The 69,325-nt window shown below is 53.6% G+C and overlaps 3 protein-coding genes and 2 non-coding genes across 5 annotated transcripts; 1 reads left to right on the top strand and 4 right to left on the bottom strand.

Annotated features, from left to right (window-relative positions):
- Window positions 1–9,793: 9,793 nt before the first annotated feature.
- B3GNT7 (UDP-GlcNAc:betaGal beta-1,3-N-acetylglucosaminyltransferase 7) lies at window positions 9,794–15,211 on the top strand. The gene is made up of 2 exons (XM_062628981.1): window positions 9,794–9,930; window positions 13,777–15,211. The coding sequence occupies exons 1-2, from the start codon at window positions 9,920–9,922 to the stop codon at window positions 14,972–14,974; spliced, it is 1,209 nt and encodes a 402-aa protein (XP_062484965.1). The 5' UTR covers window positions 9,794–9,919; the 3' UTR covers window positions 14,975–15,211.
- Window positions 15,212–19,578: 4,367 nt separating this feature from the next.
- NCL (nucleolin) lies at window positions 19,579–26,882 on the bottom strand. The gene is made up of 15 exons (XM_062628994.1): window positions 26,634–26,882; window positions 25,870–25,977; window positions 24,966–25,251; window positions 24,483–24,632; window positions 24,107–24,286; window positions 23,804–23,887; window positions 23,436–23,571; window positions 23,049–23,185; window positions 22,524–22,650; window positions 22,246–22,379; window positions 21,766–21,901; window positions 21,525–21,676; window positions 20,895–21,021; window positions 20,251–20,480; window positions 19,579–20,072 (listed from the first exon to the last, which is right to left on the bottom strand). Exons 1-15 carry the CDS (start codon window positions 26,649–26,651, stop codon window positions 19,990–19,992), a joined length of 2,088 nt encoding a protein of 695 aa, XP_062484978.1. The 5' UTR covers window positions 26,652–26,882; the 3' UTR covers window positions 19,579–19,989.
- Window positions 21,337–21,413, bottom strand: LOC134168916 (small nucleolar RNA SNORD20). Its single transcript, XR_009966708.1, has one exon. It is a non-coding gene; the product is annotated as a small nucleolar RNA SNORD20 (small nucleolar RNA).
- Window positions 23,639–23,708, bottom strand: LOC134168915 (small nucleolar RNA SNORD82). The gene has a single exon (XR_009966707.1). It is a non-coding gene; the product is annotated as a small nucleolar RNA SNORD82 (small nucleolar RNA).
- A 16,476-nt stretch (window positions 26,883–43,358) lies between the features above and the next one.
- NMUR1 (neuromedin U receptor 1) lies at window positions 43,359–48,463 on the bottom strand. The gene is made up of 3 exons (XM_062628980.1): window positions 47,980–48,463; window positions 46,626–47,522; window positions 43,359–45,399 (listed from the first exon to the last, which is right to left on the bottom strand). The coding sequence occupies exons 2-3, from the start codon at window positions 47,518–47,520 to the stop codon at window positions 44,996–44,998; spliced, it is 1,299 nt and encodes a 432-aa protein (XP_062484964.1). The 5' UTR covers window positions 47,521–47,522; window positions 47,980–48,463; the 3' UTR covers window positions 43,359–44,995.
- Between the last annotated feature and the right edge of the window lie 20,862 nt (window positions 48,464–69,325).

The raw sequence follows: 69,325 nt of genomic DNA, 5'->3' as shown, positions 1-69,325 counted from the left end.
GAAAAGGCTGCGAGAGGCAGGAAGGAAAGAGAAGCAGGAGGTACTTGTGCAATCTCATGCAAGGGGTTTCCCCTGGGTTTGTGCCCATCCCTGCTGTGTCACCCACGGTCACAAGAGTTCATCTTTAGTTTGTGTCCCTCGGAGTGTTACATACCTTGCTGGAGAGGCTGTGCCAGTGAAAAGCCCTGGTGTTAGGCTGTGGAAGGTGGGTAAAGCTCTTTCTGGGGTGTACCTGAGCCCCACCTGAGTCTGCAACAACATGCGTGGACTTCCGCAGGCTCCAGTGCTTCACCCCAGGCCACGACACACGTCCCCTTGCACAGGCAGGAAGGGTGCAGTGCAAGGGGATGGTGCTGTCCCATCAGCAGCATGCTTCCAGACAGCTTTCTGTGCAGCCCTGGCCCCAGGGAACTCGTGAACACTGTTTTTACAGTGGCTCCTCCGAGGGAGGATTTTGCAGCGCTTCCAGGTGAAGGGGTGGTTGGTACAGTGATGCCCACACCCCTGCCAGCCAGGGAACAGAACAGAGGAGCCCCTTCTCTGCCCCTGTCCCTGCGCAGCAGACAGAGCACCACTGTTGGTCAGAGGAAGTTTGGTGAGGGCAGAAGGGAGGAAAACGCTCCTGGCAGGTTTTGTCTCTCAGAGCCAAGAACGGTCCTGTTAGGAACTTGTGATCCTGGTTTTTCTTTTCAAATACATCTATTTATTTTTTTAGACTGCTGGCCCTTGCTCAAAGAGACCCAGGCTGAGTCCGTCCCAACTGATCGACCGCTTGCTTGTGCCTCATCCTGGCCCTGATCATGCTGGTGAGAGCTTCGGCTCCTCGGCCATGAAAGCCGCTCTCTTAGCGAGGGTGTGGATGTCTCCCCTTGGCCAGGAGCCTGTGCCGGCAGCAGGCGCTGGGGGGGAGCTCGGCACGCCGGCGCTGGGAAGACTGGGGCAGTGTTCGGGGCCGAGGGCTGCTGAAAGGGCTCAGTGTGTGCTGAGCGTGAGTCACCCGGGCTGGAGGGCAGCTGGAGCTGCTGCAGGAGGGGCCAGCACCCCACAGAAAGGTGGTGAAATGTGTATCATTAGTGTGGAGTGGGGGCAGAAGGGCCTGAGGAAAGAGGGAGGCTGGGGCAGAGGGACTTGGGTGACAAAACCTGCATGCGTGCATGGGGTTGGGGAGGGGGCAGCGAAGGCTGGGTTCACCTGCGCCCCAGGTACATCACTTAACCTTCATGTGCCGAGCAAACAAAGCTTGTGGAAGGGCTGGGTGAGCCCGAGAAAGCTTTGTGAGGTCCTCAAGATGGGGAACTGCCTTGTGTCACCCTCTGGTGCCCCAAGCACTGGCTTGCAAGGCTGGTGCTCCACCCTGGCTGGTGCAAAGCAGCCCTGGAGCCGCTGGTTTTCTTTGGCTGTAGCTCGGGCTCAGTTTGGCTGTGTGCTTCCCGGTCTGGCTGATACACACCTGGGCAGCTGCCAGGCTGTGCCAGCCCCTTACAGTTCCCGATCCCAAGGGATGTCACCTGCTGTAGCAGGCCTTGGAGGCAGCCTGCCCCATCTCCTGCATCTGACATTGCTGGTGGTTCAGTGCCATTCCCTAAAGGGAAGGTGGCTTTTTGGTGACATCCCAGTTAGAACCTCCTCATCTGGCTGCATGTGAAGGAGGGATGGTTTTTGGGTTTGGATTGAACACAAGCATGCATGGGAAGGTCTGGGTCCATCTAGAAAGCAAACAAATAGCCTTGTGCATAGGGGTGCCAGCACCCAAAGAGGTTCCTCGTGACATGCCCAACCAGGGTTTAGCTGCATCCTACTGTCTTCAAGAGGCATCATGTGCTCATGCAAGACACCAGCATGTGCACAAAAGAGTAGAGACCCTGTGGGGTTCAGCTTGCCTCAGTCTTCAAGCCGCTGGGGACAGCAGGAAGCTGGGACTAGTGCAGAGAGTGTGAGTGCAGAAAGCAATCCAGCGGTGGCTGGTGAAGAGGTGCATCCAAAGCAGAGATGCTTTTTAATGGGGTTTTATCTGGCTGAACTGCAAAGGAGCTGACCTTTGCTGAAAAGTCACACTAAGAAATTTCCTGCTAACACAAGTAACTGCAGCCCAAAAGCACAGGGTCTCACCCGCAGAGCAAATGAGGAGGGTGGCTGGTGGCTCCAGGCAGCTGAGAGAGAGCTCCTGTGCCTCTAGACCTGCAGAAAATCACTCCAGGAGCTAGGAATAATCTTACTAGCTTGTTGGCTGCTGTCCCAGAGGCAGTTCCTCCACCACACCTCTGGTTCATTGATCTGTGGGGCCCCAGAGCCAAACTCCACAGCCACATGCCCCATGTTGACTCTGTGAGCTGCTGGTGCCAGGGACTGTCCCTGCCCCCTCACCCCGAGGACCTGTCCATCCTCCTCTTTCCATGTTGTCCAGCTCCCCAACCTTACCCACCTATCCCTAACGCTGGGCAGATCTTCAAGGCTTTGGCCCTACATGAGTGACCTCTTAGGGTGGTGCTTTTCTGTTCTGTTGTCACCAGTGGCAGCAGTAGGATGAAGGAAAGTAAAACACTATGGGGAGCACAGTGCGATGACACAAATGGGCTGGAAGGACCCCTGAGAGCCATCACTTTGTTCCTCCACCCTGCAGCAGGAGCCAATTTCCCATGGTGAGGTAGGGATCAACCCAGCAGCAGTGTCTGGAGCCTCCCTGGACCAAGATGCTAGAAACACCAGAGCCACGGCAGAACCATTATCCCAACGGATGGCACAGGGCTGTAGCTGCGCTTGCTGTGAATAAAGGAAGGAGCTGGATCCATGCATTAACTCACTGGCCATCTCAGCCCACAGCATGACTTCACTGTCGGGTGAACATCCCACCATGGAAACCAAACCTCAGGAATGCAGCTGGGTGTGCCGACTCTCTTCTCCTCTCCTGAGGGCTCTTGCATGGCTAAAATACTCCCAGGCTAGCAAACTGCTGTTGCCACCTCTCCCATCAGCTGCCTGAGCTGGGCTGGGAAGCAGCGTCCATGCAAGGGTCATTGCTGTACAGGGTGGGTGCCTGCCTGGGGCTGGCACTGTGGGTGCTGGGTACTTCCCTCCTTTCTTGCACATGCAGAAGCAGGGAGCTTTGCCATGGCTTCATCCAGTAGCCCCAGCCAAATAGGGGGAAATTTGTATCCGCATGCCCTCTTTCTCTTGCTGGACATGGACCCACCAGTGGCTGTAGCAGAGGCCAGGTTTGGCGCAGGCAGTGAGCAGCAGCCAAGTGATGATTAATGACGAGCAGAGGCACAGGCCAGGGATGTCTGAGTCGCCGCTGCCTCCCTCCTGAACCAATTTGGCCAAAAAAGGCTAATGTGAGTGTTTCTGCATCTGCCGGCCCAGGAGGGGGCCCGGACACAGCGCAGGGTCTCGGCAGGCACTGCGCCGGGGCCCCGCATGTTTTTCCACTTGGACTGGAGAGGGGCCGCGGGCAGGGAGCCACCGAGCTCAGGTGACTCCTGAGCCGCCCTTTTCATCTGACTCATGGCAGACATGGTGAGCACTCTCCTACCCGATGGAAAACACGTCGCTCGCAGCTCGTGGCTCCTGGGTCTGAGCCAGGCAGCAGGGCTTCCGAGGGCTGTGAGCACAGCGTGCCAGCACCCCGAGCCCAGCCCAGGCTGGAGCTGGGAGAGCAGTTTCTGTGGGCAGATGCCCAACCAGTGCTTGTGTCTGTGTCTGGCTTTGCAGGATGGTCAGGGTGGCGAGGCTGAGCAGGATAGGCCCATGGGCCCTGCAATGCGCAGGAGCATCTCTGCAGGCAGGTTCAGCATTGGCATGACATCACTGCTTTTCCAGCCCTGCAACCTGAGAATGTCTCCCTCCTGTTTCCCTCTTTTATCATTGCTCTTTGGGAGGGTTCTGGATGCAGACAGCAGGACAGGTCCTTACCTTCCCCTCCCAAGGCCAAGCACACCAATGTCCTCCCACCTTTCTGAATCTGGGCGGCACGAACATGTCTCTATTCTTAGCCCCACATTCCCATTCTTCTAGGCTTTCTCCAACCTGTGTCTTCATGGGCTTGTTTTCTTCACTGCCACAGGTTCACAGGACAAACCCAGACCTTGATGCTTTCTGTGTGAGGCTGAATTGGGTGAGCAGAGAGAGGGAAACTGAGGCACACTGGGATAAGCACTTCTCACAGGGCACACTGGGCAGGGAAAGACAAGCCAGGGCCTCTTGTGTCCAACCACAAGACTGTTCACATCACTCCGCAAGAGGCAGAACCACAAGCTGTCTTCTCCCTGCCCACTGCCAGAGCTACAGTATTGGGCTCCCCCTGCTCCTTTGGGAAGGGAAAGGTTTTCCCTTTCCCCTCCCTTCCCTGCTCGCCAGTGTGAGTCTGGTTTCCCCTGTGCACTGCCGCCAAGCGCCTCTGGAACCACTGGAAAATGCATAAAAAGCCTGGGCAAGGCTGCGGTGAGGGTTACTTGCAGTCACAGCTGGATCCAGCTGCTGATTTAAAGCAACAGCATGGCCACACTGGGCTCCCCAGGAGACCCAGGCATCCCAGGGGTACAAATCCTCCAGGGAGAGGAGGCAGCATCCATTCCAGGAAGCAGCCCTAAGCTGGAGGGTGGCTTTTTTGCAGGGGAAACTGAGGCAGGGGCAGCCCAAGGAGGCAAACCCTTGACTGGATCCAGCCCCAGGGTTTTGCTCACCCAGGTGTGTTGAGTGCATCCCCCTGCCCTGCTCCTGCAGCTCCCGGCACAAAGGCCAGAGCAGCACTTCCCTGCCAACCCCAGCTCACACCCCACCTGTGGACATGGATGCAACAGCATCAGCTCCACCAGCACCATGCCATCACCCTGTCCCCTGTCTTTCCCTGAGCCTGTGTCACTTGGATCTCACCTCATCCTCCTATACCCCAGCACTGCAGCTGTGGGGTCTGCGTCCCCTTCCCTGGGCATTGTGCTCTCATGAGGTGGCCCAGAGGCAGGTTGGGGCTGCAAAGGGCAGCAATGGCTTGGGGACCCCCTAGCAGGGGTGTGGGGGGGGTGATTCCAAGCAGGGAAGCAGATGTTGCTTTCAGCTACTGCTTGAGGTGTTTCAGCAGCCTCCACTGTTGCTGTGACAGCTGACAAGGCCAATGGAGCAGGTGGGAGACCCCAGTTTTGGAAGGCCAGAAAACCTCCTCCTGCTTCCACCCAGGAGCCAGCAGCGTCCCCATCTGGCAGAGTCACTGGAACAGAAATGGCTGCAGGGCCCTGGGTTATTGGGTAAAATAACCCACCCTGTGCTCAGGGGCTAGTTTATGGCCCTGTAAAGGGTAGGGACGCCCAGGGAGCTTTCTGTGGGGTGGCTGTCTTTCGTAGCCTCCCACGTCAGTTCTGGCCAGTAAATGTCATCTGCCCCAGCTCCCAAGCTGGTGGTGTTCACTCTGCAATAAACCGGGATAATAATTAATCCTAATTTGCCCATGAGAACCAAGGGCTGGGACAGAAGTAGTGCTGGTCCCTGGTTGTGTTCCCTAGCATTCCACGCGTCAAGAATGGGTGAGTCTCCCAGGTTTATTCTCTACCTGCTGGCACAGCCCAAGCAGCATCAAAAAAGGTGCTTAGAAAACAACAGTGCAGGGATAAAGCGACTTCCCATGTCCTATCACATCCAGGATGTTTGCCTGCAAGTGACGTGCCTTGAGTCTGGCTCAGCTAAACAAACAGCAGCCTTGTCCTCTCTCCCCACCACAGGGTACGTCACAGGTGAGCGGTTTAACGAATTAAAACCTAAATGTGTGACCACCTCTTGCTGTCAGTCTTGAGTCAGGCTGAGACCTTGGTCCTGCTCCAGGCACTCAAAGGTCTCCGAGGAGAGGGCTTGTTTGGGTGTACCCACAGGTCATGGGGCAACAGGACCTTGGCTTGTGTGGAAAACCCAGCCTGGGGACTGTGGCACTGGCACGAGGGGCCAGGATGTATGAGAGTTGCCAGGAGAAGAGATGAGCCTTTTTCTGTGTACATGTAATTTGCTGGAATGGAAACAAATCAGAAAGCAACAGAAAAAGCCCCCATAGCAAAGAAACCAGGACAGCTTTTCCCAGTGAAAAAAAAAACCAAACCATCAGTGGGAAAATACTGGCTGGGTCAACCTGCCACTAGCCAGTCCTCTGGGATTACATAAACTTCATAAAAAAAGCTCACTGTTTTCTTTGTACTTTATATATATATATATATATATATATATTCCCAAAAAAAAAAAAAAAAAGAGAAAATTTTAGTCCAGGTCTGCTTTGAAATGGGAAGAGGTTTCTTGCAACAAAAAAAGTGTTGTGGTTTGCTTTGAGAACATCTAAATGAGATGCTTTGGCATCGCCCCAGTCCTCACCCTTTCCCTTTGCCCAAATGATGCCCCATAGCCCTGTTAGGTGCCAGCTCCAAAGCCTTGCATCCCCACAGGTTGCTTGCCCCCATCTCTAGTAGCGGCACTGGGAGTGATGCTCAGGTGGGAGGCGAGTGTGTGGCACTGGTACCAACTGTCTCCAAATGGGTCCTGGGACTGGTGGCCACAGAGGTGGCTGGTGCCAGCAGAAGCTGATGTCATCATCTGATGATGGAATCTGTGCATCACTTTCCGTTCTGCATCCCCATACATTACAATGATGTTGTGCCTGAGTGTTATTTCCTGCAGGTCGCCTGCCAGCTTTTACAGGATCGTGGTGTCACCGGCGTTGCTCAAGGCAAAGGAGCTCAGCTTTTCCATGCCTGACCAGTACCTGCCACCCAAAAGCCTTTCTCCAGACATCTGCAGCTCTGCCAACTGTGCCAGAAAGGCACCTGGTGCCTCCAAATTTCAGTCTAATGGCTTAGACCTAAGAAGTAAGGGTGCTGGGTGCTGCAGCAAAGGAGGGGCAGGGTGATGGATTCAGGCAGAATGGGCAGAAACAGCAGAGGTCTGCTGGTGGCTGGGTTTGCTCCTGGTGAAGTGCTGCTTCCCCTGGCTCTGATTTTGGGCTAACAACAAAATTCAGGTTTCTCTTTTTCAGGTTTCACTCTCAGCACAGGGGTTGTGGCTGCTCAGATAAAACCTGTCCTGGCCAAGTGCTGGAAAGAGGCAAGGGAACGGTCTGTGGAGGAGGATTTCTTTTCATTTTTCAAAAAGAAAACACTTTCAGTCTGGTTTTAAACTTCCTGCTGCCTTTCTGCTTTCCCAGGGTGAATCTGGGGAGCACAAAAACACAGGTTTGTCCAAAACTTTTCTATCTAACGATGAAACAAATGTAAAAAATGCTGCTTCATCTTAAGAGTCAGCCTTGAAACAGGAGCCGGTGGTGCCAGAGGTGCCTAGGACAATGCTTATCTCTGTCATGAGCAGCTCCAGACATGGCACTATTTGAGTCTTTAATGACGATCAGAAGCAAGGTTTTGCAAAGGCAGCACACCCCAGGTCTGCAAGTGCTCTCACTCAATGGGACGTGCATCTGTCCACACAGAGGGAGGTGGGAGCAGGGCCTGCCTGCACAGAGAATTGAGCCGAAACCCTGTGCATCAGCACAGGAGTATCCAGGAAGTTCTCGCTCTCAGGCCACTTTCCTGCAGGGAAGCAGCCGTCAGAAAGTCAGGAGCCTGGGAGCATGGCTGTCAGAGCTCCCTGCCACAGGCTATCACGAGCCCTGCACCAGGCATGGAAGTGGCTCTGCTGCAGGGAGAGCAGGGCTCATCAGGTACACTGCACCATGGCTGGCGCTGGCCTTGCCAGCTGGACGTGCTGATGCTGGGAGATCAGAGAGCCCTAGGAGCCTGTTGTACACCAACGGTGTCTGGGTGTCCCCTGCAGCTGCAGCATGTGCTCCAGTCTGTGCTCCCCATGGTGGGGATGCTGCTGCCATTCCTGTCCCCATCGTGGTCCCAGAGCATGTTGCAAGGAGGAGATGGTGGCTGTACTTTTGGTGCGCTTCACATCCCTTTGTGACTGTGAAGGGGAGCTTCTCCAATACAGTCCTCCTCCATGAGAAGGCAGAGTGGGGTGAGTTCCCAGCCATGGGCCAGTGTGTACCTACAACCCCAGTGTTACAGGGATGAGACATGTCCCTCTCACATCCCACTCTTGTCAAGCGGATATCAGTGTCGGGGCTTTTCAGCGTATCCCAAACAGCCTTTCTCCTTGCCTCTCACAGCCACGATTTCCTTGTGGCCATGAGTTCAGCAGATACAGACTTCCCCGTGGGCAACACGAACAGACTACAAAGAAATCAGGGAAGGTGTGTAGGGACCTTTGGCCGTGACAAGGTTGTGGGGTGCTGCAGAGCTGGTGCAGCCTGTTTGGGCAGTGTTTTCCAGGGAGCCTTCACAGCCCCCAGGACACAGAGCTGCAGGGCATCTGGGAAAGTGATAAGCTGAGATAAGGATTGAGAAGCAGGTCTGGAGAAAGCTATGCAACTTTCCTCCACAAACTGAGCTGCACTTGGGGTTTTCTTGGAGCAGGACCAAATGCTGCTTGAGTAGCAAAGGTTTTGTGGGTCCCACTGTGTTGTTCAGCCTTGGAACAGAAGAGCCTTTCCCACGACAAGCACAGTGTTTCCCAGGGGTTGTGAGAGCTGTGGAAGAGCCTTAACTAGTGTGAAATGCAGAGGGGTTGCAGGGCGAGGGACTGGGATATCTCTGCTGGCCAGGAAAGGAAATATCCAAAGGATTTCCTGGAGTCTTCCCAGTCTGGCTTCACAGTTGACATGGGTGGCTGGTGAGGATGGGAAGATGGCAAAAAGGGAGAAATTACAGAAATGATAGAGACTTATTTTCATGGCTGAAAAAGACCCTCAACTGAGATGCTAACACTTAACAGGAAAGGAAGGTCTGAACTCAGCTTCTAAATGGGCAATCAGATGTCCCATGTTGATATGGCTGCAGTAGCTGGTGAAACACTGCTTCAAACCAGAGCTGAAAGAGTAGTATGAAGGACACATCACCTGTCTGTGGTGCTGGTGGAATTCGACCCATGAGACAGGTCCTGGCATGCCAAGCAGGCATCTTCCTGCTGCAGCAACCCTTCATCTTGACTCTCTGTCCTCCCAGGTGCAGTGTGGACCCAGCAGATGTGTGGGTCCTGGAAGGAGCATGGGTGCCCAGTGAGGTGGGAGTCCTGGGAAGAATGTTGTTCCCTGACAAGGTGTGAATCTTGAGTGAGATGTGGGTCCTGGGAGAAATGGGGTCGCAGGACAGATGGGTGTCCAAGGAGAGGTGGGGATCCTGGATAAGAAGTGGGTTGCAGGAGATGTGGGGCTCATTGCTCTAGGGATCCCCAACCATGCTTTGTACAGAGGCAAAGCTGCGATCTCAGATCTCAGTGCCCCCATGAGAAACTGCTGTTGGGCCTCAGCTCCCTTTTGGGATTCATCCCAAAGTAACCTGCCTGTGTTGGGAGAAGCAGGGGTGAACAGAAAAGACACACATTCCTTTTCCAGAGATCAAATCCCAGCTGCCAAAAGCACCTCTCCTGGTGACCACTGAGATCCCCTTCCCATAGCTGGGATCTTTTGCAATTTACGGCTATGGGGCAGGGATAAGCACCCCAGAGAGAGCACTGTGCCCGGGCTGCAGAAGACCCTGCAGGATGCCGGGATTGGACATTCCCCACCCTGAGCTCCCAGCTCCTGATGGGTGTCCCATCAGCAGCGGGGAGGGTCTTCAGGGGGAATCGTGGAGTGTCGCCCTTAAACCCCTTCCCGTGGCAGCTCTGACTGCTGATGAAGCTGGGGGTGACGGAGGGGCAGGGCAAGAGTTAACCTACCTGCTCTGCCATCCCTCTTGGCTCCACCTCGGAGACTGAGGGGAGGGAAAAGCGAAAAAGTAGGGGAGGGGGGAAGAGAAAAAAAGAGGAGGAGGAAGAGGAAGAGGACAGAGAGAAGCGCCCGGACCGCGGGCAGCCCCGGCCAGCAGCGGAGCTGCCGCCCCGTCCCACTCCCAGCATGTTCCAGTGGTGAGTGACTACGAGGAGCCCGAGCTCCGCTCCGGCACCGTCTGGAGCCCTGTGGTCCCTGCTGCTCTCCACCGCCCCGGCGCTGCGTCCTGCCAGAAGCCTGGGGACTGCGAGGTCCCGTTCCTATCGGGTCCCTTCCCAGGGGTGTCGCAGGGGCGGCTGGCGGGGAACGGGCAGCTTTGGTGAGGAGGATGCTCATGGGAATGGGCAAAGGACGCGTCTGCCCTTTGTGCCCTGCTCGTCTGTCCCCGTCCCAGGAGGGGCGCCCCCCATCCCGCTCGACTCTTCAGAGAGCTCCGAGGCGGGGGTCCCGTTCCCGTACCCTCCTGAGCGGGGTACCCCGGGGAAGGCTTTCTGGGGTGCCCGGTCCTGGAGCAAACCTCGTCCCATCCCGGCGCACCGGAGCTCCGGCGGGAGCCGGGACGGGGGCACCGGGCAGGCGCTGGCGGTCAGTCCCCGTCGTCCCCCCCCTTCTCCGGGGATGCCTTTCCCTGCCTTTCTCTGCAAAGCGCTGGTTTGCGTGGCGTGGTCAGGGAGAGTGGGGCCGTGGGGACAGCCAGACCTGCCCGTGGGTCCCTGTCCCACGGCTGCGCCAGACTGGGGGCAGATTCCCACGGCGGGGGGAGTCATCCAGCGGTTTGGCTCTTGCCTCTTCCCCAGCCCGCTCTTTTTACCGTTACTAGTTTTACTTTAACCTAAATACCTTTTATACTTTAAACCAGACATATTTTATAATCCCTGGATACCCCGGGACTGGGGAGAACCGTCGTGAGCTGGGGCCCCACTTGGCGCTTGCACCCAGCTGCTTTTGGAGACATTTGGGTGCTTTCTCCCCCTTCTAGACAAGATCCCCTCTCCCCAGCCCTTGGCACTACCAACAGAAAGGGCTCTATGCTGGCAGTGCCTCCGCCGGCTCAGTGACTGAGTCTAATTGAGGGGCCAGAAAAATCCAAATAAATAGATAGCCCTGGCTGATCAAAGAGGTTTTCATACGGATCAAAAGCCGCTGTGTGTCTCTCTGGGGACGGGGGATGGAGAGCCCCAGTCTTCTGGGGCTTCGCTGCTCTACAGCATCACCACCTGAAAGGGAAACTGCCCACCTCTAATTTGGGGATTTATGTTTAACTGCCGGGGCACAGCCATCAGTGGCCTGGCTGTCTCACAGGGAGGCTTTTGAGCTTTTTCTGGTGGAGAAAAGGAAGAGCAGGAGCGGGTTGGGACCCTTTCAAAGCTCTCTTAGTGGCACTGACACCGGCAGCTGGAGCAGTCAGTCCTGGCTGGCGCTGGCAGGAGCTCAGCCGGGATGGGTGCGGGTTGCTGCGACCTTGGGCTCCGCAGCGCCGGGTGCCCTGGGATCTTGAGGACACTGCCAGGGTTATGCCCAGAGGAGGGTGCTGGGGCTCAGCAGGGTGATTTCTCTGATGGCAGCAAACCTTAAGCACTTCCCTCACCTTGCAAAGCAGTGGTTCCTGGGGGCTCTGAAGAGCACGACATGGTTTCTCCCTCCTAAAGTACTTCTCAGCTGAGGACACCACAAAACAGAAATACTTGAGATCAGAAAAGATGTACACATCTTTTGACTCTCAAATCCACCTGCAGTTGTGGCTCAGGGTCCCCTCAGTCCCCAAACTTTCTTGCCAGTGCAGGGATGGGGTTTCTGTGGGGCAGAAGGCAGCTGCTGGGCTCCTGGTTCCTGTTGGACCCAGTGGTGCCTCCGTGGTTTCCAGAGGCAGACGTATAGGAAAAATCCCAAACAAATTTTTATAACAGAGCAAAAATTGCATGTTGAACCAGTGAAAACTGGGAAATGGTGTCTGCTGAAAAGGAATAAGTTTCTATGCTGTTGTGCAACACCTCACTGATATACCCACATGTACCCAGGCTACCCGAGCCTTCCTCCTCTTACAGAAAGACAGAGCTCGCCCCTCAGCCCCAGGGCAGTGTTTTCTGCCTGGCTAAAATCAAAAGCAGTGGCCCAGGGAAGGTGATGGGGTGAGTGGCTCCATCCAGCTCCTGGCTCTGTCAGGCAGCGCCTGCCGAGGGTGGGACCCATCCGTGCGAGTGAGCGACAGCCCTACCTATGTAAATTTTTTGAAATTATATCAGTAATTCCCTTCCCCGTGGGGAAACACTGTTTGTCCTTTGGGCTGGGTACCTCATCGTGGGTTGTCCTTGGGGCAGCGGGTTGTGTAAGGATAGGATGGGATGGAATGGGATGGGAGCAAGGCTGGGGTGTCAGGATGGGATCGGTGCCGCTGGGGTGACTGGGGTTATTTTTGCTATTATTCTGAAGTTTTAAACATTGCTTGGCTATATGCAGGGTTACAGTTCTATTGGGACAGAAGGGTTTCTAAGAATAAGCTCAGAGCTGTTTGGTCAGGGCTGGAGAGGGTTAAGGGAATGGTGAGATCTAATCAGAACTGCTCCCTCATCAGTCTCAGATGAGTGGCCACATATAAAACTGGATGTGGAATATCTATCCATTTACTCATAATTACTTATTTCCATGCTTGTTCTCTCAGTCCACACTACTGATCACAGCTTTCACACATAAATGAGGGTGAAGACAAGAAAGAAGAGCCCCCAGAAGCTCCTGGTTCCCCGGCTCCCACCTGGGGCTCCATTTCATGGTGGCCAGAGTCCCCAGGAGCAGTGCTGTCACCTGCCCTGGGGAGCCCTGGGACTACATATGGGGTGTCCCATAAAGCCAGGTGCTTTGGGGCAGCCTGTGTCCCAAAACCCCAGGAGCTTCCCAGTGTCCTAGCAGATCACAATCCAGTCCCCAGAGCCAAGAACATTTCAATGCTTCGTTTGTTTTTTTTTCCGGCTACCTGGAAATTACATTGGTTAAATGTTTCAGATTTCAGCCCCAAGCTCCTTCCCTGGACTATCCCAAAATGAAGGTGCCATCTGCCTAGTAGAGATGGTCTTGGATCTTTCTGGCTCCCAACAGGGCACCAGGGCTGGGACATGCTTCTGTCACCAAGAGGACAGGCACAGGGGAGCCAGGTGGCTGGTGCCACACGTGTCTCCTTTGACTTCCCAGCTGATGTCCCTTTCACCCATGAAAGGTGTATTAGGGACTGCCAAGCACCTTAGGAGCAGCCAGAGATGGGGCTGCCCTTGGGAAGCCATCAGGACCCCAGTGGGCATGTGGAAGTCAGCTGCGGCAGGAAGAAATCAGTGCAGATATGCCAGCTGTGGAGGGGAGCCAGGCACTGCAGGGCAGCACAGTGCAGATGGATGGAACAAGCATTTTGTCTCCTCCCACCTTTAACTGTGTAAAAAGCAGGTTGGGGGGCAGAGGGGGTAGTATCTAGTGCATCTGTAATCCCTGAGTGCAGCATTCCCACTGTCTCAAAGACCACAGGATGATCCTGCTCAAGCCCCCGGTGAGCTTCAGGGTTTGTCCCCTGAGCCAGCAGCTTCCTTGGGTGATAGATGGATCTGCAGCAGTTGAGAGCAGCAGCATGGTCCCACAAGTGTGTGATTTACCACCCCTATTCCCCCACACATCCTGCACATGCAGATACCTGGTTTGCTGCAGGCTGAGAAATCTGCCCTCAAACTGCAGTGTGTCTGCTGCTCCTTATTATCACTGCAAAGTGAAGTAACGGGTCCTGAAAGAAGGCCAGAACACCCAACAGTACCCCCATAAGCGGGATGCAGGTGGGAAAAGCGCACATGGAAGTGTCCTACAGCTCTTCCCACAAGACTGCTGCCTGTCAAAGGGTGATGGGACACAGATTATGAGCATCCCATGACCTCTCCAGGAAGTGCTTCTGCAGACAGGCCTCTTGCAGCCTGCAGTTTCCTTTCCTTAATCCCCATGTCTTGTCCCTTTAGGAAGAAGACCATCTACAAAACCATTTGCCTCTCCTTCTTGCTGGTGATCACAGTAACAGTGCTGCAGCGCGGAATGGCACCCAACCATTTCACGCAGGGCCAGCAGCAGAAAGACCTGCCCCTGCTGGAGCCCCTTAAAACACAGAAGAGAGACAGTGCCTTCTCCATCACCAGCACTTTCTGGAACAGCAAGGAGAAAGCTCCTGGGAAGGAGGAGAGCATAACTGCAGAGCAAGCAAAATCCTGGGATGTCAGCACTACCAACTGCTCAGCCAATCAGAACTTAAGCAAGGTGGACTGGTTCAAAGGGCTGGAGCCCAACTTCCAGCAGTTCCTGCTCTATCGGCATTGCCGCTACTTTCCCATGCTGATCAACCACCCTGAAAAATGCAGCGGGGATGTCTACCTGCTCATTGTGGTCAAGTCTATCATCACGCAGCACGACCGCCGCGAGGCCATCCGCAGAACCTGGGGACAGGAGAAGGACGTGGATGGCAAGAGGATCAGGACACTGTTCTTGCTGGGCACAGCTTCCAAGGAGGAGGAGAAAGCCAACTACCAGAAACTGCTGGATTACGAGAACCTCATCTATGGGGACATCTTGCAGTGGGATTTCCTGGACACCTTTTTCAACCTCACCCTCAAAGAGGTCCATTTCCTGAAGTGGCTGAACATCTACTGTGACAACGTCCGCTTCATCTTCAAAGGTGACGATGATGTGTTCGTGAATCCCAGCAACATCCTGGAGTTCCTGGACGACAAGAAAGAGGGAGAGGACCTCTTCGTGGGGGATGTCCTCTACAAGGCCAAGCCGATTCGGAAGAAGGAGAACAAGTACTACATCCCCAGCGCCCTCTACAACAAAAGCAATTACCCACCCTATGTAGGAGGTGGGGGCTTCATCATGGATGGACCCCTGGCCAAGAGGCTACACAAAACCTCAGAGACGCTGGAGCTGTACCCCATCGACGACGTCTTCCTAGGGATGTGCTTGCAGGTCCTTAATGTAGCACCTGTTGGGCATGAGGGCTTCAAAACTTTTGGCATTGTGAAGAACAAGAACAGCAAGATGAACAAGGAGCCATGTTTTTTCCGGAGTGTCCTGGTGGTTCATAAACTGCTGCCTCCAGAGTTGCTCCAAATGTGGGACTTGGTCCACAGTAACTTGACATGCTCAAGAAAACTCAATGTCCTTTAGCTCAGTCTCTCTGGAGAGCTGGGACTAGAAGGGCTGGGACAATCGATCCCTGCTCTGGGATGGGGAGAATGTCTGCTGGTGGCACACAAATCCTCCAGGGACAACTCCTTCTGGGGCGAGGAGGGCAGAGACACTGCGCTCGCAGGCAGGGCTTGCAATAGTGTTTGCTCCTGTACTGTAATGTGATTCACTTATCTCCAGCTGGGTTGGGGGTTGCTGAAAAAGAAGAGATAAAAACCAACACAACAAATCTAGCACAAAGTTAAGAGAGAGAGGGAAAGGGCAGAGGGGTTTGTGCTCTGGTTTAAGTACCACCTCCACTGGAGCATGATGCACTGTGGGGTGGGGGGACGCAGGGAGGGATGTGGCACAGGTATTTTTTGGAGATGTTCAGGGTCTGGCTATCCAGGGAAGCTGCTCCAAGGGAGTTGAGTGGTTTACAAGTGCATGAGCCCCCTATGGCCCAAAAGTCAAGGGGATTTTATTTATTTTCTCAGATTTCTCCTCCATGCAAGGTTTTAGTGACACTGACCCTGTGACCATTGGGTTCCCCCCTGCTGAAGTCCTCTCTTGTGTCGCCACTATGCAGCTGTGGAAAGGGGCTCTCCTCTGAGGCCGGACCTCACCAGCCCCGAGCACCCATTAGGGTTTCAGCCAGGTGGTCAGGGGATCAGGGTCTTCGTCACCAGTAGAGGGTCCCGCATGATGCTGGATCCCAGCACTAGCCCAGGCTGTGCTCTGCTCCCTAGCCACTCTGCCGGCCTCACTGTTTGTGCGCTCTGTAGGAATGTACCCAGCCAAAATTCCTCAGGGATTTGTTCCTCCTGGCAGGAAAGGGAAGGGACGAGGCAGGCTGCCCTTGCCCCTGGCCAAGGAAGTGGCAGAGAAACTTAGCCCCAGCTGCAGCAGCACAGAAGCTTATCTCACCTGGTACCCCAGCTTGGGTGCAGGCATCCTGGGGACTTGCTGCAGGGAGACCCTCTCCTTGCAGCAGGGCTGTCCTGGTGGGGTTGCCTCAGATAGGGATGACAGCCCTCAAAGACCCCATGTGTGTGGCTGCTTGGGCTTAGCCCTGAATTTACAGCAAGCTCTGTGCTCCAGGGCAGGTTGGAGAGCACCAGTCCTGCCCTGGAACGTGGAGTGGGGTCCCAGGGGATAAGGTGAAGGGGGGGCTGGTGTTTTGCACCACAGCTGCTACTCTCAGAGGTGTTGCCGTGTTCTGAAGGATGAGGCCCAGGAGCATGATGGAATGGTATCACAGGACATGGCCCTTTTTCTTTGGGCTGAAAGGGCCACTGGGAGCTGTCAAGAGGAGCCACAAACCAGCTGTGTGGTGGAGACCCCCCCAACACAGAGCGACATTGGGCCACACAGGGGCCATGGATACTCTCCAGCCACCGACTGCAGGTGTAAGCAAAGACACCGACATGTGCAAAGCCACACGTGTGCCTGGGTGCTAGTGCGCCAGCTCCAGGCACAGGCTCTGCACATGCGGATGTCCCCATGCTTACGACTTGCATGCCCAGATGGCCCTGAGCACGCACAGCAAAACATGGGCACATGTGCACTCGCTCTCTCTCCCTCCCTGGTGCCAGACATTGAAAGGAAAAAATTTAGACTACCTCAAATATCCCCCTGTGCAGTGCCTTTTTTTTTTTCTCTCCTTTCCTTTTCTTAATGTGCTTTGGAAATGGGCCCGTTTCATTTACTCCAAGTCTGTATGTTCCCCAGGTCTAAAAACAAACAGAAAAGGGCATAAACCAGTCAAAAAAGGCACCTTGATGCCAAACTACGCCACTTCTCGGCAAACGTCCCTCATCTGCTCAGATGAGATGCAAATTTGAGAAAGAGAAGAGAAAGAGCCCGTTGCTGCCCGGGCTCAACTGTTGGTACTGGGGCTGGCAGTGATACTGTGAAATTTGATTTATGAAGCACCAAGCGGCACCGTGTCCCTGGGGCAAGTGCTGGCAGCGCAGGGCAGAGCCCTGGGGGCACTTTCTGTGCCCGCTGGCCTTAGGCAGCACATAACACTCCTTCACTTTCCCATCCCTCCCTCCTTCCAACAGGAGTGAGTTCAGAAATACTTCCAAATTGACACCTCAGTAATTTATGTCAGGTACAGTACATTGGGTTGTGTATTTATCCTACGTGCAGGGATAGCTCTTGGTCTCTGTAGCAATGCATACAGGGAGCCAGGGCTGAGTGCAGAAATCTCTCAGTGTTGCTCTTCACCTGGTGGGACCTGTACAGAGAAACCTTGTAGACTTTGGTGAACAATGTAGTTTCTAAATAAAGGTTAAAAGAGAAGGAAAAAAAATCCCCAAGCCCTTGCCTCGTGTCATTGCTAGTGGGGTTCTGCTGACCAAAACAGCTTGGCTGGTTGGGAACAAAACTTGGTAATGGACTACAGTGGCAAAACCACTGCTTGGAGTGGGATCTGGGGGCTGTGGCTTCCCTGTTCCAGCTTGGCACAGCTTCCTCGTGGAACCTGGTATGTTGTTTAACAAGGGCTGGTAGATATTTTCCGTCCTCCATGCACTCCAGCTGCATTTCAAACCTAGGTAAACTTTAGATCATCCTGGCACCCTGCAGTGAGGAACTTCTCACATCACCCTCCACGGGAAGAGCTGCTTTGGCAGGTTTGTCTATCACCCTCTGCTCACCCTGAAGGAGATCGCCACCATGCTGTCCCTATCAGCCCCCTCCATGGCAGGACCATGCTCCCTGTTTTTTCCTGAATCAAAGCACTGCCAAAGGGTGACACATGCCCTGGCCATGGCATAACGGGATACACATGCCATGGGTCAGCATGGTGACCCCAGAGCAGACTGAGACACAACTGCAGGGTCAAGCTCTCATCTGGTTTGAGCCTGGCTGGGGTCAAAGCTGGAGGAAAGCCATAGGTGATCCTGTGGGTCTCACCTCAGTGTTGGGGAACTGAGAGCTTAGTTTCCAGGGCTCAACAAGGTGATGGGGAGTGGAGAGGCTAGCAAAGGCCACCAGGACATTCTGCACTTGGCAGGCTGGGCCATCAACCACCAAGGCCAGCTTCCCAATGGCACCAAAAATTTCCCAGGTGGGGACAAAAGGCAAAATGCTAAGTAGATGCACTTGTGGATGCTCTCACCCTTTTCCTCTCCAGCATGACCCAGGGCTGTGTCCTCCCACTCCAGGACTCCTCCGCAGGGTACCAGCAGAGATCCAGGGCCCCACAGTGACTGCAGGGTCCAGATACTGGTGTGAAAGTGGCGCTGGGCCCCACGGGGCAGGGCTGAGGTCGAATGCAGGCCAAGAGGCAAGCTAGGGCTTGGGAAGGGTACAGCAACCCCCCAAACCAATTTGCTGACCGCTTCACACACCCGGAAGCGGGGACGGCCTCCGCGCCGTGTTCGCTCACCCCACGGCGGGCGAGGAGCGCTCGGGGCCCTGCCCGGCCCCGCGGGGACCGGGCTGAGCACCCCGGGGTAGCAGCGGCTCCGGCCCCGGCCCCGGCCCCAGCGCGGGTACGTGCTGCCCCCTGGCGGCCGGCCGCGCCGCCGCCTTCCGACCATTTGCCGGCGGGTCCCGGGTGGCGGCTCTAAAATGGCTGATGCCCAAACGGCGGGAAAGGAGCAGCCCTGGCTCAGGGAGCGGGGAAAACACAGACCCCTCCTCAGGCCTCAAGAGGAGCAGAAACCCCAAGCTAAATGTAATACCCGCACTGCTGTTCAACACTGCCCTCAGAGAAACCCTTTTACCTCCATGGGCTGTGGCTTGGGAATCCATATGGAGAGGAGACCAGCACATGAGCACTGAAGGGCCTTCGAGGATTTTGCATGGCAGGAAGCTCCCAGTGTTGCTACAGTACACGAGGGGAGTGAAGCTGCCCGACAGGGCTGAGGCTCAAGGTCAGTACCAGCCTCTAAGCACAAGCCTCGGGCAGGACACAGGAAAGGCCCCGTGTCCAAGGCAAGGTTCAGCCGACTACACAAACCCTGCAGCCACAACGATAGCTGCCCCAGGCATTCTGTGCCCCTTGGGGATGCTGCACCCAAGAGCAGCAGTACTCCAAACAGCCACCATTGTGCGATACCAGCCAACTGCCTGGCTCGAAAAAAGGCCAGTAATGTGCTGGCAGGAGTGGGCCAGGACCCAGCACCTTCATCCCCACTCTCGTAATGAAAGTCACCTGCACCAAGGGTTGCAAGGGTTAATACTGCCCAAGCCCATGTTTTAATCGTTTGCTTCTTACAACAGGACAAGTCAAGATAAAAAAAATAATCTAGAATGAAGGACAAGAGGCAATGCATATCAGTATGACTGAGCTGCAGGGGCCTGGTAGAAGACTGTTTTACTCATTTAAAAAGAAAGTAAAAAAGCAATTGGCTAGCATGCAACATTACATACATCTTAAGTTAAAAAAAAAAGGGTGGTTATACAGCCACTGAGTTCTCCCAGCCATTGCCTTCCTCTCTCCTACTCCTCCCTGCATACATACACTGCTGGGAGCTGACGCAGCCTAGAGGAAAGCAGGACAGGAGGTCCCATCTCTGGTGGTAATGATCTGAACTTGAGAGAGGAGGTTATCTTGGACCTGCTTGATTCAGAGGCACAGAAGTAACAGAAACCAGTTTAGGTCCTTTAATCTGTCCACGACAGGGTGCTGAAGCACAAATGATAAAACATTTTGCATTTTTACAGCAAAAATGCTACAGGAGTTTATAGGAAAAAAAAAAATCCAAACCTTTTGTACATGGGTAAAACATTATAAATTCAAGACAACTCACAGACAAAGGGTAAATTCCCACATCTAGCGCTCATTTTTTTTTAAAAAGTTTGTTTGAATAAGCAAGCAGTCAAAATGGCTTGCTCTCTCTTCCTTGAAATGAAAACTGTATCTTCCAAGCAGCTCACAGTACTGCTTCGCATCTTGGAATGTCCTCCGAAGGCTCCGCCAAGATCAAAGGAGAATAAAAACCCCCGGAGTCCTTTCAGATAGTCTCAGAGAGCAGGAGAAGGGAAAGGAAAGGGGAAGTTTATTCAAACTTTATCTTCTTCCCTTGTGGCTTGTGTTCTCCACCACCTCCTCCTCTGCCTCCTCGGAAGCCACCTCCTCTACCTAGAAAGTAAGTTAAAACAAGAAGAGTTACAGGTTGCCCAACCCACCCTGGCACAGGACAGGAAATAAATTCACATCAAACACTCCCTGGTGGCACCACACCACAATCCCTAGAAGAAGCTTCCATTTAGCTTTTGAACAAGCCCCCCTAGAACAGCAGTTGTTTGCCTCTTCTTACCTCCAAATCCTCTGCCACCCCCTCTGCCACCAAATCCACCTCTTCCTCCTCGGCCTCCTCCTCTGCCACCACGACCACCAAATCCACCGCCAAATCCGCCGCCCCGTTGAAATTCACCCTTTGGCTTGGCAAAATCAAGGATCACTTTGTTTCCATCTATCTCTCCATCCTCCATGGCTTCTTTAGCTGCTTTGGCATCTTCTGGGGAGCTGAAGTCCACAAACCCAAACCTAGGAAGCAGGTTAAGGTCAGACTATCAAATTCTGCAAGCTGTAGCACCACCTACAGGTACATGATAGCAATCCCTTCGGAAACAAATGCCTGCACTGCTGCAGCAGCATTACTTGTGGAAGAGCAGTGGCCGATCACAACGGATGGAGTCCTGTTGCGAGTTTGCCAGTACTGAACAGTTAATATTCTTCTCGCGCGAATCCATAGGCTGCCATGGATTTGTTGGCAGGAAGGAGCTCATTGAGAAGTGAGTTTGTGAACAGACCCAAAGACATATGCTAGTTTTCTGGTTCCCTCCAATTTACTAGCTTCAAAAATCACCCACATGAGCATGAGTATTGACCTGCACTGCGCTTACCAGTTGAAGCGAGACTTCACAACAACCCAGCTAATCCAGTGGTGTTTTAACATACCCTTTAGATGATCCTGTGTCTCTGTCTGTGACTATTCTAGCACTTATAGAGCCTTCAAATGATTCTCTTAGCGTCTCCTCTGTGGTGTCCTCCGAAAGGCCTCTGACAAACAATGTTTTGCTTTGTTCTATGGAAAAAGAATACATTCAGAGATCACTAAACCCTAGCAAGGTAGCCACCACTTAACATAGCAGTCAGCTTGCATTGTAGGCTCCTACAACAGCTGGCAAGGCTGAAGGGTTGGTTTTGAAGGAACAGCTCAGGCATTTAAAGTAGTCCTAGAAAACTTTTCAGGACTAGTAGTTAGGGCCTGACATCAAAAGTAACTGGTACTGTCAATATATATATATTTTCCCCACACACACACTTTTCCCCCTCCTTTTTATTTTTTTAAATAGATGCTTGCATCTCACCAACAGGAACAGTAACTGGACAGATGCTGCTGGATCAGCACTTGACTATCTAGAGGACTTTGGCAGTAGTTTCATCAGCATTTCAGACAGTCAGTCATCATATCCAGCCCACTCACTTTTTGATGCAAGCCTTTCACTCCACAGACATGCAGCCCTAAGTTCACATGAATGGTACACTCCTGCCACAGCTGTCTCAAGACCAAACCTGAACACTTACGATTAAATCCTCCTCTTGCGTTCGTGTTCCCTTTCTGCCACCCTGGTGAACTGAACTCCAGTCTGATTGTTCTGCCTTCAATCTCTGTGTTGTTACAGGAATTCAATGCCTCTTTGGCATCCTCAGTGGTGGGGAATTCTACAAATGCATACCTATTTGGAGAGAAAGATTTAGGTCAACCTGGGAGCACAAGGATCTAGAGAGCCAAGTCCTTTGTAATGCCAAGAACAGCACAACACACCCTTTCGGCCTGCCCTGGTTGGTCTGTGGCATCTTGATGGAAGATGCTTTCTTGAACAGTTCTTGGAGAGTCTCTTCTGAAGCAGCGTATGAGAGGTTGTTCACAATTAAGGTCTTTGACTCTCTCTCTCCACCTCCTATGGAGAAAATTCAGTGCTGTAAATGCGGAAGTCTGGAGGAGGAAAGCTCTGCCTCTAGTCAGAAGACCCTCTCTAGAATGAAAGTAGTTGCTGCTCCCTTCTCACCTCAAGGTGAGGCAAAGTGCAGCACTGTTTTGGGTCATCTGGCCTAGCTGTTCCCCCCTGTCTAAAACATGCAGCAAAGACAGGATGCATAGCACAAGACAGGCAAAAGGTCTCTCCCTGCTATCTTACAGTTTTCCTGCAGTGCTTCAAGTTGCTCTATTCTAGCAAACTTCTTAAATAAGTGAAATTAAACCTTAAGTGTCATATGTATGCACATTTTTAATTTGGAAAAGTACCTTTCTGATGGTCTTGATGGCTCTTCTCACCAGTGAAATCAATAACCATGGCGCGACCATCAATCTCTGTGCCCTGCTTCTCCTCCAGAGCTTTGTTTGCCTCAGCTTCTGTTTTAAATTCAATGTAGGCCATCCTGCAGCACAGAAAAGCACATAAGCGAATGCCTCCTTCCAGGAAGGATTAAAGTTTGTGAATGCAAGGAAGGATGTGGAAGAAAAATACTTCAAAAATTATACTCCTAATGCAAAGGAACATCAAATATCCAACTGCTACACACCCTTTGCTGTTCCCCTCCTTGTTCATTACTATTCGAATTTCTTGTGCGTTTTCAAACACCTCTCTCATTTCATCTTCAGTTAAGCGGTAGGGCAGATTCTTCACAAACAGCGTTCTGGCATCTCTCTCTGCAAAGAAAGAAAAGTTACTTTCACATTACCAGCTTAAAAAATCCCTTCTCATTTACACTGCTGGTTTAGTGAGAAGCAGTCACTTTCATAAACTGAAAAAGCAACTATGACAGAAATTAGGCTGCCACTATACTTCTCTTAAAGGCATCAAGAACAGATCTTCCTCAGCCCCCCCCCGTACACAGTGCATTTCTAGTGATCACATTTCCAGATATTCCAGTCTGAATTTGCCTAGCCGTATGTCAGCATTTGAGAACTGTTTATGATGAGCCCAAACCAGGAAGATCTGCCTAGAAAGAGTGAACAAGGGCCATGAGTAACACTGCAAGCCTGCTCGAAGACCTGATGACAACTTTTCTTTGATGTGCACAGGTATTTGGAGTTACAGGCTGTACCTTTCTTATTTTCTTTCATAGTTTCCTTGCTCTTCGCTTTTTCCAGTTTGACTTCTGAACCCATTAACTTCTTTCCATTCAGTTGGAGAGCTTTATCCAGATCTTCAGCAGATGAAAAATCCACATAGCCAAATCGCCTGAAAGAAGAAACCTTACTATTTAAGCTGATCTACCTCTAGTAGCAGAGAACACAGACACACAGAACAAGAAGAGTTCCCCACTGGTCAAGTCAGACTGTCAGTAAGTAAATGCTAACTGACCCACATAACTAACACCAGTGCAGAACAGCAGCTCTGTACTGAAGTGGCAGCTCTCTTTAGGGAAGCACCTCTCCAAACAAATTCTGCCAATAAGAAATTAGCACCAAAATCCTACTGATGAACTCACTTGGAAGCACCAATTCTGACATCTAAAACTTCAATATTCTTCTTCCCGAAGAATTCTTTGAGGCCAGCCTTCAGTTCATCATAGTCCTTGGTGGAGACCAAATTTCCCACAAAGATGGAGAATGCTGAAGTGGGCCCTTTAGAGGAAAAGATTTATCAGCTCGGGCTTTTTTTTTTGGTTAAGAACTGAAACAGACAGCTTTAGCACATCAGTTTCTGCTCAAAAGTGACATCATACTTCAGTATTAAGTCCCTTATTATCATCACTTGTGCTGGAAAAAAGCCCCACTCAGCACTTCACAGTTACAGGCCTCACCCACCAGTAACAGTCCATCAGCAAGCATTATCTGATGAGCCCATAACACCTACCATCTGTTTTCTTTTTCTTGGCCTCTGGTGCACTTTTATTGGCCATTTCTTTCTTCCTCTTTCCAGGTGCTTCCTTCACAGGTTCTGTGATAAGAAAACAAACACCACCACTGGTAAGTGCAAAACAACTCTTTCTACACTGGACTGATACTGAAGCATTAACCTGTACACTCATCATTCACAAGACCTTGTCTTGTCACTACAGCAACTATTCCTCTGCCCAGAAGACCATGATCGGACAAAAAAGTTGCTCAAGCATCATTCTTTTTAAGAGTCACAGCCTCAAAAAGCATTTAAACTCACTTTCATCCTCACTTTCCTCCTCAGCATCCTCTTCATCCTCCTCTTCATCCTCATCTTCCTCATCATCCTCTTCATCTTCCTCATCTTCAGAGTCTGCCTTCGACTTCACTGGTGCAGCCTTTGCTGGAGCAGGCTTCTTCACTTGAACAGGGGTTGTGTCCATGACTTCATCTTCAGACTCTGAAACAATTTCAGCACAAGATTTCAGACATATTCAAGACTAAGGCTCCTTCATAGACTAAACCAAAGTAAAATAGCACTAATACATTAAGTTACACACAACCCCTCTAGCTCCCCTAAAAGTGCTTATTAGTTTAACATATTTAAAAGCTCTTCCCCTTCTTGCTTTGAGTCAGTTTTCCAAAATCTCACATACCATCATCTTCTTCCTCATCATCATCCTCCTCCTCATCATCATCATCTTCAGATTCTTGCTTTGCTGGCACAACTGCAGGCTTTTTGGCTGGTACTGCTGCAGGCTTTTTGGCTGTAGGCTTCACAGGCATTGCTGGTTCCTCTTCCTCATCTGCACCAACAACACAACAAGTGTTAACTCATACCACCCAGCATTCAAACTTTGCTAGTAAAGTACTTGCACAAGACTTTGGCCAAGTTCAGGAAAGAACGATCAGAAAACTAGAAGATACTTCAAAGGCTGCATGTAGTGCCCAGTTCTCCTTCCTGCAAACTTCACCAATTCCCCACCTTTCCCTCTTTTCCACCTCTTAACTAGCGAACCCCCTCTCATACGTATTAATGCTAAACTTTCAATCCTAATAGTACTGAAATTCAGCAACGCAATTGGACCAGTTTTAGTCAACTTATGCAAGGATGAACAAGTAAGTCAAAAATAATGTACCAGACTCATCATCTTCCTCATCTTCCTCCTCATCATCATCTTCTTCATCATCTTCATCTTCGTCCTCGCTCTCATCCTTCTTAGCATTCTTGCCATTTTTTGCTCCCTTGGTTAGGACAGCAGCCTTTTTTGGTGATGGAGCAACAGCCTTTTTAGCTGGAGTAGCCACAGGCTTTTTGGCAGGTGTAACTGCCTTTTTCGCAGGAGTTGCAGCCTTCTTTGCAGGAGTAGCAGCCTTCTTGGCTGGTGTAACTGCTACTTTTTGTGGTTTCTTCAGAGGGATCACCTGAAATACAAATCAGTGCAAGATTCTTACACTGGCCCTTTAACCTGTTATTACATCACTGACAGACAAATATATAGCAAGTACAATCTAAAGCATTTGGAAACAGACTTAAAAGTTTCTGCTGAATGACCATAACTGCCTATTCCATGGAATTAATAAAGCTCAAAACCAGCTTTTTAATGATTTTTAACAGACTGATTATGGAACATTAACGCATCTCTAAATTTCCTGGTAGTGAACCAAGACCAGTGATATCTCTGCTAGAATTAAAGAGCTAGAAATTTTTAGTCTTGCGTATTCTTTATGCGTGACAATCCAATTATTGCCAATTGTCTGTCTACTAGGGTAGTTAATTGCCCATTTGCTTATCCATCCCAGGACAGCTTTCAGATCCCAGCAGCCCTTCCCAGACCCTGGAAGTACAGACTGAGCAGCAAAGCTACTCTCTCCAACATCACTTTTCTCTTTTGACATATAGCTTATTCTTTAGCCACATCCAGCTGACAGACACTAACTGTTCATTAACGTCGATTCTCTGTCACACACTATGCACCCCTCCACCCTCATGACACTTCTGTAACACGTGTATCCTTTTGACTCCATTTCTAGATTAATCACCTCTTCTCCGCTGCTTTCCTCTAGCTCAGAGGACTCCTCTTCCTCGCTTTCCTCGACCTTTTTCGGGGGAGGAGCCATTTTTTTCTGTTTGATCTGATTCTTTGGGGTCTGAAAGAGACAACGACCTCTTAGGCGGCGTGCTTCTCCTCCCGGCACCGAACAGCACGGTTACACTCCGGGGCCGCCCCGGCAGACAACTGTCCCAACCACGTGGCCGCCCCACCGCGGTGCGGAGGCCTGTAACGGGGACACCGGGGGCGCAGGGTCCCGACAGGACAGGCGGGGGGAGGGGGGGCGCGCTCCCACGTGCTCGCTCCGTCCCGGCGGACCACGTGTCCGCACGGCGGCGTGGCCCCACCCCTCCTCGGCCTAGGTGCACTCGCACGCGGCGCGCCCCGCTGTGCTACCGTCCCCCACCTTCTACCCCTCCATATCCCCCCCCTTCTGAGCCCCGTTTCCCCTCCCGCGACCGGGCCTCCGCGCGCGACAACATGGAGGAGAACAGGACCGGACAGAGCTTGAAACCGCCTCCATGGAGGGCGAGGCCCCTCCCCTCGCCGCCATCTTCGGGCTGAGGGATGGGAGGCCTGGAAACTGTCGCGCGGCCTGGGGAGACGCCAGCGGGAAAGCGACCCGTCTCCCTCCCCCCCGCTTCTTTCTCCGCCTCTCTTCCCCCCCCCCATCACCATTCGTCCACCTCGACATGGCGGCGGCCGCCCGCTTCCCGCCCGGTGGCTGAGCACTGCTCCGCCCGCCATCCTCACCTTGGTGATCTTCACCATGATGGCGGCGGTGCTTGGCGGCGCAGGGGCGGCGGCCGAGTTGTCTCAGTGTAAGGGTGGGCACGGCCGGCGGGAACCGGCAAGGAGCAGGGCGGGCCCCGGGCGGTCAGCGGGAGCTGCGGCGATGCGCTGGCGACCCGGACCGGGGACTGAAACGAAAGAGCGAACACGGGCCCCTTCCGCTCGCTTGCCTAGACCTCCGCCACGCCACGCCCCCTCCGCCCCCGCTCCAGCCAATTGCCGTGCGCTCCGGGCCGCCAATCGCCGCCCCCGCCCCTCGAGCCCCCTCCGCCAATCTGCGGCGCTTTGCGATCAGCCAACGGGAAAGCGCGTTACAGCCGCGGCAGGGAGCGAGTGCGCGAGGCTGGGCCCGAGAGAGGAGGGGTGCGCGCCGCCCGCCGGGGCAGCTCGGCGCCTGCGCCTTGGTTGGGCGGCGGGGCTTAGCCGTGGGTGGGCGTGACCGGGGCCGCGGGAGAGCACGTGGTGGTCGGCGGCCACGTGGTGGAGCTGGGCGCGGGCCGGTAGGGATATACGGGGGGTCCCGTGGCCGGGAGCGCGGGTGTTAGCCGCTGCGCGCGGCCCCGAGGCCGGCTCCACACGCTAGTGCCTGCGGCAGCTCGGCTCGGGGGGTGGGAACTCCTGAGCGCGCCTCGGCCTCATTCTTTGGCCTTGGCAAAGGGACGGCGCTGGGGCCTCCGCAGCGCTGCCTTGGCCACCCCTTTCTGCTCCCACTGTCATCCCCTCCCTCACCCTCGGGAGGCAAAAGCCCCCGTGGACAGGTTGAAGAAGCATCCCCAGGAGCTAGTTGCTGGGTGCTTGGCACAAGAACATCCTGCAGCTTCCACCCTTCACGGGCTCCCGGTGGGGAAGAAAGGCCCAGTGCTGGGGGAAAAATAAGTCTGTGTTCGTTTCTGTATTTAGTCATTAAAAGAAAACACCAACTTTCCCCCCCTGCCGAATTTTGCCTCAGTGGCCGTAATGTTGAGGTAGGGATGACGCCAGGGCAGAATGCAGCGCCACTGTTTAACCTGCTGGCAGGGCCGAGTGCTGCCTTGCCCCTGCACTTGTTCGTTTGCCCCTGTTCCCCAAAGACTTGAGTGGCCTCTATTGATGGGGTTTCCCCACTGCCTTACATCCATCACAGGAGCATCCAGCTGGCTCCTGGGGGCTCTTGACTCACATATAGGAGTTTGCCCTTCTGAGGCCTGCTTGAGGGGAGTCCCTAGCTTGGAAAACGCAAGATTCTAGGGAGCCCCAAAGAATATAAATCACCAAAGTCTCTCAATGAATGCAGTCCTGCAGGGCTCTGATGGCCTTTAGGGGACACCCCTGGATGGCTCAGTGCCAGTGGCTGGCTCTTAGACCGTCCTAGTGATGCGCGGATTGACTCCACAACTCGTTAAAGTTGTAAAGTAGGTATGCTTTTATTCAGCGCTGAGATGCACGGGGATAATTCCTCAAAGTCATGCGTACCTCAGTGTTGTTTCCCTCTACATTTATTCTCTAAAGTTATATATATTCATAAGGTTGCACAATACGCCTATACATATTCATGTCCTATCCCCGCTTCGTATTATAATGAGCCAGAAGGTCCTCTGCGCCTGCGCAGTGCCCCCTCTGGTCGTGGGCAGGAGTCTCAAGATGGAGTAAATGAGTCTTCCTCCTCTGGGTAGGGGTCTTCAAGATGAAGTAAATGAGTCTTCCTCTTCTTGCACTTTTCACCTTTTTTAGTCTTTACGTGTGGCCTTAGAGTTTGGTCAGTGTCCCAGCCGTAAATCCTCTGCTTCTCCCCTTTATCAGTAGATTCAGGCGTCTGCTTATTAACAGGACCGGAAGTCTCTGTTCTGCTTAGCAGGCATTTACAACAGATAGTCCTTTTGTTTAAACAAATTCCTCTAACCCCCTTGTACAACCCCCCTGTACTACCCCCCTGTACAATGGTCAACCCTCTGTATCACTAGTGTCTCTTTCTCCTCTGCTGGGTAAGGAGAGGCAGTCTCCAGACAGGCAGAGCCATAGCTGAGGGCACCCAGTCATGGGGAGGTGATGGGATCAGTCAGCCAGCATGTGAAGAGACTGCCACCATCAGCCAGTACAGGGAGGGAGCTGGAACAGAGGGATGCAGCCAACATCCTAGCCCTGGTCACATAATCAAAGCATATGGGGATCCTACCTGGGGAAACCTGGGCAGGTGACATAGCAACGTATGGCTCATATCCCACTGCATGCCGCAAGAGCTGTCCCCAGGTGCCTAGAAGCAGTGTCACAGACCTGGGGTACCCTATGAGCGTGCATGGTGATGGATATAGAAGTAGAGGCCTGGCAGGAATTTTTAACTGTCTGAAGAGCTGATTGCACCCTCACCGTGCTTGCACATGCTATAACAAAATCCTGTATTATCATTGCTTGTACAGCTCTGCAGCCAGTGCTGGGGCTGGCCTTCATTTCTCTCTGTGCTGCAGGAGGGCTGGTTTTCCATGGGAAAGAGACAACTATTGCTTCAGCCAGAGGCAGTTTTGGCAGCCAGGACACCACATGTGTGTAATAACATAGTGCCAGTGGTGAGAACAGCAAAGGGTTGCACTGGAAGTTGGCCAGTCTTGGTTCCCATCCCTGGCAGGGGACACTTTGGTATGGATTGCACTCCATCTCTTCTCCCAGCAGTGTGCTCAGCACTGGCAGGTTGTACTTGGCCATGGCACCTCTGAGGCTGCATCAGGACCCAGCGTTTGCAGGAAGGAGCACAACGCCCATGTGTGGAGGAGCAAGAACCAATGCTTCCTGCAGTACTGCATTAACCCATGCACTGCTGAGCAGGTCTGGATGCATCCCAACCCTGCCAGTTGCTCTTGTGGCCATAAAGGACCAGGGATGCTGTGGGGAGGAAGGTAGCTGTGGTACTGCAGGTGCTGAAATTTAGCCTGGGCTGTTCCTTGTATCCCACCTGTGGTCAGGACCTCTGGGCAGCTCTAGCAGTGTGCAGGAGGACACCAGAGCAGCAGCAAGGCCATCCTTTTTCTGGGGACACACCGCATTGCAAGGCTATCCTAGTGGCACAGTACAGCCCTGCTTCTCTGCAGGTACAGAGGGAGGTCTGCCGAGCAGCGTCAGTGAGGAATAATTTGGCCAAAGGAGCAGGTTTAACAGCTCTATTTGTGGAGTAAATGTATTTTAGGTGTTTTTATGACTGTCTCTTCTTGCAGCTTGGAAGCACTGGTGTAGCTCCACAGTTAAGGGCAATTTAGCTGAGAACACCTTGCTCGGCTGCACTGCCCACGGCTGGCAAGGAGCTGGGCTGCGAAGCAGATGTAGCTTGCCCCAGGGAAGGTGGACTGAGGGACTGTAGATGAAGGGGAGCGAGTGTCCCCAAGCGTCCTGGCCAGCCTGTGCCTGGTCACGGCCGCGTGTTTCCACTAGATGGTGACAAAAGGCCGCAACGCCCATCGCGGAGCCCGCGGGGGTACCTGGCTCCCCAGAACGTGCCTCCGTGGGTGCCGCTGAGCGGGACACTCCTCCCTGCCTGCTACATCCCGCTCAGGAGAGCTCGGGACACAGCGGAGGGTCTGAGCCGAGCCCCACCTTTGGTACCCACCAAATACAAGCAGCAGCCAAGCGCAGTAAAGAGAGGGAAAGTTTTACCTGTGGCTTGTGCAGGCATTTGCTGCCAGAAAACCATCAGGGACCTTCAAACAAACACTCTGGGGGTGCTCAGAGAGAGGAAAACAAACTAGAAAGGCCATCAAATGTGGCCCAGCTTCCCCCACCTTGCTTCCCTGGCATCCCAGTTCATCTGCTATGTGGTCCAAGCAAAGCCCAGTGTGGGCATGGCATGCAAAGGCGATAGCAAAAAAAAAAATCAAAACACCCAAACAAACAACACACACACACAAAACCCCAACAGCAAAACAACACACAAATTTCCCCATTGCAGACCGAGGCACTGCTTAAAACCTTTTGAGCACCCCCTTGTAGCAGGTTCAGGCACACGGGACTTTCTCTTCACAACCACACAGCTCTCTTCAAATACCGAGTGCATGGAGAAAACTCTCCCCAAGCCCTTAATTAATGCAAAGCATAAAATGAGATAGACCTGTGTGGCACCCTAAGTAAGTCATTTTTTTTAATTACATGGCCATGCTGAGAGGAGAGCCCTTGAAGATGATGAGTATGAAGTGGGTGAGGACTGAAAAATGACATTTAATTCAAGCAGCCACACACGAGCCCATGTCCCATGCCTTGAAACGGGCAGCTCAGGACACAGTGGGCTGCAGGGATGGGTGTCAAAGATGCCAGACAAGAAAATGTGGTTTCTTCTCTGGGGAGCATCCTTTCTTGAGGTGGGATGCTGCAGGGATCGGCATGGACCCCTGGAGCCATATACAGCCTTTGCAGTGCTGGCTGGTGGTGGGTGATAACCCAGAACATCCCTCCTGGATGAGTCTGTGCAATTTCCTGGGGTTCGTGACAAGGAAAATTACCAGTGACTCACATGGGGAGTTTTGTACATGCATCTCTCCATGACCTCGAGTATTCCTCAAGGTGATCATTCCTGGTATCTATACAGAAAAAGAGCTTTTCTACTTCCAAAAGTAGCCAGTTTCCCTGAGATGTCCCTTCTGGCAATACAGTTCTTCTCCCTAACACCCCTTGCCTGGAGCTGGCAGCAGGACCTTGCTGCCTGCCTGTGAGCCTCTTCCAGGCCAGGTGGGACTCCCCTCTGGCTCTGCTCAGTAGGAGGAACAATTGCAGCCCTGAAAAAAATGGTCCAAGGGAGTGAAGTGGGACTGGGACAAAGAGGGCTTGTCCTAGGTGTGAGAGAAAGCAGGGAAGCATGGAGCAATTCAGGTGGTGAGAGGGGAGCTTGGGAGCACTTTCCTCTCTCCATTGGGATGGAGAAAGTTGGTGAGATGGGAACAGAGAGGCATTTCAAAGCAGTACATGCAAATGCCTTTATAACCTACAGGAAAATCAGACTGGGGACAAATTACAGGTCAACCCAGTTCAGTGATCCGAGGCCAGCAGCCAGCACGTGTCACAACCCCACACAACTGCACATGTCCCTGCACTGCCCCACAATGCTCAGGAAGGTTTTGCAGGACTTTTGTGGGGACAGCCCACAGGGGAAGCACCTCTTTGCACAAGGCATTTCTGGGCATCCTATTCACCTCCCAGAACTGGGGCAATAGATAACAGGATCCAGGCAAGCACCAGGTCCCTGGGGATAACTGTCCAGAGACTCAAGTAAAAAGTCTGCAAACTGCTTGTGGCTCAACACACCGCCCCTTGGCACAGGCCCACAGTGCAATGACCAGGAGCTTTGCCTCAGCTTGCTCACATTTTACCTGTTGGAAGCTCCCTCAGCTCACAGGCTTGTGTTAGGCTATTTCCATTCTATGGCAGCTCCTAGGCACGGGGCCAGCAGAAGGCAGATGCTCAGCCTGGAACAAACCCAAACCAGGCAGATCTTTTTTAATTCTTTTTCATTATCAATCAAAAAAAAAAAAAAAAGAATCTTTGTTGAGTCCAACCTGGAAAAGCAGGAGTCTCCCTCTACTCCCCCTTCCCCCTATTTTTCTGTTTGTATCCAAGAGAGGGTTGAGCTCAGCCCTGCCATTGGATCCACTCAGTGAAGGCAGTGAGCAGCATGGCCATGGTGAACCCATAGCTTCCCCACGTCCTTACCTCAAACCCAGAACAGAGCCAAATGCCACCAGGGAGAGCAAAGCCAGTGTGCTGCTGATCCCAAGCCCCCCTTGCAGCCTCAGCACACATGCACATGTCCCCATTATAACCTTTCCCTGATATGTCACAGCCTCTGATGGGGAGCTGGCAGGTCCCAGCCAGCAGAGCCAAGTCTAAACTGCCCTAGGAAACAGACACTGGTGGTGGTACAAAGTGTGCCTCGTGGCTTCTTTAGCTTAGTGGGAAATGGTCTGCCATTTCCCCAGGGAGCTGCTGTGCTGCATTGTCCCAGCTAAAGTTGCCACTGAGCCCTATGCATGAGGCCTGCAAAGCTTCTGTCCCCACTTGCTAGCAAGAGGGACCAGCCATCCTGGTGAAACCACCATGGCGCAGTGGGAGGTCCAGCCATGAGCCAAGCTTTTTGGAAAGGTCCACTTTCCACTTGACTGTACCTGCAGAGCTCAAGTGACCTGGGCTGGCATTGAGCTGTATAGACCACCCAAGAGCCCAAGGAAGGTGAGTGCTCACAAGTCACTAGTGCAGTACCAGGGATGCTGAGCCCACCCTATTTTCATCCTCTCTCTGCCCTAGTCTCCACAGCATGCTCCATCAAAAGGAGGTTAAAAGTGAAGGGTGAAAGTATATCCCCAGCATAGATCACTTTTGGGCTGTCTGTGCTTTGTCCCATCAGCACATCAGGCTGTGTCAGTTGCCAGCTCTTGCCACAGAAATTTCCACTGGCAGGGTGGAACCCACTGTTTTCAAACCTCCTGTGACTGTAGTTAAAAATAAGACTCGAGGCAATCATTTTCCTACTGTTGGTGTTGTCATACCTGAAACCTCGTTCTGAACAATTCAGCGGTGTCTCATTAAGCTGGATGAGCATGTGATCATGATGTCTGCATCCAGGGAGGGTGACGAGAACATGGTTTCTTAGAGAAAAGTCCTCTCCTTCCCATCCTTTACAAGCCATCAGCTCATCTCCCCATGCACGAAATGGGAGAGGAAACTTAAAGCAGACTGGAAATTACACTGCACCTCTCCTGCTCAGTTTTAATTGTACAGCAAAGAAAGAAGCCTATCGATTCATCCTGCTGGGTAATTAAATGTCTAATGCAATTGCCTATAAAGACATTATGGTTCAGCAGCCCAACACTAATGCATTAATAATCACTTATATTGTGGCAAGGAAGGGACACGGGCTGCTCCTGAGGAACATAATAGTTATGTGGGATGGGAGCTTGTAGTGAAAACCCTTAGGGCCTGAATTAGTGCTATGACAACCTGCAGGAGGAAGAGCTTCTCCCAGGGAGCAGGGAAGGACCAAGGACCAGAAGGACCTTGGAGAGAGCAGGCAGCTCCTACCCTAGGGAAATGCCCTTGGCCACACAATGGATGGGCAATGGGAATGGAGTCTGGGCTCTGAGCCTCAGAGCTGCCCTTTAGCACAGGTCTGGGATGTTATCAGCCATGGGATCAGGAAGAAGATAAATCTGAGCAGAGCAATCCTTTTATAACAAGCCATGGTGCGAGCATGAGCAGGGTCTGCTCACCTCCTTCTGGGCTCTATGTTCTCAATAATTAGCTGGCTGCTTTAACGTATTTATTATGCAGATGATGTGGAGCACAGGGCAGAGCCTGCATATTGCCTGGAATTAACTGCATCAAAACATGGCTGAGTAAGCACTGTTCCAAGCTGGAGAGGGTTCTTTGTTCACTGGGAAAGGTGGTGTTGAGCATGGTATGCCCACAGGTACTGTGCACTGCCCAAGGGGTCTCACCCAGTAAGGCTGGAGATTGCTGTGGTGGCTGCATCCCACCTGTGGGAACTTGAGAGCTGGGAGTATGGCAGGAGTCCCATGTCCAGGCAAGCTGGATAAGGCCTGTTTAGAGAAGGTGGAGGAAGAAAGGACTTGCAGCAGTATGGGGAGAGAGGATCCTCCTCAATTCCATCCTCTACTGATTTCTTTCCCACCTCCCCATGAGTGGAGGATATTTTTCCCACCTCCCCGTCACTCCTCCAGCCATGGCAGGCTGTGTTAACCCAGCAGCTCACCTGCAGCCACTTCAAGGGACAGAGCAGACATGACCTAAAAAACCACCAGAAGCAAAATTTCCATCTAAGCTCTCAAATCTATGTCCAGCAACCCCCTACCCAAGGATAATGGGAGACTACACAGCCCTTCCTAGCCTCCAGCACAAAGACCAAAAGCACTTGCAATTTTCTCTGAGCAAATACAAGTGCAGATCATGCTGTCAAACCTTTATTTGATTTGTTTCTCTGGTGGCTCTGCACCATTTGCCTTTGTTACTCTCTCTGCCCCATGCCATAGTCCACTAATGTAGTATCTGCCCAATAAAAGATCCATTAATATAATTTACAAGTAGTTGGCACTTTCTGCCTGGCCTGGGAAATTGCGCTTCCTGGGTACCCTGCTGCTTGGAAAAGGGTTCTTTTATGACTAGTCTGAGCAGGGTAAGTAACCTCTGAGCACTGTTTATAGCCTGATTTAACTTTGTGAAGTTGCAGTTCTCCCAAAGAATTCATGGCTTGAAATTGAGCCTCTTTAAGTGCATTTCTTTACAGATCCTTAAAAAATGGAAAGAAAGAGAAGGAAGAAGCTTTCCTACACACACACACACACACACACACACACACACACACGGAAAGACATAAGGTGCTTCCAGCTCTTTGGAAATGGCTGAAGAGGAAACTGAGTCAGGGAAGGAGGAGTGCCTGGTGCTCCCAGTCTCCCACCTGACTGGGTGGAAGAGCGGGAGACTGGGAAGCCCTGACTGGGTGAGCTGCCACATCTTGTCTAGAAAAGCCTTTCTGGGACTGAGGTTAGCCTAAATACATACCTATGTTGGTATGTATAGGCATATAACAGCTTTGTTAAGGGTTTGTTGGGATATTAGAAGTGAAATGCGTTTCCTGAGGATGCTGCAAGGGTAAGGGAAGTGTGTTGCTAGATCTCCACACCCCTTTGCTCTGAAGCTTCAGGATGTGTCCGTACAGCAATGGGAAGAGGCCAGGGTCTGTGCCATGTAGCTGTACTTGCTCTACACCCTCTTTCAGGAGCAAAATGAATCATCATTGGTATGGGTACCGAACACAGCACTCTCTGGGCAGTGAGCCTTGTAGCCTCATGCCTAAACTTGCTGTAATTGACTGGCACTCCTGGACTGCCCCACGCCTTTTGGCTGAAGAGAACCTGAACCAGTCCTGCCACGGGTGGATGAGCCATAGCTTGGGAGGGGGCCAATCCATTTGCAGAAGGAGAGCGTGTTGGGAGAAAGGTACAGAAGGAAAAGGGGAAATTTCAGGGAAAGCCCAAATGTCTCTAGCGACAGTGGTTCCAGGTTTATTTATTTAAATTAGTGTTCCTTGGCCTTCAGTTTTCAAGCAGCTCCATCACATTGCTGGTGAAGGCTGCCTGTGCACAGAGAGGAGACAGGCGTGTTCTTTATGCGACTGCCCAAGCCCTCCCACACACTGGGGCAGTGGCAGCACAGGGGTTAACATGGAGCCTGGTATCACCATCCGCCTTCTGCCAAAGCCTTGGCCAAAAATTGCACTGGGGCTAATGAAATGATCCCGCAGATTGGCCAAGCATGGGGGGCTGAGAGCTGCTCTGACTCCTGCAAAGGCAGCAGAGACAAGCGCATCCGAGGTCCCTGCCCCAGACACCAGCCTTGCTGAAAACTAGCCAAAGGCAGGTGTTAATGAGTCTAAAAGACCACTAAGCTGTACTCACACTCATTAATGCAGAATTTGTGCAGTGCTGTGTAGCCTAAACCCTCACCTTCTAGATATTAAAAGGTGCATTTAGCACTGAAAGGATTAGGGTTCCAAAAATGCACCAATCAGGGAGAGTCCCACTTTGCTCATTGATATTCAGTTCTCTCTCTTTCCTCCCACTGCCTCAGACCCAAGGCGGGTTGCACAAAATCAGGATCTGTTTTTCTACCTTTCTGCCCTTGCTGTCACCTGCGGAAAGGAGATACTCCTCATGCCAGCCATGAGCAAAGTTGCTGCCACCAGCAGCAATGTGATGGTTCATAGCAAAGTGCCTGTCTTTTTTTCTGCAGAAAACCATTAAATCCTTTTCTTGGGGAATGAGTCTGTTTTTGCAGGGCTGGCACCAGGCACAGAGCAGTGTCTTGGTTGGTCTGAAGGTCCTGAAGATGCCGCCAAGTGCCCATTGGCCACATCACACCCAAGGGCATCCCAGCTGCCCAAACCAGTTACCCTGGGGCAACCTGTGAACTCACATGTGGCACAGGAGAGGACCCGTCCTCACCAGCAAGGAGGGGACATGGCCGAAGCAAGTCCTTTGGCAAGAGCAGGGCTGTGGTGAAACCACTTATCCCTGCAGCTTTTACTTGGAAACACTCCAGCTCCCTCTGTGAGCTAAATTGAAAGGATACCAGATTTGCTTGGTTTGGTCTTTCCTATTGTTTTAAATTGTTCTCCCAATTCCTGGCTTGAGCGCGGTCAGGCTTTGTGACCAAAGTTACCACTGGGACAGAAAAGCTGGGTGTTGGGACCTCCTGAATGGTACTGCAGATCCCCAAATGTGTTTCGAGTAGGTTCTGAGGGAAGATCATGAGTGATGCCCAGGGTGTCTCAGTGCTGATCCCATCCTCTCCCAGTCTACACATGCAGAGTAAAATGGCACAAGCATCAGTCAAAGGTCCTGTTCAGCTCTGGCCCTTTTCCACTGTCGGGGTATTAAACTTCTGGGGCGAGGAAGCAGGCCAAGAGCTGTGAGGAATAGAAAGAGAATGCAGACACCTCTTGAAGGCTGGTGCTTCAATCAAGGGAGTAGATATTTGCAGATATGACCCATAAGACCAATCTTAGCTCCAAGGGTGCGTGGTTTCCTACTGCAACCCATGGCTTCTGGAATAGGATTAAACTCCATTACATCTGCCAGTTACATGATCAGCAGAGAGACACAAATCCCCTTTAAACGTTTCAATTGCCACACTTACCCCCCTCCCCAACTGGGTGCAAACAGGTCCTTTTCAGTCCCATTATCACAATTTACTGCGTTTCCTTTCCTTTAGCTTTTTTTCCGCTGTATATCTAATTCAACTATCCACCACACAGTCAGTAGAAATCCCTTTCATCTATCTTCCTTCTTCTGTGGCAGGGAGCTGAAGAAGTCCTCACCCACCCCTCATCTTGTGGGGCTCTCAGCTTACACAGATGATGCTTTTGCATGGCACTTGCTGATGTTGAATTTCAGGCTCCCGCCAGATGGACTCACTGCCTGTGAGTGGGATTGCCACAGAAAAATAGAAATGAAACCCAGCTCAAACCATTTGCTTCTCCATCTGTGCAAGGCACTTGTTTAAATCAGCCCAGGCAGAGAGGTTTGGAGTTGAAACCAGGATGAGTTTGTCAACTGACGAGCTGGAGAGAGATGTGAATCTTCCTTTAACCAGAGCAGAGATCTCTGGAAAGCACTATGAGGAGCAAAGGGCTTTTAAATAGAGGGACCCAGACCATGGTGAAAATATAAGGCAGCACCTGGAGAAAGGCAGCTTGAGCCTGGCATTGCTAATGGGCTCCTAGGATGACTAAGAGCTGTAGGTGTGGGAGAGAAGAGCAGGACCGGCAGCAGCTATACCTTCCCCTGTTCCTCATTACTACAGCAGCGTGGCTTGATGGGTCTCCTAAATGATAATGACTTTCTTGTCATTAACTTGATTTCTTTCTGGTGACAGCAGCAGCAAATTAATCCCAGCTGTTCTGAGCATGGGATGAGAAATAAAAAGGAATTAAACTAAGCTAAGAATTGTTGTGCAGGGGAGGGGGGTATTTTGGGCTAGTGGTAACCTGAGGGTTGCAGTGATGGGATAGTGGAGTCAGGGCTTACATTTCTGCCTGTAAGCAGGACACTGAAAAGCACATGCTTGCAACAGTGGGGTCTGGTGGGGAAGGAGACACTCATGTCTGCTGAGGCCACTGCCATGGGAGAGGACACGTGGAGACTGATGGGTTGAAGGTTCTGGCTCAGCCAAGAGAGACAGGCAACCTGTAGGGTTATTTTGGGGGGTTAAAGTTGCCTGAAGGTAACTTTGACTAACAAGCCAAAAGCCCTGAGGAAAGCAGGATCTTGTCCACCACTTGCCATAAACCAATAGCTCCCTGGGGATTTCTGCCTCCTGGGAGTGTTCCTGGGCTGGGATCTGGCTGGTGGATGAAGGAGGGCAGTGCTGCTGAGCTTCTTTCCCAGCCTGTGCAGGCAACTGTCAGGCAGCAATGGGTTTCAATCAGCTGTCCCTGTAGAGGTCAGGCACAAGAGCTGAGGAAAACCAGATTTATTTCCATGTCTTTATTTTCTGCTGCCTCTTGGCAGCTCCTGTGCCTGCAGGCGCCTGCCCCCCTGCCAGGGCATGGAGAGGGGCTTGTTTGGAGAAGCCCCTCAACCCTGCCTCTGCCAAATACCCACTGGGACCCTGTGTCATCCCATCCTGGCAGCCCCAGCCTGATGCCTGTATGAAATACAGCTTTTGGCCTGGCTTTTATTCCCAGGGCCAGCTGGGACCATCTTGCGCATGAGCTCTGGGGGCAGGAGGGGATGTCTCATGCTTGGTCTCAGCATCATCAGTGTGAGATGGTTATTAATGTGAGGCAGTTGCTCTATCTGCCCCAGAAAGATAACAAGAAAGATGTGTTTGGCCTCCAGATGCCTCTCAAACAGCTTTCTCCAATGTGCCACATTAAATAGTTCTGAACTGAGAAGGCAAACTTGTCCTGGTTGCTGTGATAAGCACAGAGGGTGATAAAACCCTGTAATTAAAGTCTGCCACTATAATAATGTTGCAGCAGAGACAGCTGGGGTCTAGCCTTGAGAACTGGTCCGTGTCTTGAGTCTTTACTTGTTTTCATTGCAAGCTCATTTTGGAAGGGGTCAGTGCAGGTACTGCTGGATGCTTCGTGTGCCAGGGAGGAAGATGCTATCTGGGCACAGTGGAGCGGAGGACCAAGGACTGTTGTTCCCTCCCTGACTCTGTAACACAGACCGGGTACTTAGCAGAAGCAAATGCTCTCAAAAGCACATTTGAAGAGCAGCTGACCTTATGGAAAAGCACCCAATCTGTGGGGAGGCATTTTCCCTCAAAAGACTCCACCACTGCCCTTGGGAGCTTGTGCTCATGTTTCACTGGTCCTAAATATATATAAAACTAGATAAAAGTTAGCTTTTTCCAGTCTGGGTATCCTAGCTTTCCTCTTCATGCTGGAATTTGTTCCACCCCAGAGAGGACCAGAGAGCTGGTGCCTCTTCATCCTCCACATCCCACACAGAGGACCAGGGCAGACCCATAGGACATGTGTGCTGGGGATGGTATGCATTGCTTCTGTGGGCAGGGGGGAAGCCCTTTGCACACTATTGTCCTCCAGATCACTCTGAGGATCCTCCACCTGCACTCCCCAAGCCCCAGGGACCTGCTCAGAGATCATGGGGGACCTCTGGGCTGAGCCCTATCCCCCAGCCTCACCAACAATCACAGCCAGTTGTTAGCAGTCCCTACCTGCCCTGGGAGTTCTGCCATCCAGCCAGCTTTAATCCACTTATTGCTGTGCTCATTATGCCTCAGTTTTATTCTTAACCAAAGTGTCCCCATGAACCAAATTAAGCATCACACAGGCTCCTCTGATGTCAATTCTGTCATCTGTAGCAACAACACATCAGGACAGAAGGCATGGGCTAACCAGACAGTCTGTCTCTTCTAACCCATTGCAGTGGAGTTTTAACCCTGCCCCAGGTGATGCTTGTGGAAGTGCCCAGTGGCTTCAGTGGGCCACTTTGCCCCTGAAATTGTCCCTGTATGTTGGTGCTAGGCTGTAGGGAAGGGCACTGTGCATCGCACACCTGTCCTTCCCATTACCCTGCCATAAGAATAGTGGGATTTCAGGCAGGGAGGTCCTTAAAAGCACACAGACCTTCACTTCTTGGAGATGCCCTTTGCCCCTGTAGCCCCAGTGTGTCCCTTCCCTGATTACCCTACTATGGGGAGAGGAGGGATACGGGGAGATCATCCCTTCCCTGTACATGGCCTGGCCCCTCCAGGGATGCTGGGTTTGCTGTGATGTGGAGAAGACCATCCCAAGTGTAGGTGACAGTCACACTGCACCATGGGCAAGTTAGCCCAAGCACTGAAGCCACGGCTAAGGTACTCCATCCAAACCCTTGGGGTGGGCTGTGCTCCCCACACCACCTCTTCCTACCCTCCCTGGCTGCCTGGAAAGCTGGTTCTTATGTTAGCCCTGCTTCCTTGGGAAGCCACCGAGGAGCCAGCCAGGAATATGGGCTGCCTTTAGCACTGGGCTAAAACCTGAGCACACAGGTATCCCTGAGGAGTAGAAATAAATCTTGCTGTCCATTTGTGCTCCTGCCTATCTCTATGCTGCCCATCACCAGTAGGCACTAAGTGTTAGCTTTTCACTGCCACCACTATCCTGGAGTAAGAGGAAGAATTGAAATATGGTTCAAAAAGCAACCTAAATCAGTGCCGAGCTCAAGCCCAGCTCATCCCTCCAGTTTCCTGACATTTACATTTTCCTGCTTCCCTGCTCCCCTCACAAAGGCTGGGATATTGGTGGGAAAGGCTGCTGTGCCACATCCATGGCCAGGCAGCCCAAATGCACCCCCCCACCTGGCCCCAGACAGGGACCACTCACTCCCAGGCACCCAAGGGCTTTGACAAATTTACACTTTATGAGTTTGCCCCATACCATGGCTGTGCAAAGGACACTAAAAACAACCCTTCCCTTGGCTTACTGAAGAGGGGCAGCAAAAAATCCGCTGGCGCTCTCTGGAGCCATCTATCATGACTCCAGATACACAAGGCAATTGCTGTAAAACTTGAGTTTGGCTCAGTAAAGGAGTTAAAAAAACAACATCCCATGCCTGTTGCAAACAACCACAGCACACAAAAAAAAGCGCCTTACAAGGCTGGAGCAGCCTCATAGATGGATTGCTTTTTAATCCTCAAAGCTACAGTGATAAATCTTTCCATTGGAAGCTCCAGAGGTACTGTGTCACTCAGGGCATTCAGCAGGGTGAAAAACAGCTCCAGGAGCTGCTGGGAGAGGGGAAGTCTTCCGGTAGTGGGGCTGGGGGTGATGGAGGAGAGATGGGGGTGCTGAGTGGGGACGGGGGGCAGGAGGGTTCCCCTGGGTGCCAGGAGCAGATAGCTAGGCAGGAGCTGGCTGTTAAACAGACACTGCTATAAACCTGGGAGGACAGATGGACAGCTCTGGGGGAACGGCTCTTTGGAAATCAAGTGTTTGGAGAGGAGATGGTGGCGTGGAGCCCAACCCTGTCACATGCTCCATGTTGCAGGGACAGAGAGGTGCTTCGTCCAGCTCCGAATGAAGGCCCTGAGCAACTCCCCAGCTCCCAGCTCCGGTATGTCCCTCTGCTCTGTCCCCTCTGCGCTCTCTTGAGTCCTGAAAGGATCATTTAGGTGGTGAGAACGCCCAGGCAGTCTTTTGGGATCCTTCTTCCGCCACAGCCACCCTGGAGTGCTGGTTGATCACCCCAGACAGTTACATGGGCTGGAGAAGCAGGAACAACTCACCCCATCTGTGCCTTCTGCTGCCTTCCCCTGCAGGGCTTTTTTGCTTCTATACCACCTCCCAGGCAGGAGTAATTCCTCTTAATTGATACCGGGAAGGTGGCAGGGGCCCAGGCTGGCCACAAAGGGTGCAGAGCAGTGAGGAGCATTGGAGCAAACAGGCACTGTAATGCCTTTCGGCGGGCTGTAACAATGCTGAGGCAGGCAAGAGCCAGCAGCCACTGCCTTCCTGGCGAGGCAGAGGTGTCAGACTCTTCCAACGAACCCACTGTCCCCCAGGAGATCAGTTCCTTTTTCACTAGGTTTCATGCCCTGGATGCAGCTGTTACTGAAATTAATTGTGGGATTAAAGGACTTGCTTGGGAGCCTTTGACTGCAGCACCTCTCATGAATTTGGCTGGCATGTGGTACCAGGGGACTTGGGTTGTCTCCACACGCCGTTGCAGAACCCCAGGCAGGGGAGCAGTTTGCCTGCACCCAGGAGATGCCACCGGCCATGCTGCATCACTGGATGTGGCTTTGGCAAGACTTTGGGGTGCTTTTCAGGGTGATCCCTGGCCCAGCATCACCATCCAACACCCTGGGGCCTCTGCTGCACACTCCCCTCCTGCATCTCAGGGAGAAGGATTTGGGGTAGCCAAGGAGGATAGGTAGTCCCAGATCATGGAATGGCAGCGGAGGACATAAGGCTGGGTAAAGGCAAAGCCAGTGCCTCACCTTTCTGGCTGTTCTGAACTCCACTCCAGTTGTGCTGAGCCCCAGGATCCCCTCCCTCCCACCCAAAAAAAAAACCTGTGGACACACACACTTTTCTCTGGCACTGACCAAACAGCTCGAGCTGCAGCAGCTACATCTGTATCCTCACGCAGCCTGGATACTCATGAGCAGGGGGATGCATCCTCCCAACTTGCAGCACGAGGGACCCTGTAGCTCCATGCAGGTGGCTGTTACTACATAATAAAATGCTATCAACCTCACATTAAAAAAGCCATTCCCTGGAGATTTGCAGTCGCAGAAGTGTCTGCGTGAAGTGAGATGGGCAATAATGGCCACCAAGGAGTCATCAGTCATGTTCAACCGCGCGGCAGTGATGAGAGGCCATGCACAACTGTCCCCTGCCAGGACCATCAATGCTGGGAGCTGGAGGGGGAAGTAAATAGATGGATTCAATGCCCTTGGCCATGCTGACATCCTCTAGAGAGAGGCTGTGAGCAGCCTGCAGGACCCTGAAGGGCAGAGTTACTGCAGCCCCACACTCACCCTCACCCAGCAGCATCCACAAGAGCTGAGGTATGGCTTTGCCCATGGCAGACCCTGTTGTGGGGATGGGGAGTGGGAGAGCTGTCCAAACTGCCCCCGAGCCAGGGACTGGGTCCATGGGGGTAGGAGGGAGTTTGCAAGCCCCAGATCCTGTCTGTGGCCCTGTGTGATGTGCTCTGGAGGGGCTGGAAGCAGAGCAGCAGCTGCCAGCACTCTGCCCAGAGCTTGTTCCCCCAGCATTTCTGCTCAGGTCCCTGGGCAAGTCCTACTGGCACATCTGTGCTGCCTGGAGGCACAGCCATGGGATGTCAACCCTGGGGCAGCTTCCCCAGCTGGCTGGAACTGGAGCTGGGGAAGTCGTGCAAGGCAAGATCTCAAGCTGTTTGGACAGCCCCTCAGGCGGCATTTCAGAGACTCAATATTTGATCCTGTGGGAGGATCTTGCATACGCTGGGAAGCCAGGGACATCGGTTTCAGACAGTAAATCAATGGGTCTTTCCAGCCTGGGAGAGCGTGACCAGCCAGCCTGCACTCCCTGGCATTTTTGTGACATTTTCCAAGCCACATGTCTGGGGACAGAGTGATAGCCACTGCTTCAGAGGCAGCTCCCGCTCTGCAATGGCCCCAGTCACAGCTCAGCCTGAGCATCCTGGAGATGGGGAAGGATGATGGATCTCGCTCACACCTTCCCTGCCATGTCCCGAGCCCACCCAGCCTTGTAGACACACTGTGACTGCAGAGCCCACAGGCAGAGCCAGTGAAAAAGCCCTGTAACATGGCCTGCCCATCACCCCCCCCCAGAAGGATGGCTCAGGTTCAGTCCTGTTCTGGGAGCAAAGCTGGGTCCTGAGGGACACAACCAGGGCACGAATCAGGCCAACAGCTTTTTTTAATTCTCAATGAGGCTCATGCAGGCAGGGACAGAGGAGGGCTCCCTGCATTCCCCAGGTGTGCGGGGGGCCATGGCGGGCTGAGGAAGAGGAGAGGGGCACCCACCAGATGCAGGTCAGAGAGGAGAGTGCAGGGTGTATTCATGGGGCAGGGTGACAGGCATAGAGATGTGCCTGGGCACTGCAGGCAGCCTGAGGCTCCTCTTGTCCAGTGTTTTCCCCTGCAGGCTCCAGCTCTGGAGGAAGCAGCTGTGTTGCTTCTCTTGCCCTCTGGGGCTGCAGATGAGAGGCCAGAGGAAGGCTGGGAGCAAGGAGCTGTACTGGCACGCTGCAGACACCGGTTGGCACCACTGAAGTGCAAGAAAATCAGGGGCATATCAGTGCCAGCGGGCCCTGAGGAGGTTTGGGGGGAAAAGGTACCCACAGACCATTTTTAACCCACTCCCTCCCATGCAAATCTCTCCCACCTCCATGAGCGTCAGCCTGAGCACAAGTGCATCTTGGGGGTCTTATCCAGCATGGTGTCCCAAAACAGCCTGGGGTGCCTGAAATCCTCAACACCTGCACCCATGGGTTCACCTCACTGGGCTGAGAGGGATGATTTGGGGATTGCTGGCATATCCCTGCTGTAGAAGCCAGTCATTCCCACACCGCCAGTGATGCCCTGGCTTTAACCAGCCCTGGTGCTGAATGCAGTGGGTGCAACACATCCAGGGCACAGTGTAGCCACCACTGCCATGTCCTGAAGCAGCACTGCCTAGAAAACCAGCCTTCACATACCAGGGGGATGGCATAGAGAGGTGGGGACCCCTGCATGGCTCCTACCCCGCTCCCCACCACCAGATGGGTGCCACAGTCAGATGGATGCTGGTGTGGAGGAAAGCTGGTCATAGCTCCCCTACACCCTTATACTCTTCAGCAGAGGGACGTTGCATGGGTGGCAGGCTGGCCTCTCTCCACCTCCTCCAGCTCATACTCCTCAGCATAGGAGGGGGGCAGCCCATTGACACTGGGCATGGGCTCACATTCGGTGCTGCGGGTAGTGGCGTGGGTGATGCTGGGAGAGTATTTCTGTGACCACAGCACACGGTGGCTGGGGTGGCACATCACCTCTTTGAACATCTCCCGGAAGCGGGTGGACATCAGGTTGTAGAGGATGGGGTTGGCAGCTGAGCTCAGGTAGAAGAAGACACCAGAGATGATGTGGACGTACTGGAACATATGGAGCATATGGCTGGTCCAGGTGGAGATGAAGCTCCAGACAAGGCGATCAGTGTGGAAGGGGGCCCAGCAGATCCCAAACACCACCACGAGCACAACTGTGGGGAGCCGAGGAGCCAGTGTTACTGGAAGAGTGGAGTTCCTCCCCCAGGGATCTCCAGTCCCTGGCAAGCGCTGCCCCTTTTCAGCTTTGGCCAAAGCAAAGAACACCCAAAAAAAGCAGAGGAGAAAGGAATGGGGAGAAGGGAAGGGCTCCCTCAGTGTCTTTTTGACTTTCTGTGGAGGGGCTGGAGCTCTTCTGGACAGCATCTCCTCTCTATCTCCTGCCAGGGCTGCTCCAGGCACTCCTGTCCCATGGGTCTCTGCTCCCTGTCGCAGGGACATGCAGCATAGTCCTGGGGACATGCAGCACAGCTCAGGGATGCCCCTGTGGGCATTCAGTCTCCAGGAACCCTGCCACCTTCACTGGCAAAGTCCAAGGAGCAAGAGCTATTTGTGCCCTTCCCTTGTGCTCTGGTTTTGGTTTAATAACCCAACTTTCCCAATGGAGAGGAAAGGGGGTGATGTAGGGTGGTGTCTGGTTCCCGTGTCCTGCCATACCCATGCCACACAGCACCTCCATGCCACAGTGGGGCCAGGTCCTCCTTTGTCCCCTTCCCAGACGTGGTGCTGGGGGGAGTGGAGTCACCACTTGTCTGAGGTACAGCAGAGAAGCAGCCCTGGCCCTGCCGATGGACTGGGTCAGGCAACCTGCCATCGCTGTGCTATCATGGGGCTGGGAGCATGCAGAGGTCAGCATGCCAGGGAGACAGCTATCCACGAGCAGCAGCTCCCACTGCTGGGAAGAGGGCCAGAGGCTGCGGAGATGGTGCTGAGGAGAGGAGCAAGAGTGAAGAGCAGTGGGATGGAGGGATGCTCCAGTCCAGCGGTGGATCAGTGCATCATGGCCCTGGGATATTGCTGCAGGGCTGGGTAGGAATCGTGCCCCTCTGGGAAATACCACCACCACCACCAGCATGCAAGGTCTAGGCTGGGGGACAGGGAGCATGTTCCCCCATCCCAATCCTCTCTCATTCAGCATTATCCTTAAGGAAGGGAGGTAGCTGGCATGAGCAATCCTCACCACTGGACTGGGGCCAACAGATCTGCCTTTGCCCCAACACCCCACAAGTGAGCCCTGCAGCCTTCCTATTGGATGACCCAGCCTCAGTGCTCTGGACTGGCTTTGCCTCAGTTTCCCCTCAGCATCCTCCCAACACAGCTTTGGGAGATACCCCCTGGCTCTTCCCATCCCCAGAATTGGATTCCCCAGTGTCAGACTCACACAGCATCTTCGTGACCTGCCTCCTCTTGACTTTCTTCTGTCCCTGGGTGTTGTGGCATTCATGGCTGCCACCAGCCTTGGCTCCCAAGGCCTCCAGCATCTTTTCTTTCTTGAGCTGCAGGCCAATGAGCAGGTAGAGGATGCTGATGGTCCCCATGGGCAGGAAGAAGAAGACGATGGTGGTAATCTGGATGATGAGGTTGTAGGTCAAGCGCGGCTTCACCAGGGTGCAGATCTCCGAATCAGGCACTCGCCCCCGTCCTGGCACATAGAGAGGCTGCAGCCCATGGAGGCTGGTGTTGGGGATGGAGCAGATGACAGACAAGACCCAGATGGTGATGATGACCCTCTTGGCATGGTTCCTGGTCACCACGTACTTGGCCTTGAGTGGATGCACCACGGCGATGTAGCGCTCCACACTCAGGGCCGTGACATTGAGGATGGAGGCAAAGCAGACGGCCTCGAAGAGCAGTGTCTTGAAATAGCAGCCACTGGCGCCTAGCAGGAAGGGGTAGTTGCTCCACATATCGTACAGTTCGAGTGGCATCCCCAGCAGCAGCACCAGCAGGTCAGACATGGCCAGGCTGAAGAGGTAGTAGTTGGTAGGTGTCCTCATGAACCGGTGCCGGAGGATGACAATGCAGGTGAGCATGTTGCCCAGAGCCCCCACCACGAAGATCAACAGGTAGATGACACACACTGGGACAAAGAAGCTGGACCGTCGAGGTCCCAGGTACTTGTCCCGCAGCTGTTCCTCTGTCAGGTTGGCATCCTTGGGGTCAAACAAGGTCTCTGGGTGAGTCCTGTTGCAGAGATCAGGGCTGACAGGCTCCATGGGAAAGTCTTGCTGGGACAGGGAAAACTCGGGGCCAGAGCAGTTGATGTAGGGATTCATTGCTGAAGAGAGACAGGGAGGTCTGTGGGACGCTTTCCCAATCCCTCTGCTGCCCCAGCTCCCTCTGACTCTCCCCATTGGTGTCAGGATGCTGCTGATCACCACAGCTCTGCACCCTCACTCCCATCCTGTCCCAACCTCAGCCTTTCCTTTGGAAAACAACCCAAAATCTCCCTGCAACCTGCCTCCAGGGTTCTCAAGCACTCCTTATCCCATTTCTCATGCACAAGTAACACTGGCACCTCCCCAGCCCACCTTGGCCCCTTTCCCCTGTTGCTGGAGGGATGTCAGCAGGGCTGTCCTCTCTCCCTGCTCCTGAAGCAAAGCACGACACAGCCCCAAAGCCAACCCCAAAACCCAATCCCAGCTCCAGCTCTACCAGCTACACAAAGGGGCTGACAGTGCAACCATAAAACTGCAAGAAGGAAAAACTGATTTTCCAACCCAAGAAGGACTTACGGCTTGTTGGGAAGCTCTAGATGAAGGCTCAGGTCCCACTACCCGTGCGCCGGATGAGGTTGGGCTGAGGAGGGAGCGTGGGAGGGGATGGAGACTTCACTGCCTTAAGAGGCAGGCTAATGAAATCCTGCCGCTGCTCTCCCCTCAGAGCTCAGCTGCCTGCCCTTACCCACCTTCTGCCTCTTGTCCTCAGTCAGCCGACAGGCTGGCAGGGAAGCCACAGGGGTGCTGGGGACTTCCTCTCCCACCACTGGGCAAGCAAAGCCTGATGCTGAGACCCTATCCCTGCGGGGGGCTGACTCGTTGCTTGCAAAGCAGCACTGGCAAGAGGATGCTCTTCAGAAAGAGGGAGGAAATAACATTAATATAATAAACTCCATTGACTCTAAGAGAGTCCCGGGGGACAGTGGTGCAGTCATCTCGAGCCCCACCAGCAGCCTTTGCAACACAGGTATTTGCCATTTGTGTGGTCTCTGTGGTGAGTAATGCGTGGATCAGCCCCACTGCCAGGAATCATGGCCCGCACAGTGCGCAGTTGTCCAGATTCATCCAGGGGAGAGGCAGATGTGCAACCCTGGGTCACCCGAATCATTCCCCTGTGGAGCAGGTGGCTCCAGCCAGCTTCTGTCACATTTTCATGCAAGTAAGTTGCTCCACTCACATTGCTACCCCTCGCTCTGCACTGGGGTCTGCTCCCTCACTGTGCCCACTGTTTTTCAGTCTGTCTGCACTCCTGCCCCTCCTCTGTGCTGGCACCCCATCCTGCTGATACGCCTTGGTCACAGGACAATACTCCTGCTCTGTAGCAGCATGCAGGCCCTTGCATGCATGCACAAACACATGTGTGCGCACACACATGCACACAAAGCCACGCACACACATACACATGCACACATACATGCATGCACAAACTCACGCGTGCCTGCACCCCACGAAGAGCTGCCGGGCTGCGTGTCCCCGCTCCACCCGCAGCTCCTCTCTGCTCCAACACGTGCTTTACCGGTCCGAGCCCAGCCTGGAACCGACGGCGCTCCCCCGAGCCCGCACCCCGCTGCCCCCCCCGCTCCGCCCCGCCTGCCGAGCAGACGGGCTGGCTGCTGCGGTGCGGGGGCTCCCCGGCTCCGCCGCGACCGGGAGCTGTAGCCCGCCCCGGCCCTTCAGAGGTGGGGAAGTGCGGCGGGTGGGGGTCAGGGCAAGGGGGTGACACCGGGGAGGCTGCTGCGCATCGCTCAGAGCGGCGGCAGAGGGCATTGCCGCCCCGTGGCATGGGCAGCACCGCGGACGCTGGTACCTGCAGCGGTCCCTTCATCCCCTCGGAGGGTGGCAGGGCTCAGGGGGACACTGTGCTCCCCCAGGGATGACATCCTGAAGGGCTCTGGCATCCCTAAGACTCTCCTCCATTCGGGCTGTCCCAGCTCTGTCCTCGAAGGTTTTTGGTTGAGCCAGGCAGGATGGAGCTGGAAGAGCCTCCGTTGGGGCTGCATTTGAGCAGGTGGGACAGGGATCTTAGAGAAAGAGCCCTGTGCTCCCCAATCCCACCCAGGCTGAGCCCCAGCACAACTCACTGCACCGCTAAGCCCAGCACTGCACTGCCAAAAGCTGCCTGGATTTGGTGGCCTTCAGCTGCCCCTAAGGTCCTGCATACCCAGATCCCTCTTCTGATGCCAGGGCACACAGCAGATAGGAGCAGCACGCTAAGTCACTCCTCTTCCCTTCCACAGCCCGAGGGGGAAACTGAGGCACCAAGTTCCCACTGGTGCCCTCCTTCCCAGGAAACTGGGTTCCTGCTGTAGTATCTCTGACTCACTGCTGTTGCAGAAAGAAGCAAATAGAGACTGCTTGCAAGCAGAGATGGTTGGCAACACGTCTGGGTGCAAATGCCCCCAGGGCCATGAGGCAGAGCCCGAGCAGGGCACCCACCACAGCCCCTGCTTGGGAGTCACCTATGTCAACAGTACATACTGCTCCAGAGCACTCTTGGGCTGCAGGGCTCCAGCTGCATGCTGGGGGGGGATGCAGCATCCCATTTCCCCACTGGCTCATGAAATAGAACCAAAAGAGAGCAACAAGGGAAGGGGACTGGCAGATGGGGACAGTGTGCCTTGAAGCAGCCCAAAGGGGTGATGCACACAGTGGGTACTGATCCCTCAAAGCCCTGGAGGTATTTTTCCTACCCATTTTGATGAGACACAGAGATCCTGAAAGCCTTGAGAGTACCTGGCCTGGCTTCTGCACACCCTACTTGAAACCAACAAGCTGGAAATAGAATCTGAAACTGGGAGGGAGAAGAGGTGCTGCGTGCTGCTATGGGAGTGACAAAGGTAATAAAACCTCATCTGTTCTGGGGACAGACACAAGTTAAAACACAGGGACAGGACACAGGGACAGCAGCTGGGTAATGCAGGCAGGGGCTCAGAAGGGCTGGCTCAGCAGATGCTGGGGTGGGCAACAGTGCCAGGGAGCCAGCACATTGCAGGCCACAGCTCCCGGGTTGCAGAGCCAGAAACAGTAGCTGATGGGCAGGGATTTCTGCCCCTGCCTCCAGATTGTGCACAGGTTGCTTTTTCCCCAGGGGATGCCCAAAGCAGGGGCATCCATGCTAGTGCAGAGGCAGTACTGTAGTGCTAGAGGTTGTACGGTACTGCTGTACTGCTGAGGCACCACGAGCCTGAGCAAAAGCTCACTTGAGGGACTGCATCAGGGGATTAAGCATTCCTGGAAATCTCTCAATTGCCATCCTTTCTCTTCCATCTCTCATCTGCCTCCCCTTGCTTTCTGGCCACCCTGGTCTGCAAAGAGCAAGGACCAAGCAGAGCTTGGTTCTCTCAGAGGTTAACCATGGGTCCATCCATCCCCCCAGGTTGCCAAATCCTGACTGTCAGGTGGCCAGAGATGTCCTGCTTGCCCAAGGTCCAGCTTTCCCAACCTCTGCTTTGCTGGGACACCAGAACCACTGGACTGGGAGTCCTTCTCCCTTTGCCTCCCCTTCACCATTAACATCAGCCTGCTAGAGTATCCCACATAACTTGGGCCTCAATCACTGTTCCCATACTACCTGCTGTCATAACTCTTTGGGAAGAATTGATAGCTCTCAGAGACTGCACATTACATTTTCCCCTCAGCATCTGTTTCTTGCTACAGCCCCTTTCCCCAAGGCTCTGCAGGCCTGATAGTGCTTCAGTGCTATCTGGTTTTCAATTTTCTAATAAACCAAGTAACCAGGAGGTGGCAACCCCTCTTCTACTACTTCTCCTCCACTGTTTAAAGAGGGTGAACTGCACATGAGAGCATGACCCTTTAGCCTATTCCCCTTACCAGGTACTTTATTACATTAACCCTGCCCAGGGTGGCAGCAGGGTTCTCTGGGCTGGAAACTTTAGTAGTAGGTAGGCAAGCTAGGGGTACACACAAGGTTCCCTGCACAACTCCAGCCTGAAGGATGTCTCCAACCTTCCACTCCCTGCTGTGCAGCCATCCCTTCCCAGCAAGCCAGCCAGTGCAGAGGTCCCTGCCATGTGGGTCCCTCCACATGTGGGTTAAGGCTGGAACACAGCAGCTGAGCAAGGCTGGCTCTGCAGCATCGCCAGCAGAATTAAGAAGCCAAAAGAAAAAAAAACAAAACAGGCTTTGAAGCTTGAGAGCTGCAGCCCTGATAGCCAACTGCAGCCACTCCCAGCTCTTTTCAAAGGCACATCACTCACGGTAATTGCAGGGCAGACCAGCACAGCCTTTTACAGAGCTGTCTGTGCCCCAGCCCCTCATTCCCTCCCCTGCTTTGACATTTTAATGAACACCCTCTGGTCCTGAGTGCAAAAAAAAAAACACCAAGCCACAGAGTGATACTACATCTGAGAGGGGAAACTGAGGCACAGCCACTTGTTCTCTCCATACCATCTTACAGCAAAGAGCCCCCAGGGTGCATCCCTCTCTGTCACTGAAGCAAACACGAGCAGCCCCTTCACAGGGTATTGCAGATCTTCCCAGCTAGGTTCAGCTGGGAAGTAGCTTCTGTCTCTGTTGAGAGCTGCAAATTTAAAGGTGTCCCTCTTTGGTCGCCTAGGGGTGGCATGTCCAGAGATGCATCCTGGATTAGGAGGATGCTCATTTCAGTCCCCAAGGCAAGGAAGGGCCACTCGGACCTGGATCTGGGTTATTTTGGAGGAACGTAGCCAGAGGTGAATGCAGGCCAGTGGGGTGGTATTTCCAAAGCAGTGCTGTTGTCATTTAAGCAGCTGAGCCTACCCACACATCCTTGTCTGGTGAGGGACACCCTCCTCCAGTAATTTCTTTTGGCCATTGCTACCCTGTGCTTTTCCAGTCACTGACTCCCAATAGGCCTTTTTGCACTGCATAAAAGCTGTACTCATTCCCAAAATCTCATGTCAGCATTGTTATCCCCTCTCGCACAGCCCAAGCAGGTGACATCTTAACCTCTCCCAGTAGTGTCAGCTCTTTCTAGATCTCCAGGTCCCTTTTTCTAAGCTGGTCATAACTTGCCAGCACACTTTCCAGGGTGTGGGTACCCAGCAAAAGAGCCAGCAAAAGCCCTTGCTCCCCTAGGACATCAAATTGTATCCCTATGTGATACAGGGCTGGTACCCTTGGCACCCTGCTCACAGCCCAGGGTTTTTCCCTGCAGCAACTGCTGCACCTAAAGCCCCACAGTTCATCTGAGAAATAGGTGGGAAGGGGCATTTTTCCTCCACCACAAACTGGGCTGAAAGGAGAAAAAAGGAAGGGTGGGGTTGGGAGAACAAAACCAAAACCCACGCACCACATTTCAATGTTCACTGGGATAAAAGCAATCAGTTTTCTAGGGAACAGCAAAATTGGCCTCTGCTCCACAGCCTGTCTGCCCCAGGTCTGCTGGGGTCCAGGGAAGGCAGGCACTCTCTAAGCAGGTATTCAGGCACCATGGCAACCATAATTTTGCTAATCAGGGCTAGCACAGACTTGAAACACTTTTTCACCTGGCAGGAGCACTGGGATTTTGTAGGTTCCCATCAGGCCGTGTTGCCCAGGGGTGCTTCTTTGGCTATGCCCCCCACAGTGATGGAGGAGGATGAGGGCTGGCTGCAGTCAGGGCATCCCAATGAGAAGCCACACAGCCCCAGTACTGCATCCCCCATCCAGCACAAGGCTGAACAACATGTGCTTCTACCAAGGCCAGGATGAATCACTCAAGAGCAAAAAAGCATAAGATGCAGAAGATGCTGCTGATGCTGCAGATGTGTCTGTCACCCAGGGCTTTGTTAGTAACATTCAATTTTCCTGCCTCCCCTTCACCACCTCTTTCAGCTCCTGTCTGACAATGCTCTGTAGCTCCGTGTAGTGTCAGCAGAGCAGATACTGTCACCAGTGATGGAGATGGCATTTTGTACCTGGACAGGAGAGATGCAGCTGCAAGAAGGGGACGTGTGTGTGTCTTGCAGACCGCAGCCCCATACTCAGGACACAGCTACCATGACATCTTTCTTTGCCTGTAAAATTCAGGCTTGGAGAGAATGAGAAGCAGCCCACAGCAGGTCCCAGGGCCGTAGCAGAGCGCTCTGTGGGCCCAAGGGGCAGCATACAAGCCATGATGGAACTACCTTGTTCTGGCTGAAATCTGCTTCATGGCAAAGCCTGACCCTCTTGATGGGCAGCAGGGAGTTAGCACCTGGTCAAACCAGCTCTGCCTTTGCTCAGCAACACAGCCAAGCCAGGGGACACCCAAAGGAGCATTTCACCAGCTGAAAATATTCCAGCTACCCATGATAATCTTGGGATCACCTCAGCCACAGCAAGAAACTTAACATCAGCCAGCAATGTGCAGTCTCAGCCCAGAAAGCCAACCGTATCCTGGGCTGCATCAAAAGAAGCGTGACCAGCAGGTGGAAGGAGGTGATCCTGCCCCTCTACTCTGCTCTTGTGAGACCTCACTTGGAGTATTGTGTGCAGTTCTGGTGTCCTCAACATAAACAGGACATGGAACTGTTGGAACAAGTCCAGAGAAGGGCTACAAGGATGAGCAGGGGACTGGAGCACCTCCCATATGAAAATAGGCTGAGAAAGTTGGGGCTGCTCAGCCTGGAAAGAAGGCTGGGTGGAGACCTCATAGCAGCCTTCCAGTACCTGAAGGGGGCCTATAGGGATGCTGGAGAGGGACTCTTCATTAGGGACCGTACTGACAGGACAAGGGGCAACGGGTTAAAACTTAAACAGGGGAAGTTTAGATTGGATATAAGGAAGAAGTTCTTTACTGTAAGGGTGGTGAGGCACTGGAATGGGTTGCCCAAGGAAGCTGTGAATGCTCCATCCCTGGCAGCGTTCAAGGCCAGGTTGGACAGAACCTTGGGTGATATGGTTTAGTGGGAGGTGTCCAGGCCCGTGGCAGGGCAGTTGGAATTAGATGGTCTTAAGGTCCTTTCCAACCCTAACTATTCTATGAGTCTATGATTCTAAGGCCTTCTCTAAAAGAATGAAGTATGAACACAGGCCATCTTCCCAAGCATCAAGAAGTCACTTTATGTACTCTGTATCTTCCTGTCCAAGCCTCCTCCTTTGTGAGTTATCAAGAAAAATATGGCATAGCACAGGGACAGCCTCTCTCCCCTACCCTTGGTTCAGAGCCACTTTGCATTCACAGATTGATTTAAGGTGCTCCCTAGGACTCTGAGGATTGATTGCCAGAACTCTTATTACCTTTCCCATCCAGCCCATGGTAGCTATTCATTCCCTGCCTACACACATCTCTCAGAACCCAATTCGTAAGCTTCTAAATGGGACTGGAAAGAGGCTTTCAGCTGGAAGGAAAAACTGGTGCTCAAGTTCTACAAAACCTTGTCTGCAAAGAACACCAGGCAAGGAAATAAGATCTCTGTGGTGGGATCCTTTTTGTCATACAGTGACTCACTCTCTGAGTCAAGATCAGATTTTCCAGCCATAAAAACCCCCAACCAGCTACAACATCCCAGTGAAACACAAACATGGTAGCAAATTGAGATTTAGGCTAGGAAGAGGGAAACTCATAACAGGGTCTGCCCTTAAGTCATTTGCAAATGAGCGTCTCCCAGGTCCAGCACAGAGCAGGGACAGGGCCATAGGGGTGGCAGGTACAGGGGCTGCTGCAAGCATCTCATTCTTCATGCCATCACCACCAGAACCAACTTAACTGTCACAGTAACAGCACCATAATTTTCCTTATTGCTTCATGCTTTTGCAGCATGGTGGTTGGTGACTGAGGAGGGTGGAAGTATCATACACTGGTTGCTGGAACCTTTACTTTTTCACTAAGAGAAAAAAGGGCTGGGATTAAGAAGAGTGGCTTCTTCAGGGACAAGAGCAGGGAGCCCTCCCCACATCTGCAGCATCTTCTCTCAGGGCACAGGAAAAGCTGCATGGGGCAAGTGAGAGAGGGGAAAAGGCTTTGGAGAGGATCACTCTGAGCAGGGCCACTCAATCACCTGAGATGTCCACAGCCACCCCAGACACAGCATGTCAACCAACCAAGTATGGATCCTAGTGCTGACGGTGAAGTGGGGGGTTCTCCTGGCAGAGGTGGGCTCAGAGCGCCTAGTGAGGCCCCAGCACCTCCTTACCCAGCTGGTAGCCAAGGGTGCTGCCAATCCTCCATACAGACTCATGTAACCCCCATGACACATTCAAAGCCCTTTTCACACAGCCACAGAGCTCAGCTGCCAGGCATGGGACAAGATGCTTGCCCTGCATCTTCTCTATGCAAGAAGTACCGTGCTCTGCTGTAGGTCCTGGGACAGATTTTTACACTAAGCCTCGCTTTCCAGGCACTGATAAACTTCAGAGTTGAACTTTTTCAGGTTTGTACTTCATCCAAAAGGTGAATTAAATTAAAACAAAACAAAACAGTGGGACCATGCACACACTTCCATTTTTTTTTCCAGCAGAAAGTGTGTGCTTCAGCTAGGTAGAATGAAAGCTCAGAGTACACCATGAACTCTCAGGGATGCCAGCGCAGCAACTTTAGCATGAATGAAAGTGGCCTGAGCCCCAGGAGGTAAAAAAAAAAAACAAACCAAACCAAATGTGAGCAAACAGCCTGAAATACTCCTGCCTGCTGAGCAGAAGAGATCTAGTGAATTGGTGGAGCTGGCAGGGTGCATCTCTGAGCACAGGCACAATTTTGCAAGACAGCTGCCAGCAGTGCTGCTGTGCTACAGAGCAGGGGATGCTCGGGCTTCACCAAGGAGAGAGGCAGACCCAGCCCCTTGAGAAACTTGCAGTGTTTTGCTACAGTAAATTGGACCTGGATAAGAGGAGAGTTCTGGGGTGAGCTCCCAGCAACTTGTATAGCCAGGCTGCCTGCCTGCCCTTTGTTTGAGGGAGAAGGGATCATTGCAGAGGCTGGGAAGACCAAAGCATCCAGGCAATCTGATTTCTGCTCTTAGGTGGATGAAATTTATCACACCAGCATATGCAAGAAGTAGAAATGCCATGGCCTGGGCTTTGCAGAGGGCTCACCTACACTTCTCAGAGCTGTTGGTATCACCTTGCTTCCTCCAGCAGTGAGCAGTGGTCACCAAGGTGGACAGGCAGGAGTTGCCTCTGTCAACAGCCCACAAGGGGGGGCTTACTACAGCTAAGACAACTTACTACATTTCAGACCAGCTAATCAACCCTCCATGAAATTGCCTTTGGCTAATGCTTCTTTCCATGGCTTGCCCACCCATGTGCTGTAACACGTACAGTCATGAAGCCAGAGATGAGGACACAAGCACTAACAGGTTAAGTAGACACGTGCAGGGTGGCACATCCAGATGACACCCACCCTGGGAGACCACAACAAGGCACCAAAGTCACTCTGCTATTACTGGAGACCTTGGGGACACCCAGGGGATGTGTCCTGGGCTCAGCAGTAGCAGTCATTTTTCTCCTTCTTGGTAGCTGTGCTGTGTTTTGACTTTCAGCCTGGGATCAGAGCTGATAACAAGGATGTTTTGGTTTGGCCAAGGACTTTGTGAGCCTCATGCTCTGCCAGGGAGGAGGGGAAGCCAGGAGGAAGCAGAGACAGGACACCTGACCCAAACTGACCAAAGAGGTATTCCATACCACAGCACGTCATGCCCAGGATGTAACTGGGAGTTAGCTGGAAGGGCTGGGAGACTGCAGGGTTGGAGGAGGTATCGGTTGGTGCTTGGTCGGGCTGGGGGGGCAAGTTATCGGTCGGCTGGTGGTGAGGTGATGTATTCTCTTCCCTTGTTGTTTCCTTTATCATTGTTATTATTGGTGGTAGCAGTAGTGATTTGTGTTATACCTTAGTTACTAAACTGTTCTTATCTCAACCCGTGGGAGTTGCATTCTTTTTAATTCTCCTCTCCGTCCCTCCAGGAGTAGGGGGAGGGAAAGAAGTGGGGGGGAGCGAGTGAACGAGCTGTCTGGCTGGGTTTAAACCACGACAGGATGGAAAAAGATTAGGGATGCTAATTCCCTCTAAGTGGATAGAGATGAGAGACTCTCAGCCTGATTTTCACACTCAGAAAGAAACCAAAATGCATAATTAAACATCTCACCTGCAAGTACTGAGAATAATCCCAAACATATCTCACAATCACAGCAGATCTAGCCCATCCAGTTCCCCTCTACAGCAGGACAGTGAATAAAAGCCATCAGGCTGGCACAGTCTTATCACAGTAAAACTCCCAGTGCTGTCCGATACAACATGCTCCCAAACAAGGCAATAGGCTCTGGGATGATTGACTGCACCTCCACTTCTGCCCAAACCCCAGCACAGCCCCACTACCACCCCCTTGCCAAGTCTGGAGGAGTCCCTTCCCACCCTGCTAGACATTCCAACAGCCTCTCCCCAGCCTAACCGCTCAGCTCCTTTATAGCCCTGGGAAGCACCAGCAGCTGGGCCAGTCTGGGCCAGGCTAAGTTAACCCTCTATTCACCAGCCATTAACCTAACACCACCCTCACCAGCAGCTCTAGAGGAGAGGGTTGAGGACAGCTGTGCATCCATACATTTCAGCTGCCCTGTCCCACTTCATCCCACCAGTCCATATTCCCATGCCTGTTTCCCTCTGTGTCCCCACCTGCCACTGCAATTCTAAGAAAATTCCTGCATTCTCCTCTTTTCCCAGACATGCAGGCATATTTCCCTATTTTCCCATCCCACCTGGCCCACCACAAGACTTGGGGCATACACACCGTGCTTCCAGCACCTCTGGGGCTGGCGGGATGTGTATGGAGCATGAACTCAGTCCATGAAAGAGTTTCCCTCCTGCTGGCCCTGCAGCTCTTGAATGGGGCTTCCCAGTCAAGCTTGGTGGCCTCCCAGTAGTGTCTTGGCCTCTGGTTGTTTCCAATGCCCCAAAGTCCACAAGAGCTGGGCATTTCCAGCTGTTCCACTAGGAAAACAGGATTAAATGCCAAATCTGGCTGGGATTTCCTCTCCCCAGCCACACTAGGCTGTTCTGGCAGCAATACTGATTGGCAGCCTGGCACTACCTGCCTGGATTTGGCCTGCAGCCCATTTGCCCTGGCCCACAGCCTCTCCTTCTTACCAACACTATGGCAGGCCCCTGCTCTCAGCTCCAGCCACAGATGTGCCCAGAATCTCCCTCATGCAGGTGAGGGGCTGGAACTCCCAGACCTCCTGGCTGCTGCAGAAAGCACCAGTTTTCAGTGGAAAACGGGAATTTGGAGAGTACTTTGGTGAATTAGACACATGGCCATAACATGGTACCTGATTTGTCCAGTACTGGTGTGAATTCCATCCCACATGGCTGCCACTAATGATGGGCTTTCTATAAACGAGCAAATGCTGGGCAAATGGCAGAGATTTTCCCCTGGCACCATGCAGCATTGCCTGCAATATTTCTTCTCCAGTTCTCCCTCTACACACTTCCCATCCCCATCTGGCAGGTTATTTCCATCCCGCTCCTTTTTCCCACCAATAATGTGTCTGACGCTACTCAAACCCGGGAAATGGTGAGGTGTGAATGGGAAAGAGCTTCTGGTGTGATGCCATGAGTTGCTGTTCCAAGAGCACCAGGAGCTTCGTTTCAAACCCTCCCTTTCTGGTGCTTTACATCTGTGCTAATTTAGATTAATTACATCCACCTTAAAGTGATATGAGCAGAGTTTTTCATCCCTGCTCTGGGTTTGGACTGCCCCAAGGAGTTTGGACTCTGTTTGGACTCTGGTTTGGGACTGCCCCAAGGCGTGGGGAACATCCTCTTTGCTGCTGCAGTTGCTGTTCCAAGACACAACCACCCTCAAATTAATTGCACAGGCAGCTGGGCTGGAGAAAAGCACTGGCAGCGGGGTACAGCCCCCCAACCCAGGCTGTGAGGCTGTGAGCGCCTCAGCCGGCCCACAGAGGGACTGACACACGGGTTTTCCCCCCGGGCTGTGTGAGAGCTGGAAGGGGGTTTCCTGGCAGGTTGGCTTTGCAAGCCACATGGAGAGGTGACAGGCCCGGTTTGACCCAAGGGCTGTGGCGTGGCCCGGAGACCCGACGCCGCAATGATGGGCGGCAGAGACCACGATTCGTGGCCGTTTGGCTCCCTCTGGTGGAAACACGTGGGAGCTCTGCGTGTCCCACAGCCACGGGCGATCACCAGCCACCAGCTGGCCACGACGGTGTGAGAGGCTCCCGGGCAGGGCAGGCACTTGCCTGCACCCTCGTTCCACTGTGGGCTGGGCTGGGCTGGGGGAGTCGGGCTGTGACCGCTAGCTGCAGTCCCCTGGCACCGGGGTAGCGATGCCCACAGGTAGGCAGGGGTGCAGCCGGCAGTGGGGCACCCTGGGGACATGCTGGCACCCTGCACCCCTAGGCAAAGGGGGGGTCTGGAGCAGGTTTGGTCTTGTCCATGGAGAGGTGGGGGGGGGGGTGTGTGCTGGAAAACAGGGAAGAAGGAACACGAAATGGGGGGATAAGGGGTGTAAAAAGGGGGAGAGGGGATAGTTTGCATGCAGGGAAGAGCCCCGTTCAGGGCTGAGGCGGCAGAGCAGTTCCTCCCAGCCCCATCATATCCTTCCGTGTATGGCCACTTGTGCCATTTACTTCCCCCTTTCCCTTGCCCAGGGGACTTGGGGGGGGGTGGGCGGGGTGTGTGTGAATGTCCTCACCAGGTCAGTAGGAGCTTGGCTCCTTAACACAGTCACAATTTGGGGGTGGCCAGAGCAGGTGGGGTACAACAGTGGGGGTAATGGGGTGGGGAGGGAGGGAGCGCTACTGGTAACCGAGTGTGAAAAAGAAAGTTTTGGTGGACATGGGGTGTTGGGACGGGGACAGAAATTATCCCTATGCTCAGGACAGCCTGGGAAACCAGCGCTGCCAAACCGGGTCCCTGCAGCCGGGGAAGGCTGTGAAGCACAGGGACGGGGACAAGGGATTTGTGGAAGCGTCGTGTGTCCACACGATGGCACCAGACCCGGAGCGGTGTCCCCAGCCAGGGTGGCATGGCAGGACCCTCATCCTCACTCAGGGCTGTGTGACCCTGTGCCTAGAAGAGACGAAGGCTGTTTTGGCAGTGCTCCACTCGTGGAGGGGGTTTAGGGTAAGGGCTGTGCGACAGCTCCCTGACAGAAGCTCCTCTCAGCATCCCTCCAGCTTTGTATGCTCCTGCTTTTGCTCTGGGTGCAAAACAAGACAGAGGTGTCTAAAACCTGGTGCTTGTTTCTCTGCTTCATCCCCTGCTCTCAACTTCTGCCACCTCTCTGTACCAGCCCCACCTGGCTCAGGTGTGCACAGAGCCACCCTGCCTGGCACACACCTCCCTGCCACAGGGCAGAACCTCCCACCTCCCCACCAAACAAACCCCAGCCCACTCCCCCAGAAAGCAGGGAGGAAGTGGAAGGTGAGGTGAATGCAAAGGAGCAGCGGGCAGAGGGATGGATCCTGCCTAGTTTTCGAACCGCTGGCAGGACACGTTGGAGTATCTCAGTGCAGACCAGGATTTGTTGCTCAGGGTCTGGCAGGTGAGAGCGTTGTCCATCCTGTCCCGTCCTAATAGCCTGTATGAAAAGCGGCCAGGCTGGATGCTACCACAGAGGGCTTGAGATGGTAATGACTGTGATGATGACATCCCTGTAAATCACCTGGGTTAAACCACATGCTGATTCCAGCTGATCCTGCACAGGCTCAGCACCAGCATTATTTGACCCCAAATCTCTCACCAGGCAACCAGGCTCTCATTCATCTCCATGACAGCCCTGTGCTGGTGGCTGCAGACCAAGATCCCCTCTCCTCCATCTGCTGAACTCTTTCCAAGGGATATCATAGCATCCTAGAATGGTTTGGGTTGCAAAGGACCTTAAGGATCATCTGGTTCCACCTCCCCTGCCACAGACAGGGACATCTTCTACTAGATCAGGTTGTTCAAAGCCCCATCCAACGTGGCCTTGAACACTGACAGGGATGAGGCAGCCACAGCTTCTCTGGTTAACCTATTCCAGTGTCTCACCAACATCATAATGAACTTCTTCCTAATATCTAATCCAGATCTACTGTCTTTCAGTTTAAAGCCATTCCCACTTTTTCTGTCACTACTGGCCCTTGTAAAAAAATCCCTCTCCAGATTTCTTGTTGGCCCCTTTAGATACTGGAAGTTGCTCTAAGGTCTCCCCAGTGCCTTCTCTTCTCCAGCCTGTCTTCATAGTAAAGCTGTTCCAGCCCTCAGATCATCTTCCTGATCTCTTCTGGGCTTGCTCCAACAGCTCCACATCCTTCTTGTGCACCTCAGAGTTGAATGTTGAACTTCAGGTGGGGTCTTACGAGAGCAGAGTAGAAAAGGAGAATCACCTCCCTCAACCTACTAGTCACACTCCTTTTGATGCAGCCCAGCACATGCCTGGCTTTCCAGGCTGTGACCGCATACTGTTGACTCATGTTGAGCTTCTTGTCAACCAACACCCCAGACCTTTCTCCTCAGGGCTGGTCTCAATCCAGTCTCTGCCCAGCCTGTATTTCTGCTTGGGATTGCCCCAATCCTGATGTAGGACCTTGCACTTGGCCTTGTTGAGCTTCATGAGATGCACATGGGACCATCTCTCCGGCCTGTCAAGGTCCCTCTCACTGGCATCCCTTCCCTCCAGTTTGTTTACCACACCACACTGAGGTGCTTGATCCCACTGTCTATTTTGCCAGCAAAGATGTTGAACAGCACCAGTCCCCATACTGACTCCTGAGGAATGCATTTCTTCCCTGGTCTCCACTTGGACATTGAGCTGTTGACCACAGCCCCCAGCCCGCCATCTGCTGAACTCTTCCCAAAGGGTATGGGGTTCTTCCTCTCCCCCATTGCAGCCAGATTTCCCTTGTGACCCTCCCCATAAGGCAATGTGTATTAGTAGAGGATTAGGCCTCCAGAGAGGACTTTGGTGAGTCCCGAGTGGGTTTAGGGTCCCTCTAATGGAGCTCCCTCTTGTCCCATGTGCTTTATCAGGGCAGGGGCTTTCTGCTGCTTGCAGCTTTGCCTTCTGTGATATTTGTGTAGGCTTGGTAGGCAGTTTTCCTTTTTGGTCTCCACAGCAGTCCAGGGACTCCAGCGTGTTCCAATAGTGCTTCACATGCCAATGGCAGGACAAGCATGTACCACAGAAAAGCCTGTGAGCCTCCTCTGCCCCCAGCTCCATCCCCAGCAGCAGCTCCAGCCTCATCTCTGTGATTTTAGGAGATGAGCCCTTCCCTGCTCTCTCCCTAGCTGCCCTCCAACACTGGGGAGTCACTCAAGCTCCCCATCCCTGTTCCCATCCCATCCACACCTCCTTCCTCCCCCAGCAGCCCCACAGCATGCCTAGCCCCACTAAACTCAGCAGCTGTTTAACCATCAGCGAGCCAAGATCTCGTCACAGCAAAGAGCGTCTCGGAGCAGCCTCACGCTCCTCCGTCTGCCCACCTCCATCTGCCAGCTCCTGTCCTACATCTCGATTGGAAGCGCCCTGAGAGCGGGGGCTGCCCTTGTCCCGTCCCTCTGCCTCACCTGCACAGAACAGAGATTTGGCTCAAAGGTCTCCACGGGGCTTTGGAAATAACACAGAAGCTGGGGGTAAAACACTGCAGGATACCCGGCTTAGCCAGACCCAGGGTTCCACCAAGAGATGCTCAGCTCTTAGCCCCGGGCAACCCCTTTCCCACTCGGCATCCTTAAGAGGGCTCAGGCTGCATATCCCAGCTTTCTCCGTCTTCCTCTATCCATCCAAGCTGGCTGCTGCCCACTCTCTGTGGTTCTAAGTAGCTTTAGCTAAATCCCCAGCTGGAGGAAGCTGCTAATCTCCATGGCTTTGTGGACAGCGGGATCTCCGATAGCGCCAGATCGGGCAGCAGGGTCAGGGGTGGCACAATGGAGGGGCAGGACATGTTCTCAGGGAAAAGGAGCAGTGAGGGGGCATGCCCACCCAGCCGAGCAAAGCCACCCGGCTGTGGCGCTGTCTGGTCCAGCCGGGGTCCTAGAGCCGCTGGCAGAAGGGAAGCAGGAATTTGTGCCTCAGAAGGAGCAGCTCAATTCCTTTCCACGAAGCAGATGTCAGGGTTTAGGAATAAATTACCTCCAGAAGGAATACAAGCTGGGAGAAATGTAAGACCCAAGGCTTTACACGTCCAATCCACGGGGACTGGGACTAGAGCAGAAACTGGCATTCAGCTTCAGCACCCAACCCTGGCCCTGCTCCCCATGGAGCACAGCCCCCCCACTGCGTGTTTCCACAGAGGAAGTGCGTTTCCCGTGGAAGGTTATTCCAGGCACGGGTAGCTTTTCCGCCAGGATTTCTAAAAATAGTAACTCAGGCCGAGCCAAAAAAAAAAAGCTTTATTTTCCTTTATTTCACTGTTTTAAAGCGAAGCCGTTCCCGCGGGAGGACACCGCCTACCCCCAGCCCCCCGCTCGGGGCGGAGGCAGCGCTCCGCTCTCTGCCGGAGGACGGGAAGAGGGGCAGAGGGTCTTCCCGGACCCGGCACCGGGGCCGCCCTCCGTGTGGCCCCCCATTCCCCCCCCCCCCCGCCTAACCGACCGGTCTCCATGGCGACAGTGACCTCACGCGAGGACGGGCTAGCGGACCGGTCGCGTAGCAACCGTCCTAGTGACATCAGAAGCCCTGTCGGGTTCCCACGGCAACCCGCGGGGCAGGGCGGGAGGCGGGACACCCCCCCCCCGCATCCCCCTGAGACCCGCGGCGAAAGGGTTAACGCGCATAAATCTGCATAACTTAGTGACGTTAGCCGCGGGCCAACTGCATGGGGGAGGGTCCGATGAGGAATGAGCCCGGCTGGCCCCCACGGCGGTTTGGGGCGTAAAACGGGGCAGTTCATCACCCACGACCCCTCAAAGCATCGCTCAAGCACACCCCAGCTCTGCCCGGACGGGGGGCACTAACCCCGGCACGGCCCCCCCCGCCCTGCTGGGGGGGTTGATGCACTGTGGGGGGACACCGCGGCAGCGGCTCCTGAACGAGAAGCACAAAATGTTTTAGTCCTCGGGGTGCAGCCGGATGGGAGCGTGTCCTGGATGAAGCATCTGGCATGAGCTGCTTCATGCCTCCCCCAAAGCAGACTGTACTCACCCTTCATCCCCCGTAAGGTGCATCCTTCCTCCACCTCATGTGGACACCCCTCACCCTGGCAAACACGCTTCCTCCCCCGTGGCTCTGAGCCCTGGATGTCCCTCCAGCCTCAAGTGCAGCCAAGGTAAAGAGCAGGCTTTCTGCACCGTGGATATACCTGTCACCACCTTGGGCTACCAGTTCACAAACTGGGATGATAAGGCTACACTCACAGAAGTGCCCCGTGTCACCGGAGGCCTTTGCAGAAGTTAATTCCCAGTGTCAGCGATATCCCCGAGTGGGATTAGCCACTAGATAGCACTCTTGCTTTACACACAGCCGAGGGAGCTGGCAGGTACTTGGCAGCAGGGAGAGGAGATGCTGAAGGCAGCCTGTTCACCCAAGCACTACCCACCACCAAGGACGTAATCCCAAATGGGTGCACTGCAGTGGCTGGGAAAGAGCCAGCTCCTTCGGCCCCACCGCCAGCCAAAAATAGCCATGGCAGGGTGACTTTCAGCAAGGATGCGATCTGTATGGCTCTACGGGTAGGGTGCTGCTTGCTGAAACACAGCTGTCTCTGGGACAGTGACTGCTCATCCCTTAGAATGACAGCAGCAAGGATCAGGGGATGCTTCTTTTTGTGGGAGAAGAGAGCTGAATCTCCGTTTTGCTGCTTGCTTGGACACAGTCCTGTCAGTGGGATAACCACACCTTCTGGGACAGCCAACTCCACAGGAAAGCACCTACGTGCCAGTCACTCACCATCACTGGGACAGGCTGGATTCATCCCCATGACCCAACACATGCTGCAAATTCCCTTTGCGCATTTATTTCCCTCTCAGTCACTGTGACTCATGCTCTCTGCCTGCCTGTTTACAGGCTGTATTCCCAATGTCCCTGTGGAAGCAATGACCAGTTAGGAGAAACTGGGCTGCTTGCCCAGGTCCTTGAGGAAAAGGCCCCAGAGGCCTGGGAGCTGGAAGGAAGGGGCAAGGAAGGGACGCCTGCACACTGGGACCCTTCTGAAGGAATAGAGGCCACTGCGTATCTGAGTGGCTACGCCCAGGAGTGCCGGGCAATTCCAGGGCTGGCACGCCACCCTGCTGGGCATCACTGGCAGCCAGATGCCTGTGGGGCAGAGGTGGGTACGACCCACACAGCTCCAGCTCCAAAAGGTCAAGCATCACCAGCCTGGAAACGGTGCCCACTCTGCCTCCCTTCTTCTCCCATCAGTGGATGTCCAACATGCCAACCCTGCTTGGGCCAGGGATGGGGGGAAGGACCTCAAGAAGGTTGCAAACGGATAGAAGGCTTATGGTAGGGGAAGAGCAGGAGGGTGGAAGGAGCCCCATAGAACTGGCAGGTTGCCTGTGAAACAGCCCCAGAGGGAGGTTCCCAGCGGGTGCATCCCCTCCCTGCATCCCAGCCCTGCCTCCCTGGTCGCTGGGAGGGGTGGTGGGGGGAGGCTGCGCTTTGTGGTTTCACGGTGCATCTATGCCCTTTGAATCCCCATGTGAATGTGGAGGTGGTAAAATGTCACCAGCTGGGCCCTGGGGAAGGGGGCCAGGCACATAAAACCCCAACAAAGGGTGGCCATTGTCTGGGGAGAGGTGGCAGGGGGACAGCAGGGGAGCCCACTCCATGCCCCTAGCCCTCCCCAGCCCCTGCCACCCCACAGCTCAGGTAACCCGATGAAAAGGCAGTTTTATCCCCGCCCAAACTCCAGTGGGAGCTGATGAGGATCCCCAGCATCTCAGAGCAGAGCACAAACCTGCCATCCCAGGAAACAGAAACAGAGGGGAGCTCCGTGTGCCCCAGCCCCTTGACCTTACTCTGGACTGCCAGAGCTGCTCTCCCCCATCCAGCCTCCCATTCCCTCATCCTGGAAATCTTTGCCTGCGTGGGCAGGCAGGACAATCCTGCTTGGGCTTAAAGAACAGCCCGACCTCCCATCCAGCTCCTCCATTTCAGTGCCTTTTATGGCCATTGGCTTGGGCAGGACTGCAGCCAGGGTGGCTTTCCATCCCACTGGGTCCTGCCAGGCAGGGGGAAGGGACACTGGTGGGGTCACCCGGGGATGCCCCGCAGCAGCTTACTCTCTACATGCCATGAAACAGCAGCATTTTGGTGACACCACATCTGGTACACTGCGAAGTTTACTTTGTGCCTCCTGCTGTGCCCTGAGATAAATGGATTGAGGGATACTCCCAAATATTTGACAAGGGTGTTGTGAACTCCACAAGGTCTGAGTGGAGGGATTGTGGCACAAAAAGACTCTCCATCCCACCATGGAGCATGGCTGAACGCCCCAGCCTGGCTCTGGGGAGAGGTGCTGGGGAGCTGATGGGCACCAGGGATGGGATGGGTGGAGGAAGGTGAGACCCATCCCAAGCCCTCACCTCCATCCCCAGGCTGACAAGTTCCTGTGCTCCACCCCAGAGCTGGCTGCAGGCAGGCAGAGATGAAGCAGTCCCCAGACCCAGGATGAAAGGTGTTGCTGTAACCACCACCTGCCATTTCCTCCCACATGGCAGGAGCTACGGAACAGGTTCTTCAGCAACCCCCTGGCACGATGACAGGATGGGGAGAGGCTGGGAAAGGTGCCAGTCGAGACTTGGCACTGCCAGTCAGAGCCGCCCTACATGTGGCTGGGAGAGGAGCACCACAGACCCTGGCTCTGCCACTAGGAAACCAAGCTGGATGGGTGCTGTGTGGGGCCGCTAACCACAGCCAAAATCCCCTGGGAAGCAGGTATAGGGGAAAACAAAGGTTTAGTGCATTCACAGGATTGGGACCCAAATCTACCCACCAGCTCCAGGCAAGGTGTAGGGACAGAGATGTTCACAGCACTTGAGCAAGGTGACCAAGGACACACCACATCGCACTGGGGCTGGCGGTGAGACACATCCCCTCCCAGCTGCAAACCAGGGTCCAAAATGGGGTCCCCATTCCTGTTCCTGGGCTGGGGAATGCTGGGGGTGGAGGCAGACATGCTGGCAGCTCCACAGCACACGCATCCCAGTGTGAGCCTAAGTGTGGGAGTTTACGGGGCTTTGACGCAGGAGACGTGTGATGGGAGAATTGTTGCCAGGCTCAGAGAGGGATCCAATCGCACTGGGGTGCTCTCAGCAGATGAAGGATTGGAAAGCTCTGGTAATTACTTTGCAGTATAAAAATAGGCCTGGCTTTATCCCTCGCCCTGATCTCCCACTCCCACCTCACCCTACCCCAATCCTCCCCCCCCACCCAAAGGCGAGCAGATGCCACCCACCTGGTGAGCATGGCAGGAGGGCAGAAAACAGCTGCCAGTCTGGCCCCAGCCTTTCTAAGGTGGAGGGGATGGGGCAGCAACACCAGCACAGCGATGGCATCTGGCTGTCACGTGTGAACCATGCAGATCAGGGGGCTGGGAGAGGAGCTGGAGCACGCACAGAGGCATCCCCACATACTGCAGGGCATTGTGCCAGGAGAGGGAAGAGCCTGCAGACATCAGAAGAGCAGATGCCCCATCAGGAGAGGACCACATCTGTAGGACCATCTGACACAAAGAAGGAGCATGGCTCCAGCTCTGGCCATACCCACATGCTGGTGGCTCAGGAAGGACCTAAGAGAAGGCTGTTCCAGACATGGAGCATGCAGTGGCACAGATTGACTCGAGGCAGTTACCAGACCTCTCATTTCCCTTTGCTAGGACCTGGGGACACATGGTGGTTGGAGCCACAGAGACAAAGCATGTGGCAAACACTCCCAGACATGTAGCCCAGACTGTCTTCTCACCTCTCCCTCAGCCTGCCATAGCTCTGGCCAATCTGTATCTCACAGCAAAGCCAAAGCATGGCCTCTCCCCTCTATCCCCATCCTTGCATGGCACTGTGCTTCTTTGCCTGGCCCAGGCTAAAGGAAAAGCTGCTCCCTGCACCTTCCCTGTGAGGCCTCTGCAGCACCAGCATGCAGGCAAAAGAGCACACCAGGACTTGCAGTCTGGCAGCAAGCCACAGCGTGTTGCATGCAACCCATTTAACACTGCAGGCTCCCACTCACCCCGGCCCTGCTGGGGAAATGGCTCAGCTTTATCCAGAGGATTCTGGATGCGGGGTGGCAACTCCCAGTCCTGTTTCGGGCCATGCAAACCTCGGGCTAGCAGAGCAGCAACTGTATCTCCTTTTGCTAGGCTCGGTCAGGGAGCAGAGATCACGCAAGAGGAAGCGCTGCCCTCATGCAGATCCTCTGCAGCATCGGTGCCTGCGCAGCACAGCCCGCTCTCTGGAGTCCCCCCATCTCCTGGTTCACGGCGAGGGCACTGGGGTACAGAGTCAAGACGTGGTTGGCAGAGTGGTGTGCGGGTTGTGCAGGCAAGCATCGGCGGCATTTCTGCCACCAGCACATCGAAGAGGTAATACCAGCTCCACGAATGCCCCATCTGCCCCCCAGCCACCCTTTTTCCCCAGTGTGACCCCCACCTTCCTTTACAAGCACAACACCCCTAAATCCACCCCATACAGACCTGCAAAGCCCTGCATGCCAAAACACATTCACCCCTCTCTGCTGCACTGCAGACACGCTGCACCCCCTAACCCAAGAGCAAATCCTTTAGCCCCTCTGTACACAACTTGCAGCAAGATGGCTGAGGGTGGGGGGCAGAGCCCACTCACCCCCCACCCCGTCGGGACTGCTGCAAACCCCTTCATAGCCCCCAACTTCGAGCAACCACCCCAGCACGGAGGGGTGCTGCTGGTGGGGTGCTCTGGAACCCCCACAAACGACGCACGGCCGCCCCCAGCCCGGTTTGCAGCCGAACAGCCCTCCCCTCCCGCCGGTATTTTTCCACCACCACCCCCGGT

Source organism: Pezoporus occidentalis, unplaced genomic scaffold (assembly GCF_034315485.1).
Source record: "Pezoporus occidentalis ecotype Australia unplaced genomic scaffold, CSIRO_AGI_Poc_V1 ctg327, whole genome shotgun sequence".
NCBI lineage: Eukaryota > Metazoa > Chordata > Aves > Psittaciformes > Psittacidae > Pezoporus > Pezoporus occidentalis.
Note: the sequence above shows the minus strand (reverse complement) of the source record. Positions and strands in the feature narration are given on the sequence as shown.

Excerpts from the sequence above, each read along its gene's own strand:
- NCL (XM_062628994.1), bottom strand. Across the intron at positions 21,902-22,245 it reads CCATCAAGACCATCAGAAAG|GAGGTGGAGAGAGAGAGTCA; the intron begins GTACTTTTCCAA and ends TTTTCTCCATAG. Across the intron at positions 20,481-20,894 it reads GACACAGGATCATCTAAAGG|GTTTGGGTTTGTGGACTTCA; the intron begins GTATGTTAAAAC and ends CCTGCTTCCTAG.
- NMUR1 (XM_062628980.1), bottom strand. The coding sequence starts at position 47,520 with ATGAATCCCTACATCAACTGCTCTGGCCCCGAGTTTTCCCTGTCCCAG. Across the intron at positions 45,400-46,625 it reads GCAGGTCACGAAGATGCTGT|TTGTGCTCGTGGTGGTGTTT; the intron begins GTGAGTCTGACA and ends GGCTCCCCACAG.